Source organism: Cornus florida, unplaced genomic scaffold (assembly GCF_030987335.1).
Source record: "Cornus florida cultivar Cherokee Brave unplaced genomic scaffold, ASM3098733v1 CherokeeBrave_3.0.0_Hap2_Chr09, whole genome shotgun sequence".
Lineage (NCBI taxonomy): Eukaryota > Viridiplantae > Streptophyta > Magnoliopsida > Cornales > Cornaceae > Cornus > Cornus florida.
Genome location: NW_026775579.1, coordinates 1,105,436 through 1,176,560, shown reverse-complemented (window position 1 = coordinate 1,176,560; position 71,125 = coordinate 1,105,436). Strand labels below are relative to the sequence as shown.

The following is a 71,125-nucleotide window of genomic DNA, read 5'->3' as shown; positions in this document are numbered from 1 at the left end:
AAATTATTGCTTGGGTGGTGGATTCAAAGGCATCTTCCCCTTTTCCCTAGCATTTAAGGTACTAGCTATTTGTCCAACTTGGGTTTCTAGCTTCGCAATGGATTGGGAATGAGAATGAAGTAATTGGGTGTTTGCCTCTAACGTACCCAAAGCAATCAAAACTTTTTCTTCAAAAGTAGGACTCCTAAAATTTCCTTGAGAATAAGATTGATTTGGAAAGTCAGTATTTGCAAATTGGTTTCCATGTGATGATTAGTAAGACGATAAATAACCTTGGGAACTTTAGCTTTACATTGGGGGGCGGAACATACTTGCCTTGAAAACCACTTTGGGGAGGGTTTGACCCTTTTCCTTGGCTTTTCCAAGAGAAGTTTGGATGATTCCTCCACCCGGGATTGTAATGTGTGCCATAGGGATTATTCCCTTGGTTGACAAATATGGCATTTACTTGTTCATGGTTCTCACTTTGCACATATCCGTGGGGACAATTGGAAGTAGAATGTAAGACACTAGAACAAGTCATGCAAGCTTCATTAGAATTATGATGATGATGACTAGGGGAGGAAGACACTTGATTCACCAAATTTTGGTTGATCAAAAATTGATCAAACCTTTGAAATAAAGACTTGACTTTGGCGGCGATGTCATTGGAATTGTCAACTTAATATAAGCCGACATTCTTCCATCCACCTATGTTTCTACCATTTTTAGAAGACAAGGATCGATGCATTGAATTCTAGCTCATGCTCTCATAAAGACGCCATACATTGTCCTCGTGCCTATCAAGATATGAACCACCCATGGAAGCATCTACCATTCCTTTAAAATTATCCAACAAACTTTCAAAGAAAAATTGAACCAATTACCATTTAGGAATGTCGTGATGTGGACACTTCCTAAGCAAGTCATTGAGGTGCTCCTATGCTTCATGAAACAATTCCCCTTCCCCTTGAGAAAATTCTCTAATTGAAGTTCTCATTGCATTGGTCTTTGAAACTGGATAATACTGTTTCAAGAACCCTCGTTGCATTTCTGCCTAAGAAGTTATCGAAAAAGGTCTCAAATTGTTGAACCAATATTTTGCCTTATCTTTAAGGGTGAAAGGGAAGAGTTTTAATCTCAAAACCTCTTCCGGCATGTCCGTGTATTTCACGGTGGAACACACTTCAAGAAACTCATTTAAATACTTATAGGGTTCTTCACTTGGAAGTCCATGATAGTTAGGAAGCATTTGGATAGTTTGGGGCTTGATTTCATAATGGTGTGCTCTAAATGGGGGCACTTGAATGCACGTTGATGCAGTGTACTCATTTGGTACATAATGATCACGCAAAGCAATGGGGGGATTCACAACCGGTGGCGCCACATGAGCACCATGGTTTCCTTAAATAATGAGAGGTTGTGGTAGAACAAAAATTGGCCGAGGATTCCTAATGGAACTTGGCCTTGTTGTTGTGGAATGAATGGTCTTGGCATGCCTAATGGGACTTGAATGTTGCCATGATGCACATTAGGGTGGAGGATGCCTTGTTAGTCTATGTAACCAAGGTCCTCCACATGGTCCTCATTGTGTTCCTCCATTGATGAAATGGAGTCACTAGACTTACCCCTTCCCCTAGGATTGCGAACAACCGATTCAAGATGAAAATTAAGTGGGGTAAGAGTAAGATTTAACGACCTATGACCATGCATACACAAACAAAACAAAAATAAGCAACAAGCAAACACTTCGCCTCCACAACAAATCAATCAACAAACCTCCACATACAATGATCCCATACTCCCATGCTTTTAACAATATACAAGAAAAATAAATTGCCTCCACGCGGGCTCACAATCTATTTAAGAAAATAAAAACTTGCCTCCACACGGGCCGACGATTTAACTAAAGAAAGAGTTTAGAAAAGCCCCCTTAAGAAACTTCAATTTATTTTTCAATTTTTGCCTTGCCTTACTTTATAATTTTTATATTTTAGCTTTTTATGCTCTTGTTTAGCTTTGTTTGGCTTCTTTGCTTCTTTTGGCTTTCAATTTTCCTTTACTTTACTTCCTTGGCTCAATGCACCTAGCTAATCAAGAATAAATACAATAAGTAACCAAAATAAAATAAAAATAAAGACAAGATCAAAAGAGTACTAATTCCTAATTGATTTCCAAAATACGACGGTGCCAAATCCCCGACAACGGGGCCAAAACTTGGTGTGTGTCGTGCCAATGCACCAAGGTATGCAAAAGAGAAGTGTAGTGTGGCCAAGTTTAGATTTAGAGATTGTCACTACCACTTCTAACTGTAAATATAGCTAGGATGAGTAGGGATCATCTCAAGGGAAATGGAGTGTATTTAGCTTGGAAATCAATGTTGGATTAGTAGGTTGAGTGATCAAAGATGTTTTGATTGGTTAATTAAACTATAATGTCAACTAAATGGATGCAAGGTAAGCAATTGAAGTAGAATAAAATGTAGAGAATACAAGAGAAGGATCTTGGGACTTAGAAGTCACCACTAAACATCACATTCCTAGACACTCAATGTGTAATGGATAAAGGGGATTATATGTTGCAATACTAGCGTGTGTAAATGATTGAATTAACAAGCATGGATGACTAAATAAATATACATTGTCTAGCCAAACTAGTGAATAGCACAACATATCAAGTTAAGCCATTATTCATTCCTTTAAGTCCACAATCAATGCACATCATCAAATTAGAGAAATATACTACTTACATTCATAAGCATGAAACATCAAACAACAAGCATGAATTGTCCTCCCATCTAAGAAAGTAAGATAACTACACTACAACTAAACTAGGGACATGAAAATTAAACTAAGTAAACTAAAGGGGAGGCACAATCCATTAAGAAATAAGTATGAACCATCAAACAAACCACGAGTATCCATTTAAGCAACATGCCTTGACCATCACTAGATTTATAACATCAACACACATAGACATGCATCAATGTCACAAAACCTAGAGATAAACACATGAACATCTATTCTAGTATACATAGACATATGAATAGAATGAAATGATCAATTGGAAGTATTAAACTACATAAATCATTGTTGAAACAAGATTCATATATATATATATATCAATTGTCAAGACAAGAACTACAATACAAATCCGCTCAAATTACAAAACATCAAAGTCTAGGAGACATGCTTAGGGCTATCTCTAGCCTAAGAGAATGGTTTAACCACTCATTGATGTAGTCATCCAACCCTCAAGGGCTATCTCCATGGTCGGAATGATCTTCTTCTCCTTGATGGAAACCCTAGATAAGTGGAAGAACTCACAAATGGTGTGTATCTCTCTAATCTCTAGACTCCTCCAACCTCTCTTCTTTTGGTTCCTCTCTAAGATTGTATAAATGTATAAATGGCCCAAAATCCTTATATAGGTAGCTCAAATGTCACACCCAATGGTCAGACCTCGTGCACTAGGACCTCCAAATGATTGCACCACGAGCACACTTTTTAATTGGCTGGAACTCTATTTTTCTCGCACTTGAGCAGGTTTGATCGATCGCAAGGGTGGTTAGATCGATCGAACTATGGCGGCGCCTTTTTGGAATAATGACAAATTCGAGATATTTTCGGGATATTTTGGGAAAAGGAAAAAAATGGTAGGTGGGGATAAGATCAAAAATGTCCGATCAATTGAAATAATGTTGGATCGATTGAAGAGGGAAATTTCCTGAGGATAAGGACAAGAGGCTCGATCCATCTTGGCATGGTTGGAACGATCACTGTGAGATCGATCGAAGCTTGGTTCGATCGATCAAAGAATGTTGTTTTCCACCACTTTGCTTCCTCTTTACTTCTTTCTTCCACTAAGCTTGAGATTGCATCTTTTATGCTCTAATTCAGCTAAATTGACTTATTTTAAGGATAAGTGCCTGAAAAAGAAAATAACATGAAATTAGACTAAAATGGGAAAATAAGATAGAATAGGGTCCTAGAACGTTCAAGCTTAAGGGGTTTAAATGCGCAATTTTCAGTGCTTATCAATGGTCTAGAGACTTGATAGGTGTGTTGACTTAAGATCCTTCTTGAGTTTCCTTTAGACAACTCTTGCGAACTACGGTTTTGATGTGCATGGTTTCGTGTAATTAATTGCAATGCAATTAATTACTCTCCCTTGTCATTAAAGACTTGAGGTTGTGTGTTAGGGTTCCGATAGAATCCTATAGAATTCCCATCGGATTTATTGGCATCTTGAGATATGTCCTTCTTATAGATGTCTTGTGATGGTTAGTGTTGGAACTATCCATTACATTGTCGTTTTGTTGTTTAGTAGTTGTTTTAGGAGATGATTCATTTCCTTGCAGTGAGAGATTAGACTTATCCAGGTCTTGGGGTACGCTTTCTGTGAGATTGTCCTTTTGAGAGGCATTCCATTTTACTTTTGATTTTGTGGCATAGTTATATGTAGTCACTCTTGTATGTCTATATACCTGATTGTCTTTTAGCATGCCTTAGGAACATGTTCAGGATATGTGACTATGTGTTGGTTTATCTAATGATAGAAATGAAGCATTTCTTTTTTTTCCTAGTTGGTACTCACACACACTTGTCTCTTCCAAGACTTAAACCCCTGATCTCCATTTGGAAAGTAAAAGGCTGATACCGCTAGGCCACTAGCCCATTACATTTCTCATATGTTGTAGTTTATGTCGTGCTAGTATCATTGGTGATATCGTTGTAGATATTTGTGCACATATATGTTTATGTATTTTTAAGGTATTTGATTAGATGTCTACTTGAGTAGTTGTACATTTCTATTCCATTGAGTACATTGGGTGCGTAGTAAGTAATTCATGACATGTTTATATATTATTTAGTAAGTAGATGATATCCATGGGATATAGAAGGGCATTTATTTGTCGCAATTGCGGAATGTGATTCCAACAAATCATGTGTCGCAGGTGCGGAATGTGATTCTAGTGATTCCAGTAAATCATTTGTTACAAGTGCGGAATTTGATTCCGATGATTCCAGCACATCATTTGTCGCTGGTGCAGAATTTGATTCCGGTGATTCCAGCACATCATTGTTGCAGGTACGGAATGTGATTCCGGTGATTCCAGTACAACGTTATCATTTTTGCATCGTGTGATTCACATGTGTAGGTTGGGTCATGTGTTTTTCTTTATGAGTACCCGCTACTTGAGTGTCGAGTACATACATAGGTGCATTGTGTTGCATTAGAATTGCATACATGGTGTACATTTGTTTTGAGGTTGTAGCATGGTTGATGAGTGCTGAAAAGTGCGCATTTAAACCCCTTAAGCGAGGGTATTTTAGTCCATTCATCTATCTTTATTTACCCATTTTAGTACTTATTTGTGTTTTTGTCTATTTCAGGTCAATAATGTTAAAACGGGCTAAAAATGGATTCTTACAACCTTTTTGGAGTCAAACTAAGCTTTAGTGAGAATTTGGAGCGAAATGAGGCTGATGCTGAAAATCTGCCAAGTTGGATCCATCCAACTTATTTCTGAGATCGATCGAAGTTGGATCGATCGAACCAGATCGATCAAAAGTTGGATCGATCGAACTTTCTCTGATCGATCGAAAATAAAAGTTGGATCGATCGAACTATTCGCGAAAGTTATTAAAAAGCAGATCTGAATCTCATTTCGCCCCAACTAGGGCTGTGCTTCAAAGAGACGATTCTAGGGCGGAGTTCTCACATATTTAGGCCCTCAAAGCCTTATATATAAGAGGGATTCAACCATTTTTGTAAAGAGATCCATACTTTTACATTGTATTTTCTATATTCTCTTTAGTTTTTCTCTCTAGAAAGTTAGAGATTAGGGTTAGAAGAAAAGAGGGAAGTGGAGGCACATCTCTAGATCCACACTCTCTCTCTCTCTCTAGAGCTTCCAAGAAGAAGAAGATGGAGCCACGTTTGGAGCTTACCCTTGAGGGTTCCATGACCACATCTACCTCCTCCATGATTGACTAGATCTACACTTAGGGCTTGGATGAGCCCTAAGTCTTGTGTAATCTAAACCCTTGTATTTCTATTTTTGGGGATTTATATATATTGTTGTGATTAGTGTTCTAACCTTGTGAATTTAGTGAATCTTGGTATATTTCTATGATTTCTATGGTTTAATTCTTCCTATTAATTCTCTAGTTTATTTACATGTCTATGTGTGATTAAATTAGGAATTATTTCTTACATGATTCATATGGATTAATTCTTTCTATTAATTCTCTTTGTGATTATATGTTGTCTTATGTGTGATTATTTGGGAATTGATCTCTACACTAGTTTTTCTATATTAATTGTATGTCTATGTGTGGTTGATTGAGAATCTAGTGATGGCTGGACATGGGTTTTCATTGAATGGGTTTGTCAATTAATTTGATGGATTATTCTTACACTTAATGGGTTGTTCTACAATTTAATTCACGTTTATAGGTAGGTAGACAATCTATACTTGATTTGATATTCCATGGCTTATTATTGCAAATTCCATGATTCTCTAAATTGATGTGTGCTACAATTGTGACTAGTTTGACGGGTCATGCTTAGATTTGATGGGTTGTTCTACACTTAGTTTATTTGTTGGTTAAGTAGACAATTCATACATGAATTTGATGGTCCATGCTTAATATTGCAATTGGTAGTCACATTTTGTTCACAACAATGTATTCCCCATTAATGGAAAGCAAGTGGTTAATTACATGAGCTTAGTGGTGATTCCAACACCCTAAGACCTCTCTTCATATCTTTTAAATCCCTATCTCTCACTAGTTTATTTTACTTGAATTTTAATTTCATTGCACCTTAGTTTAATCAATCCAAACCCTCTCTTTGCAATCTTGTGATCCACTAGAGTCGAAATTAAATTCCAACACGTATAATCCCTTGGGACGATCCCTACTCACTCTTGCTACGTTAGTAGTAGTGTTGGTAGTGGTTTTTATAAATTTAAATTTGACATAAAAGGCTTTTTTTGAACCACACATTCACTACATTAATTTTGGCGTATAGGAACAGCCACCGTCAATGGTCACTATATATATGTTTGTTTTATGACTAGGGACATGGTCCTAATTAGATATTTTTATGCTTGCATTTTGTTTTGGTGTTGCATTCATGAGTTTTATCATTACATGGTGTTCATGTTATATTATTGTTCCAGCATTGATGCATAGGGTTTTGTGACCTTGGCTGTCAGGATTGTGATATGTGAGCTACGTGGTAAGCTTAGGTTTTCAAGGATTGGTTGTCCATAATAGGGTTTTTGATCCAGTGTTGTGATTTTGGTGTGTTGCCTTTAGGTAGACCTGTTTCAGGATAGTGTTTTGCATGGTTTCATGATCATTGATGGCTTCTTTAAAGAGTTTAGCTTTTGAGCTATTTTGGGAAACTTGTCGACACTTAGGTTTTCTGATTCGTTCGGGGTTTATCACATTGGTGATAGGTGGCTACTTTGTGGTGACTTCTCTCTTCGATTCTCTCATGGAGAGATTTTGTTTAAAGGATAGGTTCGAGATGTGATACTCGATTTCGAGACTTATTGTATTAAGGAGACTTTGTGTGTAGGATTTTCGGTGTATTATCTTATGGTAAGGATCATTGTAACTTGGGAGATATTGTTGCCTTTATAATTTTGTGGAGTTCGATCCATTATTGCATGAAGGCATAGACTTATCAGGCTTAAGATTCATGTTTAAGAGTTGTTTGATAGTGGAGTTTTGGAGAGTCCTTAATTTAGTTGGGTGATTTGATCTAAGTGTTTTGTGATTCATGAGTTGTCGGTTTTCTTCATATTGAGGATTTAAGGCCTTAAGTGTGACGGTGCCTATGACATTGTTGTCGGAGTTTTGGGATTGGCCGAGATGGTCCGGCTAGACGTCTTTGGACCATACCCCAACTCTCATAGGATATCTGGTTACCACAATGCTTTTGGCAATGATTATTTCGTGGCATTGGTGTCATTTATAGCGAGAGATTTCACGGGTAGACTTAGTGGGGGCATGTTATGAACTGGGGCTATATATTGTTATGCTACTATACGAAATTGTGTGCTGTGGGAGGGTGCTAGTTGCCGACAATACTACCTTACTGACGAGTAAGTGTGGGTGGGCCCTAGACATTGACATGCTACTATACATTTGAGTACGTTGTTGGAGGGTCCTAGTCGCTATTTATTCTACCACGTTGCCTTTTCGAGGTACCTTGGTTCATTTTGTTGTTGTTGGTTGGAGTTCTTTTAGTGATTGTCGTTGGATTGCATATTGATTCAGTTGGAGATGTGTCTCACAGTTTTGTAGATCCTTGTTCCTTCGTTTGATTATTAAGGTCTTGGGAGTTGTCCTTTAGAACTTGATGAGGTGTTTCTGGGTGTGACCTTGTGGTTGGTCCTGGTTTTGTCCGCCATGGGATGTGTCTAATTTCGGGGACAAAATCTCCTTAAGGAGGGTAGGTTATGAAGACCGAGTCTTCTTTTTCCTTTCCCCTTTTTCGGCATTTATTATTTATTTATTTTTTTTATTAATTTAATTTTTGATTTATTCTTTTTTCGCGTTGCCTTAGGGTTTTGTTTAACCCGAGGTAGGTTTCGGTGTCCGGAACCGATTTTCGACACCACGTGCATTACATTATATTATCTTTTACTGCCCACGTAAGTCTTAAATTTATTGAAAAGCATGCTCATTTATTTTTATTTTCTAGGGGTATGAATGCATAGTTTCTTCAGAAATATTTTTGTTTTTTGGGGTACTTTGTGTTTTGTCTTAAGGACATTTTGTCTTAGGGACCTTTTTGCAATTATTTCTTTGAGATATTTAGTGGAGGGACTATCTTGCAATTTGGAAAAGAAAAAAAAAAAAAAAGTGACAAGTGTCACTCATTCATTGGACAACTTGTTGACTTACCATTGGAACATTTGTTGCCATAGGATGGTGACAAGTGTACAGCCTTGATTTAATTTTGTGAGGAGGCCTAGATTGGTGACAAGTGGAGGGTAGATATGTGTGTGTGAGAGAGAGGTAGTGTTAGTTTAGTGTATTTAACTAACAAAAAGCCCTAAAGTTAGTGGAATTTCTAGAGATATTGATAGTCATGTCTAACCTCTCACTAAAACCCCATTGTTGACCTTGAAACCCTAGCTACCATTCTGAAATTCGACCCCCTTCTCTTGGGATTTTGGTCTTCCACCTTTAAGACAAAAGTTCCCTCGGTTCCTTCTCTAGAACACCTTTTCTCAGTTTCTCCATTTACTTTTGTTTGCCTTGGATTCTAGTGGAACAATCCTCTAGTGAGGTACTTTGATAAACCCTGAAACCCTTGCCTCCATTTCTGATTTTTAACCCCCTTCCTTTAAGTTTTTGGTCTTCCACCTTGAAGACCAAATCTTCATCACTTCCATTACTAGAACACCTTTACTCAGTTTTTCCATTTGATTTCGTTTGCCTTGGATTCTAGAAGTTGATAAGCGCCGAATATTGTATATTTAAGGGCCCTTAATAGCATTAGTTAAGTCCATTATTTGGTTTTAGTATATAGATTATCTTCATTTTTGTGTTTTTGTGTATTTTCAGGTTTATTCTCTAAAAAGAAATAAAAATAAGGTTTTAAGGGCTTTTGAAGAACAAGTCATATCTGGCCTCAACATCAAGTGATTTTGAAGAAAAGATGGCCCAAATATTCCATAGATACATTCAGCAATGCATAAGGAAGAAAGTGAACTCATTGGGCCAAGACCAAAAACCAAACAAAGAAGTGGAACTATTGAGCCCAAGGATTACATTGCGTTCAGACGCCAACTCCATGCACAAATCTTGCATCCGGACACCAAGAGGAATTCGAGGCAAATAATTGCAAACTTCAAAAGAAATTTACTCCAGTAGCAAATCAAATTCATGTCCGGACGCAGGACCCCGCGAGCGGCCGCTGGATGCCGCAGCTACACAATGACACTCCTCTGCGCGAGCAACAAGGCACCATGGCACCTCGCGTCCGAACACCAACCTGCGGACAGCAATGCTGTCCCACTCTCTCTTGGTCAAAGTTTGTTCCCTTTTATTAAGGAACTTAAAAATGTTACGAAATGAGGTGTTTGGCAGCCCATTTTGGGGATTAACACAGGGGAAAAAGCTTGTATTGTTTATCATTGAATTATTAGAAAATATATTACAAAGGGAGAGGGGATTTTTAGGGTTCATGTTGAGTTTTGCATCCATGGGGCTAGAGTGGAATTCATCTTCTTCTTCTTCAATCTTTGGAGTTGATGCTATGTCCATGAGGAACTAAGTCCCTTACTAGGGAGTTGATGTAATTTAAACCAAGTAAACATGTTGTAATTGTATTTTCAATTTGGGAATTCATCTTGTATATATGTGATTTCATAAATTAGAAGTTGTTACATTGAATTAATGTATGTGATCTTCATTTGCATATATAATTATGTTGATATGTATATCTTATCTTAGAATTCATATTGGCATGACTATACACTTTATATTCCTATACTGATAATGGAAATGAATTTATGAAATGGTTATATTGGCATGTTATTTGAGAATTTGTATAGATTATACTTAGGGAAGATGGACCATGCTACACCTTTAGATTAATTTATGTTAGGTAGATGGTCCATACCTACTGAAGATAATTTATGATAGATAATTGAATTTCATGTGCTTTTACATACAATTGAAGGACCTTGATAGGCCATACCGAGGGAGGATAATTCATACTACAACTTAGTTTAGGTGGATGAACCATTCCAACCAAAGATGATTATGCTTAGTTCTGAAATGTATGAATTTCTAGAAGATGTTGTGGTTGTTTTATACTTCTACACATCATTTTATATACATAGTTGTTTATCCCCAAGTTGAATGCAAGTAAGCATGTTTATGAGGTTTTGGTGAAGTTAAATTCTAGGCTTTTTCTCTAAAAGTTTAATTTATTTAAATTCTTTTTATTCACTATTTTTATGCAATTTCAATTCATAGTTTTAAGTGACAAAAAAATCAATCAATCATATCTCTAATCAAATTTTAAGTGATTTTACAACTTTGGTTGCCATAAACTAGCATTCTTTGTGGTTTGACAAACCCCTTATAATAGCTCTATTCTATAATGATTTGTTCTATTGCAAGTGGTGATTTTAATTGGTAAACAAATTACTCGCATCAATTTTTGGCGCCGTTGCCAGGGAATGCATACAGTTTTGTGACTAAAGTTTAAAAATTACCTTTTGTTTGATTTTGTATATATTCTGTTTTTGTGGTTTTTGTGTGTTTTTATGTTGCTAGGAATTCAAAACTTCCCAAGTGAATTTGAAAATTTGAAGTCTTAAGGACTCCAGGTAAGTTTTTGAAGGTTCTAGTTCATCTGATATTATTGCTTGGCCCTTGTCGATGCTATATCAATTTTCTGCTCTGTTCAAGCATAGGTCCTCGTTGTGGCCATTTTAATTTGTGTTTCATTTTGCTGAATTGAGGAGAAAGGGATCAATGTATGTGGATGTTTTGGTGAAGGGTTGTTGTGATTTTTGTGATTGTTAGTTGATAGTAAGTCGTAGGTCATTAATTGTCTCTACCACTTCTTGAGGAAACTATTGATATTACTTTACTTGAAAGGACTCTTAGACAACAAAGAATGAATCTTAGGAATCCTGAAACTATAAGAGAATTTAAAATTGAAGTAGACAACATGGCTAATAATCTTGAAAATGCTAATCTTGAAGATCCTCGAAATGATCCTAGAGTTAAAAATGAAAATATAGCACCTATGACTCTTAGGGATCATTTTGTACCCTCTACATATATATCTCCATCGTGCATTGTCATGCCTAATGTTGATGCTCATCAATATGAAATCAAGTCCGTCACAATCCAAATGCTTCATCTTATCATGGGTTTGATAATGAGGACCCTTATAAACATCTTAATGAGTTCCTAGAAATCTGCTCCCCCATCAAGATAAGAGACTTCACCCAAAATGCACTTCACATGCGTCTCTTCCCATTCTCGCTAAAAGATAGAGAAAAGTATTAGTTGAACTCTCTTGTAGCAAATTCCATCACTACATAGATCCAATTGCAACAAGAATTCCTAAAAAAGTATTATCCTGTGAGTAAGACCAACCAAATGCGTCATTCCATTCTTAGTTTTTCCCAAATTGATGGAGAACAATTCTATGAGACGTAGGAAAGACTTTAAGATCTTCGCAGGAAGTATCTGCACCACCAAATTCCAAAATGGCAATTGGTGCAAGCCTTCTACGATGGTTTAACCGAACCACACAGACAATTAATTGATTCTTCTTATAAGGGCATGTTCATGTCCAAAAACCCAGATGAAGCATAGACTTTGCTTGAGAACATGAGCGAAAATTCTATTCAACATAGTTCTCGTAGAGACCCTATTTCCAATATCGAGAAACCCTCAAATCTGTGCCAACCACGAACTTTAAGGGAAGAATCGTCTCAAGTGGATGCCATAGCACACAAGGTTTTTCAGCTTGTGGCACCACATATCTCTTCTTCTTCTCAAAATTCTCCATAAAGTGTTATGTGTGCATATTGCACAAGCATTTTTCATCATACAAAAGATTGCCCTACATCGGAGCAATTTTCTAGAGGTACACAAGAGCAGGCCAATGCCATATTCTCTCACTCTGGAAATAATCCTTACTCCAATATATACAATCCGGGTTGGAGAGATCACCCAAATTTCTCGTGGAGGCAACCAGACCCACAAAATTCAGCATTCCAAGGTCATGAGCAACCAAGTCAGTCTAATTCTCAACCCATAAACCGGTCATTCCAAGTTTCTTCAAGCTACCGGCCTCCATTCAACAATAATCCATCTGCTGTGAATCCTCCTCCTTCATCAAATTTTACATTGGAAAAAATAAAATAAAATAAAATAAAAATAAAAAAATAAAGGATTCAAATAGTTAAATCTTGGCTGCTATTGGAGGAATGCAATCATCACTCCAAACCACGGTGCAATTTGTCCATTCGCACTCTTAATCAATATCGAAAGGGCAATATGTGATTAATGAAATCCCTCCTCCGAGTGGACCACATCTTGAGCAAGCCCAAGCAATCACCACACTTCGGAGTGGAAGAATTTTGGATAATAAGGTTGATAAAAAAACTGAAATTCTTGCTCCCAAGAATTCAAATCTTCTAACCAAAAATCTGAAAATCAGTCAGGAAATTCCCAATCCGCCAATCCCGAATATTGAGACATCTTATGAGCCCAAGGCTCCTTTTCCTCAACGCCTCAAAGAGTCCACACATTTCGGGAACAAGGGCGATGAAATTCAGGAAATGTTGGAAATCTTTAAGCAAGTAAGGATCAACATTCTTCTCCTTGATACCATTAAGCAAATTCCACCTTATACTAAATTTCTCAAGGATTTCTGTACTCAAAAACGCATTTGCAAGAGCAATATTCCTAAGAATGTGAGGTTGACTGGGATGAATAAATTATAAATTAAAATTTTCTTAATATAAATTTTAAAACAATAAATATTTGGTTTATACCGAGTATAGAAAATACTGTATTTGTATAATTCTATGAATTTTTACTTCGTAAATTTAAATTTATGGCACATGAGAACAAGTAATATCTGGTTTGTGATTATTTTCTTTTGCCCTTTCACTCCAATTTTAGAGAATTTTTAAGCACCATATACCGTATGTTAATTCTAACATGGCTTTACCAATTCAGATTTAGAAGTTTTCAGCGTTTTCTCATTCAGGTTGGCTATCACTACTCAGATATATATATATATATATATATATATATAGATATATATAATCTTATATCTAAGGGCCGCTCAAAGCCTCCAATACCCCTATGGAGGCTATATGATTATAATCGTCCCTTCTACTAAAAGGAAGCCAAAACCTTATGTAATCACCAAAGCTGTCTTCTTTATCTCTCTTCCAACTCTCCTCTCTTTCGATTTGGGTTTTTTCCCTCCATTCCAAAGCATGACCTTGTTTTCCACTATGAACGTTTTTTTTTTTTTTTATAAGTAAAAATATATTAGAAAGACGTTCAAAAGGGGAAACGCGCCCCTAATACACAAAAACGAAAGAGCAAAAACCAAACCTATGGACCAACAGAGTCCAATAGAACAAAAAAGTCATCAATCGAGGAGCAAGTGCTACCTCTGACATAGCAGAAAAGAGAGCGTAGGATAAAATCTATGAACAACTTTTTTTTTCTTTTTTTCTCTTTTAGTAATTTAAGTTTGAAAACTTTAAAATTAGATTGTAAATAATTCAAAAGCCGAAAATATACCATTAGATTGGACTACCGCCTATGGTAACTACTAACTAGGTTTAATATTAAACCACCACCCGCTGTAAAACTACTCACTTACAATGGCAATGAAGCCACAATTACGAAATAAAGTTGCAAACCTTTTTTTTCCGGGTTTAGTTATGCCTCTTCAGAAAACAGCAGCATAAATTATAGAATAGCACAGCTGCCACTTTCAGCTCGCTTGCGCAGCTCCTCCCTGTCCCTCTGGGCTCTCTCAAGAATGGCACACCAGCCATTTTCAGCTCGCCTGTGAAGCTCCTGTGTCTCCCTCTGGACTCTCTCTACCTGTTCCCTCAGCTTATGAATTTCATCACTAGATTTCATTTGAGCAGCTTTTGAAATCTCTTTCAACTTCAATCGCGCAGCAAATAGCCCGCTTGAGACCATTTGTGATGGAAACCTGCAACAAATCGTCCCTGTTAAGTGAAGGGAAGTGCCTCTCTAAATCCTATAACCAAACTAAGAGAATAACAGTGAGATGCCGAATAGCCAGCTTGAGACCCATGTCCAGCCGCAATGGTCCAAGCATACTAGCCCCCTAACACGGGTAACAAGCAAAAGAAATCCGCTTGAGACCTATGCCCAGTTACAATGGTTAAACCATACGCCACTTCTAGAAACCAAGCATGGGAAACACAAAAAAGCAAGGCATACGTTAGACCAATGACCGGACCATACGCCGCTTCTTGCCACCAAGCATGGGTAACACGAAAGCAAAGCCTGCATTAGACCCATGCCCAGACCAATTCCACTATAAATCATCGAAAAGCAAACAATTCCCTCTCCAATCACCCATGCCCAGACCAATTCCCTTTACACTATAAATCATCGAAAAGCAAACAATTCCCTCTCCAATCAGAAAGATATTACGATTAAGCGTAAAAGGTCTCACTTTTAACACACTCTCCCAAGGAAGAGTCCCTTGTTTTAAAACACAATTCTAAAAGTTAAAACCTCTTAATGCATTTGTTTTTAAACTAGGCTACCTAAAGACAATCTTTGTTTTGAAGATCATCCCAAACCACCAACATACAATTTGCAGCAAAAAGTGGGAACAGTTTATAAAAGTTTCACTGTCCCTGCAAGAGAGAGGTTCAAGCCATTCCAAACAGAAATTTTGACAAAAATTGTCAATCAAATAAGCACAACTAGCCTTTCTTAACTCTCCATCAACCATAGCAATCCCAAATATTTCACTGGTAAAAGCCTTTCCTGAACTGAATAAGTCTTCACAGTCCTAGAAAACACAATCAAACTCTTCTCATTGCTAACCTGAAGACAAGACAGACTGAAAATACTGTGAAAAATTGAGCAAGGATTAAGCTGTTCCAAGATGAGATTCAACTATCAAAAACAAATCATCTGCAAAGAAAATGTATCCTAGCCTTCACTACTAACTAGCATAATTGAATTGGACCACTATGAACAGCCTCTTCCATCAAAAGAGAAAATGTTCAGTAATCAGGGTGAATAAAAGGAGCGACAAGGAACATCATTGCCTAGTGCCATACTTGACAAACCCTTCTTCCTAGAAAAATCCCTTACACAAGCTGAAGTAATATTTTGACGCCTACAGCAATTGAATCTTAATTTCATGACACTCATTTTAATTTTATCGCATCACTGCTCTTTCTACCGAGAGAATATTAAAGTTAGAATAAGACCATATATAATTGTTAAGTTGCACGAGTATGGGGTTGCTCCCTACATAGGGGTTGGTAACTTAGATAAGTGAAGCAAGGTCTTCCAGGAATGATACAAGCCAGAACTCTTTTTTGGTTGCTACGTCTTACCAACATATCAAGAATCAAATTGAGGTTCTCCTCTTTCTTTTTTTTCTTTTTTTCCTTTCTAATGCCAATGTAAAACTTGAATCCTAATCTCTCTTTTTTTTTTCTTTCTTTGGTAATAAAGTTTGGTAAATTTAAAATTAGAAAAAAAATAATTCAAAAGTTGGGCCAGTTCAGGTAAATTTATTTATATTTTCTTTACTTCTTTTCAACCTAATATTTTTGGCATTAAACTTATTCTTAGTAAAACTACGCTGCCCACCTGCAGTAAGATCATCAATGCTCCAAGCCAAGCCAAATGAGGTAAATTTCCTTCTTACGAGCAGCATGAATCTTTTTTCAGATACATTGAAAGTTAAAGAAACAAAGTCTGAGAAGATGATGAAGATCTAATATACTCACAGATACATAACTTAGCTAAAATGTTAAACCACCACTGTAACTATTTACATAGGAAATGAAGCCACAATTACTCAATAAAGTTGCAAACATTCTGTAACGGTTTTAATTATGGCTCAAACTTAAATCAAACTCCATTTCACCCAAAATATATCACAAGCATATATAAATTTATTATAGAATGGCACACCTCCCACTTTCAGCATGCTTGCGAAGCTCCTCCGTCTCCCTCTGGGCTCTCTCTAGATGTTCTCTCAGCTTACGAATTTCATCATTAGATTTCATTTGAGCAGCTTGTGCAATCTCTTCCGCCTTCAGTCGTGCAGCTTGCTCTTCAGCCAACTGCTGCTCAAGCCTACAAGTGGTCTCTCTAAGCTTCAACTCAACCTGTAGAACAATGTAACTGTAAATGCCAACAGAATTTCTGAACTAAAAAACTTTTAAACGCTAGTCTGAATCATACATTTTTCATATGAAAACAAATGATTCATCTTAATCTTAAACATTCTCCCCACTAAATTACAGAAGTGGTGAATGCCTATTGCGCAGAAGCTCTACATTCTCATTTTCTGGACTGATAAATACATGTCAAAGAAAATTTGGCATTGACATCTTAACTGCACTGCGTTTTATAAAATATGCATCAATACCAGCAATAAGTATCTCTGTTACAGGAACAAAATCTAAAACATGACCTAAGAAGAGGGTAGGAGCTTACCTACCAGGTAGAGAGACAAGGGAAATTTTACATACTAGCACAGCATTTTAGATCAGTATTGATAGATTGCATAACAAGGTCAAAACTAATAGACACAGGATCAAAATTTATTCTCCAGTTAGAATATCTCGTGAGGATGCAATAAAGATGGCTAACAGGAATCAAGCCTTTTAACTCCTCCAGATGTTGCCAGAACGTGTAGAAAAATTAGAAATACATTTATATACCTAACATTCTGTTGGGTATGCATATTTGTGTACCTAACATCTAAATATTTTGATGAAATGGTATATAGTTTCCAAGGTAATAAGCTTTCAGTAAGTTAGTTTATTCAACACTGCCAAGCCCACAATTATAACAAAAAAAAAAAAAAAAGAAGGCTGGAGTGTGTAATTTTTCTATACATTCTGCCCAACCGTCAATTATGAAAAAAAGTTAGTTTTTCTACGCATTTGGCCCAACCCTTTTTCCCCCTTCCCCAATGGGCTTTGTGAAACCGCCCACTAGGCCCAGCCCGCGAGCATGATCCACCCCACTCCCCTTTACTTGTGCTGTCACGTGCCCTCTCTTTGAAATTCAAACCCCTTTTCTTATCCGGATAAGTGCAATGCTGGGAATCCCTTGCATGCCAACCACGCGTCCCTTCTTCTTTACCCTTGCATCCACGCTCTGCCCGCGCGTGAAAACCATTCCATCTTCTTCTTCGTTTAGGACCCTGCAACTCCGGTGCCAGCCATTTCTTCCCACCTCCTCTCTGCAACCTCAGCCATTCATCTTCCGGAAGAACAGTACTATCATCCCTTCCGTCAAGTCCCTCAGTAGTTGGGACAAGCTCTGGATACCTCTCAACCACCAGATACACCCTGTAACAGAGTCGTTCATCGTTCACAAGAATCCACTCCAGGACGACGCCATCAGCATCGACATAGATGATGACCTTGCTCGCATCCTTCCTTTCGTCTGCTTCTACTTTTCTGAAACCCCCACAGGTGTTTCCAATAGCTTCAAATAAACCATAAGACCACAAATGCAGTGGTAAGGCAAACACCATCACTCTCTTCACCTTCTTTTCCTTGAGAATACCACAACACCCCACACGAAAGGACCACACATCCAAACGTAATTCAGCCTCTCCCCAGGTCAGTTTACCTTCCCTAAAAACCCTAATCGCCTCAGCATGCGACGGCAGTCTGAACAGCAAAAGGGAATCCGGCAACGGGGAAACCATCACGCCAGTAAAAATCTTCCAAGCCCTTGAAGCAGTCTTCAATCCTTGCACAATCCTCCACATTACGATCAAACCTTCCCACCAGAAAACTTTGAATGACATCTCTTTTTTTCCAAATGCTTTGATCATCCAGAAAGAAATCAACACCCCTTTTTGACACATTCGTCTCCACAACACCATGCTTTGGAAGATTTGGGATCGTCGCCACCTCAACGTACGATCGATTCCCAGATCCCATCATCCCGCATACAGGGCAGATCTAGCTCTCATCTCCCAAACTTAGTTCCAAAATTCCATGCTTGGCAATTGATTCATCGGCTTATCAGAGACTGAACAACGGCGAGTCTCTTTCATCACAACTGATTGCAAAGTTGATCAAAATGGGGAAGATAATGTGGAAAAGGAACCTTTGGGAGAGACTAAGGGAATGAAAATTATAAAACAAGAAAAAAAATGGTAGTAGAGTGATGAAGTGCTACAAGCAATAAAAGAAAAGAAAAAAAGGAGTAAATTACTTTAATGTAACTTAATAATAATAATGTCTTCTCTTTTGAATTACAAATCCCAAATTAATTCAAATAAAATAATTATCCTCTCCCTTCTCTCTCTAGAAGAGTCAAAGCACCATTACCACCGCCACAGCCACAACACCATTACCACTACCACACCACAACCACCAACACGCTTACCCCTAGCAATCCCTTAAAGTAACTATTATATATCAAGTGATCAACGTTTAATTTCATGAAAGTACTTGCATGAAAGAAAATACTGGTCCAAAAGTATTTGCTCTCTCTCCCTAAACCTTTATCTACATCTCTTCTTTCTCTCTCTTATACTTGAATGAAAGAAAGTTAACCTAAATCACATATTGACCGGATTCTTTTCTGCACAAAAAGAGACATTCATCATCCTCCTTGCCTTAATCCCATATGAATAGGGTTGGCCACATGAATTCTTTTTCCATTCTTTTCTATTACAAGCCTTCTTTCCTCTAATATTTAACTTTTTAAACTCATTTCTAATGATTTCATATAGAAAACCAACCTTCGTGACAATTAACCCAACGGGCCAAATCCATGTTTGACCTAATTTGCTATCTAAAACTCTCTCCAACCTCTTAACCTAGTTTACTATTTTGTAGAGATAATCAGATCCATATCTCCCTAATTTCGCACTTGGACAATACTAGTTCAAAATCCCCCATCAATGTGAATGCTTCAAGTTCAAAGAAACCCAAAACATTTTTTCAACTCCAATTTGCTCCAATTTTCAGAGTTCAACCTTTGAATCTTCAATTTTTCTAATGTTCAATCAATCGCAGAGAAAAAGAAAGAAATCATAAAAGAGAGATTTTCTTTGATCACTATATTGATTCTATTTTTGTAAGTTAGAAAGAAGAGTTTTATAGACAGAAGTTTGAGAGTAACAGAAGCAATGGATTCAATTACAAACACCCGAACTGCTGGAAGAGAGGTGAGAGTTTTATAATGGAGGTGGTTGGTCTAAAGATAGTGTAAGTACAGGGTAAGCATGCTGACATTTATTGTGACACTCAATACTGGTGATAGGTTCTTGCCAATGCAGGCAGAGAAGTGGTGTCACTGGGGTGCCACCATAGTAATGATTAGTGCAAGTGGTTAGGTGGCTGCTAGAGGTCGATGGCAGTGATTTCAAGACACATAGACATTGTAGAAGCAATTAATTCTACTTGCAGATATGGTAATAGCGTCAACGATGATTTTGGTGATTTTTTTAAGATAACGAAGATGGCTGGTGGTTTTATGATTGACAGTGGTTGGTGGTTATGGTAGTATGAATGTAGTGGCAATGGAAGTTGGTGATATTGAAGAAGACAGAAAGGAGAAGAAAGAAGAGATGCGATATTTTAACACGTGCACAAAAGACATCTCAACTTCTTCGACAAGTTCATTGTAGAGAAAAATAGTGTTTCCAAAGATTGATTATAGCGATTTCCTTCATTGACCCTATCTAACAAAAACAGAGAGAAAGAAGGTGGTTACAGAAACGAGGTCATCTTACTTTTGAAATAAAGAGTTGGAATCTATAATTGCCAGATACCTCAAGAGAGTTTATAGTGCAATGTTTTTTATACTCATATTATATACAGAAATTTTTATTGGATTTGGATCTTATTTGCATCAAATCAACCAAAACTCAAGCATGGTCCAATGATAGTTGGATTTCATAAATCAGACTTGAATTAGAGCCAACTGATCGAATTTGGTTCATGGTCTTATCATGATTGGACATGGATTCTGGTTTTGCAAAGCAAAATGAGATATGTGTTCCTTTGCATTGAACAGAACTGCTTTTCTGGCCAACTGTTGAAAAGTAAGTAAAAATGAATTTTTGGTCAACTGTTTGTTTCCTCCTCCAGCAATCATCAGGTGATGCAAGGACAAAGTGGCACTGGCACTGGCAGCCAGGTTCAAACCAGAATTTAGACACATAGCTTGAAGATTATCAAGTAAGACCATTACCCAGTATTACAATTAGTCCAGTGGAGCATTCTCACACTTGGAAACCCTAACATTTTACCACAACACCAAGCAACAGACCGCAGAGATTTATAGAGCATGAGTTAAGAAGAAATACGCATGCAACAATCAAAATTTATCTCAGCTTATCATACCATTTCAGTTATTCGCTTGAGCTGCTCCTCATATGATCTCTGCATCTGCTCCTTCAGCTCAGACATCTCCAGTTTAGTATACCCCTCCAAGGAATTAACCTCTTCTGTCTGATCACGGAGTTTCATAGCTCCCTTCTATGAAAAAAAAAAAAAAAAAAACATTGTGATCATCATGATTTCTTGATAGGCATCATCTTAAAATATTCAGTGACAATGTAACCACTAAAAAGTAAAAATACAAACCTGTAGTTCAGTAAATATCTCATCTGTATATGGCTGTCCACCATTCTGTGCTATGACCATGTTTACAAGGGAAAGAAGCTGCTGAAATTGTTCAACTTTCTTGCTTTCATCCTTGGTCTTGTTGTCAAAAAGCACCCGCCGATTGTCACACAATTTCAGGATTTCCTACACAAATTTTATAAATGATTAGTTTATTTTAGTTTTTCATTTAATGAAGTAATCAGACAAATCAAGATGCCTAAAGTTGCAATACATTTAAGTGAGAGAAAGTGTGACAACAGCAACATACAAGTCAGAAAACAAGAACAGAAGCACAGTGCCCAATAGATCAATACTATACAAAATTGTAAAATAATTTCTCATTGATGCATGTTATCATCAAATTAAGCATAATACCTAACTGTTGTACAGTATTGTATGAGTTGTCACACGTGTACAATTAGTATTATATGAGTTGTCATCTACCCCCCATTACCATATATAGAATTATCATGTATAGGGCTTTCTTGTTCTCCACTCACCTACTCCCGTAGCTTCTCCTATATAAACACCATTGTATTATTTTATTACTCACTCAATAACATATATGTTTTCATATATTCTCTTTCTCTCTCTTTCTCTTTCAACATGGTATTAGAGCGGAAATCGATCCCTCTTTAAATTTTTTTTTTAGTCTTATTCAGCCTCCGATCTTAATTCCATCTCGGCTTTCTCTCAATCTCTTCTCGGCAATCTCTCCTCGGTAATCTCAGTTCACGTCTCAGCAATCTCTCTCGGATCCCTCCTCGGCTCTTTCCTCGATAATTTCTCTCAGGTTCATCTCAACTAGATCTTGGTTTTCTTATCTCGGCTCCCTCTCGCTACTATATCTCATTTGTTCGGCAGCTCTTGCGATGGATACTAAGGAATCCCATCTTCTTAGATCAATCACCATCACCAATAAAGCTTGAGCGTGCAAATCAGCCCTCCTCCACCGCTACTATCGTTACTTCAGGTAATATGTGTCTCCATGCTTCATCTTCTACACCTTGGATCACTGATTCAGGGGCATCCGATCACATGACAGGTAACCCAACTCTTCTTTCTGATATTTCTCATGTTTTCTCACCATTGGTTGTTACTATAGCAAATGGTGCCAAATCAACTGTTCATGGAATTGGTACCTTCCGCACTTCGGGTCTCACTTTTTCATCAGTTTTATATATCCCTCAATTTTCATTGAATTTATTGTCAGTTCGCAAAAACATATCAGATTTCAATTGCTCGGTTACTTTTTCTCCTTCCCGTTGCGTCTTTTAGGATCTCAAGACAAAAAGGACGATTGGTGGGGGGTTTGAGAAGGATGGTCTTTACTACTTCCAGCGAACTACTGCTCCAACAGCTCTACATTCCACCTCCTCTTCAGCTTACCAGTGGCATTGCCGCCTTGGACATCCCTCTTCAAATAGTCTTCGAGCCTTGGTCCCTTCTTTACTTGATTTTTCTAAGTTTAATTGTACTACTTGCAAACTTAGTAAACATCGTCGAGCTACTTTTAAATCTCGCTTTGATAAAAGTTTAAAACCTTTTGAGTTAGAACATTCAGATGTTTGGGGACCAGCTCGTACTACTGGTTTATTTGGTGCTCGTTATTTTGTGTCATTTATTAATGATTATTCACGTTTAACTTGGGTTTATATTCTTAAAGATAGATCTCAAGTATTCTCTATTTTTCAATCCTTTTATGCTGAAATTCAAAATCAGTTTGATGCAAAATTACTTGTTCTTAGAACTGACAATGCCCTTGAATATAAACTTAATGTTTTTCAAAAGTTTTTTGAATCGGGGGGCATTATCCATCAAATATCTGGTGTTGATACCCCTCAACAAAATGGAGTTGTTGAACAATAGAATGGCCCACTCCTAGCTATCGCTCATGCCTTAATAATTCAAATGCATGTTCCAAAATATTTTTGGGCAGATGCAGTTCTGGTTGCTGCTTATCTTTTAAACCGCATGCCTTCTAGGGTCCTTTAAGGAAAATCACCCTTCCAAATGATGTTTTTTTAACAAAAATCCTTTTTTCCATTCCTCCAAAGGTGTTTGGGTGTGTTTGTTTTGTTCATAATCTAAGCCCGGGACAAGACAAACTTAATCCTCGTGGTCACAAATGTATTTTCTTAGGTTATTCTCGCACTCAAAAGAGATATAAATGTTACAATCCAACTCTTCGTAAATATTTGTGTGCGCAAATGTAACTTTTTTTGAGGATGTTCCTTATTATTCTCAAAAAGGCAGTCGTCTGGAGCACTCTTTTCTTCAAGAGTTTGTTCTTCTAACTCCAGTTTTTGATTCTGACATCCCACCAGCTCTTCGTGTTTATGCTCGTCGCCGGAAAAGAGTAGTTAATCATGTTCCAACAACTGAAGTAGTAAACCAAGCCTTGCCACTTCCACCAGTCGCTTCAACGCTTGGAGATTCTTCCATCTCTCCAGACTCTGATCTTGATCAGCCTATTGTTGTTCGAAAAGGTAAACGGTCTTGTACCAATCACCCCATCTCTAATTTTGAATCGTATAACAAATTGTCCTCCTCTTTTCAAGCTTTTTCTTTGTCATTATCCTCTATTGCTCTTCCTAAGTCCTACAGGGAGGCACTTTCTCATCCAGGATGGAGGAAAGCTATGGAAGAAGAAATAAACACTTTAAAATTGAATAATACTTGGCACCTTGTTCCTAAGCCTGCTGATACTCAGGTTGTTGGTTGTCATTGGGTTTTTACTGTTAAACAGAAGCCTGATGGTACTGTTGACCGTCTCAAAGCTCGACTTGTTGCTAAAGGCTATCGTTAGACTTATGGCCTTGATTATACTAAGATGTTCTCTCCTGTGGCCAAACTGAATTCTGTTCGTGTGATAATCTCTCTTGCAACTAATTTAGACTGGCCACTTCATCAACTTGATGTTAAAAATGCCTTTATGCACGGTGACCTTAATGAGACAGTCTATATTAAGTATAAGGGGAGTGTGTGTGTCATCTCAACAAGTCTATCTATGGCCTCAAACAGTCCCCTCGTGCACGGTTTGATAAGTTCAGTAATAAGTTCAGTAAAGCAGTGGTAGCTCATGATATGACCAGAAGTCAAGCTGGTCTACTCTATCTTTTTTAAGAAAATAAAATGTGGTAGTGTGATTCTTGTGGTGTATGTAGATGATATTAGGGGTGTTCAAAAAATCTGGTAAACCGAAAAACCGGACCGGATCGGACTGAATTGGACGATTTGGGCTAGTAGTATAGCGGTTTGGTTCGGTCCTGGACCCAAAATTATAGAACCGTAATTTTTTGATCCGGTCCTGGTTTAGGGTCCTGTTGGATCGGACCGGCCCAGACCGAACCGTTACTATGTTATATAATAATATAATATATATATGTATATATGTATATCATACCCTAAACCTAAATCAAGTAAAGTTCTCACGTCTCACGTGCCCCTCTTTTTCTTTCTTCAGCTCTTTAAACTCCTTAAATTTCTTTTAAAAAAAAGTCAAATTTCCCTTTTCATTTTCTTTCCTTTCAAATATATCTCAATTTTCTTTCCTTTTTTCTTCTTAAAATTCTTCTTTTTGTATGTTATATCAACGTTAGTTGATTTTTTTTTTTTTTTTTTGTAAACTATGCCCCCTCTGAATTAAAATAAAATAAGAAGGAAATAAACCGACAAATTAAACCGAACCAAACCGGTCTTTTGCAGTTTGGTTTGATTTGGTTCCATGGGCATTATGGTTCGGTCTAGTTTCAAAAATAGTAGAACCGTTATAAATGGTTTGGTCCCAAAAACTCTCAATCCGGTCCAAACCAGACCATGTGCACCCCTAGATGATATTGTATCACCGACAATGACAAAGATGGGACATAAGTTCCAATCTATCACTTGAGTTCTAGCTTCCTTACTAAGGATTTGGGCAAACTTCGGTATTTTCTAGGAATTGAGGTGGCTCGGTCAAAGCAAGGCATTATTAGTCTTTCTCAGCGGAAGTATACTCTTGATACCGGATATCTTGGTTCGAAACCTGTAACTACACCCATGGAGACGAATGTAAAACTTAAGGTGGATGATGGTGACCCACTCGATGATCCAGAGATTTATCGAAGGCTTTTAGGTAAACTTATTTACGTCACAAGCACTCGTCCAGACATCTCCTTTGCAGTCAGTGTTGTGAGCCAGTTCATGACCAGTCCTCGGGTACCTCACATGGAGGCAGTTGTAAGCATCTTGAAGTATCTCAAGGGTGCTCCGGGACGTGGTCTGCTTTATCGATCTTTTGGACATCTTCGGATTGAGGGACATACAGATGCAGATTGGGCCGGTTCTCTTTCTGACGGTCCACAACGGGTTACTACACCTTCATATGAGGAAATCTAGTAACTTGGAAGAGTAAGAAACACTCAGTTGTGGCTCGTTCCAGTGCTGAAGCAGAGTATCGTGCCATGGCACCCACTGCCTGTGAACTTACTTGGTTGAAAACTCTGTTACAAGAACTTGGGATTTTAATCCAGTACCCAATTCCTCTCCATTATGACAATCAGGTAGCTATTCATATTGCTAGCAATCTAGTCTACCATGAGAGGACTAAACACATTTAAGTAGATTGCCATTTCATTCGATCTAAAGTTAACTTGAATGAGATTGTTACACCTTTTGTTCCTTCTAGTAGACAGAAAGCAAACATCTTCACTAAGGCGCTTCCCAAGAACTCTATTGATTCTATATGTAGCAAGCTAGAAGTTATTGACATTTACTCTCCAGCTTGAGGAGTGTTGTACAGTATTGTATAAGTTATCACGTGTGTACAGTAAGTATTGTATGAGTTGTCATCTACCCCTCATTACCATATATAGAATTATCATATATAGGGTTCTTGTTCTCCACTCACTCACTCTCCAAGCTTCTATATAAATACCATTGAATTATTGTTTTACTTGCTCAATAACATATACATTTTCATATATTCTCTTTTTCTCTCTCTTTCAATAACAATTAGCAATATTCATAGACAAAATAGTTATACCCATTTTCGTTCAAAATTTCTACCTTCCACCATTTAATTACACAACGAAGAAAAAAGGGCAACAAGATTATTTTGTTACTCCCTCCGTCCCAAAATAAGTATCACTTTTGTGGACTTCTAGCTTTTAAGTTTTAAGGGGACATGCATTTAGTGCATGTCTCCATTCACAATATCAATGTATTCCTCCAATTTTAAAAAACATATATTATTAGATAAGAAGTTTTTGAAACAAAATAATTCGAGTTAGTTACAATTTTCCAGCATTGACGTTTACAAGCATCCCAGAAGGAAAGAGAGAGACTTATTTTGGAACAGAGTAAGCAATGAATTTAATCTCTTGCCAATAAATATTTTCATCTCCAATAAGAAGACAGGAAAAAGTAGACAATTAACCTTTAATCTAAAAATTACAGATCTTTTACTTATGAAACTTTGGTATTCCATAACTGGCCCAAGTTTCGGGCCACATCCTAATCTAGAGGGGCCTGGGAGAGGATGTGACAAATTTCCTTTTAAAAGTTATTGGGGAGTCACATAAACCGGGCCTATTGCCTCCAACGTAGCAACAATCTCACCCAGAGAACCAATATTGCTGGGGATAAGGAAGTTGTAGCCTCTATTTATTGTCAAAGCAGTTCAAACAATAAGACAGGATAACCTCCTAATCAGGTGGTAAACTGCATCTATCCCTTCTTTACTATTTCTTTATACATATTTTGTCATATTTAACTAACCCCTTCATTATTCTTCTGGTTCAAATAGGATAAATCATCTTTATTACAAGTCAGTGTGCTCAGTGATAATTATCCATGTATGCTTTTGAAGGTTTTGGTTCTGGCATCTCAACAAGAGTGTCATCTTTCTTTTCTTTTCTTTTTTCCTAAATAACGGAAATTTTAAAACTGTTATTAAGCGTGTCATCTTTCTGTTATTTAAGCAGGTAAAACTGTTACAAAAAGGAGAATCTTGTGGGATTTTTTTCTTAATGAGGTAGTTGTTATTGGTGATTGGAATGTGGTGAGATCTAATGAAGAGAATGTGGTTTGGTTTAAGGATTCCCCAATCAGATTTAGAAGAATTTAATTCAGTTATTGATGGTTGTTCAGTAACTGAGTTATTTGTGGCCAATTGAGGGTGGACCCTTTTTTTTTTTTTTTTTTTTTGATAAATAAGCAATTCATTAAAAAAAGCGTTCAAAAGGGGAATGTGTCCCAAACAAAACCACATAAACCTGGGTAACCTAAGGCCCCAGGAAAGCCAAAAACTCAACAATCTCCTCAGCAGAAAAGCAGTCTACCCGAACCCCAAAAACAAAGAGAGCTAATAACAGAAGATTTCAGAACACTGATGGAAGATTCCTCTCCTTCAAAGGATCTTCTATTCCGCTTCATCCACAAATACACCCAAAGACGCAAAGACGCATCCTCCAAAACCCTTGAGCTTATGCTCCCACCCAACCCCCTCTCCACATGTCCATTGGGCCTCTCGTAGATCTAGGCACGACCCAACAAACACCAAATAAACCTAGCAAAAGGTTCCAACAATCAACCGCCACTGGACAATGCAAGAGAAGATGATCAACCGACTCGCCATTGCAATTACACATGCAACACCAATTCACCGTTATAAGCTTTCTCCTTCTCAAATTATCCAGTGTCAAAATTTTACCCCACACAACCGTCCAAGCAAAAAAGGTCACTTTCTTTACCTTTTTTTTTAATAAGTAAAAATTCAAAAAAAAAAAGCATTCAAAAGGGGAAAGCGTCCCATGTACAAAAACAAAACAAGAATCTATGGACCTAAAGAGTCCAAGAGATTAACAACATCGTCAAAAGAAGAACAGTTTCTCCCCTTTACCCAACTGAAAATGGAGCAAATTATATGAAGTTTCAAAGTTGCCATAGACACCTCTACTCCCTCAAAACATATGTTATTCCTCTCTTTCCATATGCACCACCATACACAATGTGGAACGGTCCGCCAACACTCACGAGCCTGACTGCCTAACCCCACATGTGACATCCCCGCCATGCATTAATCATACCCCTTGTGGACCCGCATCACCTAAGAAATGCCGAACAATCCGAAAATAAGATTCCAACAATCGTACGCCACATGGCAATGTAAGAGCAGATGATCCGTAGACTCACCACCATTTTTGCATAGGCAGCACCGATTAACAATAATAATGCCTCTCTTCCTTGGGTTATCCAACATCAAGATCTTCCCCCAAACGGCAGTCCAAACAAAGAACGCCACCCTAAGGGGAGCCTTAGAGCGCCAAATAGTCTTCCAAAGGAAAGCGCAACCAACAAAGTTGAAAAGACACAAAAACATGGATCGGACCTCGAATCCTTCATAGGAAGAGGTGACCCACAATAGAACATCATCACCAATGCCACCTACCTCCTGCCGATACAACATATCTAGAAGAGCGCAAGCCTCATTCATCTCCCAATCCTGAAAAGAACACCTAAAGCGCACATCCCACGTAATCCCACTGTTATCAAGCCGACAACATTCTACTACAAAGGCATGTCTATCAATAGCTATTCAAAAAAGTCTGGGAAAAGAGCAAGATAACAGCCGGTCTTCGCACCATAAATCCTCCCAAATCTGCACACATCTACCATCACAAACTTTGAATCTAATATGAGAGGAGAAAACAAGGGTCAGTTATTGATAATGTCACTGATAGGAGGAAAGGGCGGGAAGCTATTCAGTCCCAACTACTCACTAATCCTTTGAATGAAGATCTTGTTAGAAAGGAGAAGGCTGATAAGGATAGTCTGGAGACAGTTATTAGGTATGAGAAGATTCTTTGGGCTCAGATGTCAAGAATCAGGTTTTAGAGATCAGGAAAAGTGCACAATTTTTTTTCTACCAGAAAGTGAAGCAGAGAAGGGCATTTCATTCCAAAAGATTTAATGGAGGAATCAGTGGAAGAAAATCTTTCAAAAAAAAAAAAAAGTAGATTACACAGATATTATATAGTTGAGCCACTAGGGCCTACATCCACGGCACAAAGAGCCCAAAGGGTTACATCACTTTTATAATACTCTCTCAATTCATATACAATACAATGGTGGAGGCTCCTTTATATAGGAGAAGAAATTATGAGAATAAAAAGAATTAGAAAATAGGAAACAAGGAGGATTTTTCTCCACATATTCCTCTAGTAACACCAAATCTTCAATAATAAGAAACAACATCAATTACTAAAAGATTTTCCTCGACTAATTCCTCCATTAAATCTTCAATACTTCCCCTCAAGTTAGAGCATGAATGCCCAACTTGCCATTGAGATGACGAGTAACAAGTGTGAATGATGAAGAGAAAAGAAAAAGACGAAGAACAATGTTACCGAACACACCGACAGCCTAAACAAATCAACAAAAACTGTCGGAGACACGGCAAAGGTGATGTCAGTCACAGCTTTCCGACAACACCTGTTGTGAACAGCAGGTCAAAGGTAACAACAAGCCGACATAAGTTTGACGGCCATTTGGGTCTCAAGCATGATGCTGGGCTTGGCCCACTTTCTCGTAATTCCAGTGTTAATGGGTTAAGAGAAGCGACTATTAATGACTCAGCTGAGGCTGGTCTTGGGCCCTATAAATTTATGGGGGCCTCGAACGGACAGGATGTTAGTAATAGGAAAGGGAGGTCAGTTCAGTGCGGGCCCAATAACATTTTGTCCATCTCCTTTGTTGACTCAGTGCCTCCCACTCATTCAGAAAGCTCATCTGGTAAAGCGAATATTTTTCCTTCATCTCAGAAAGCATCAAAGACAACGAAGACATCGACACATTTCAGATCCGAAGGTAGACAGTGGTCTAAGACGGATAAGCTTAACTGGGTGAGGGTTAGCGCAAGAATCGCCGATCGTGGAAGAAGGAAGATGACGTTCCGGCACAACACGTGTTGTCAGAAAGCTGTGACTGACAATTCATTTGGACTTATAACTACAGGGTCAACATTTTCATAAGGGTCTCATCATACCCCTTCTTTACAGAGGCGACAAGAAGGGCAACGGCACAGTCATCGTATTGGCCGCCGATTGTCACGCATCGAAAAACAGAAGTGGATCGCCGTAACTGATGATCCGGGTAAGTCCTCTGTATCTCAACCTCGGAGCTCTCTTCTAGCTCCTTCTTCTTCTGCTTCTTCTTGCGAGGTGTAGAGGAGTGGTGTTGGGATGGAGAAACGAGGTGAGTTGTCAGTTTTGTCAACAATTCCAGAAATTGGGTGCTCGAAGGTGTCAGATGAGCATGGGACTTTTCTTTCTGGGTCTACTGATAAAGGTGATTTAGAAGCAATGGGTATGGTCGAAGGACTTACGATTTGCGTGGGACGTGACCTTCATCTCCGATTGTTTGACGAATCAGCAGCGGTTTTGCTTAAAGAAACCCGTCTCTGTGTAGCCCTTAAAGACCTTAATTGCTCACCAGTAGAAGGATTAGGGAAGTCCATTTCATACAGGAACACAGAGGTACAAGCAGATTTCCATGTTTATAGGAGTGGTGATTCAGAGGGGAAGGATGATTTTCCAACTTACATCCAACCAGTTTGCTCTAATGTCCTAGTTCCATGGTCGAAAACGGATCAATCAAACCTGGGTTTGGTGGAACCTTTGGCTATTCTACGCCCCGACAAACCAGAGAAGCATTCTGATATGGGGAAGGATTGGGAACTTGAAAATATTGGTGTAACTAGTGAAGCACTAGGCATCTCATCAGATTGCAGAGAAGCTCAGGCCATATCCATTTTTCATGCAATAGTGGAAGGGAGAGAGGTTGTAGGGAACAAGCAGAGTACAAATACGAGAAAAAATAGGTGAGCCTTAACGTCATGGAAAGGGGAGAAGGAGATCAAGAATCTCATTTCACTTGTCAACTATGATGGGAAAGATGGGGTGGTGCGGGAGGGGGGAAGGACAAGAAGCGGGAAGAAGGGAGGTGGAGAGTTGATTGTATATGGTATTTAATGAAGCTACGAATAATCTCTTGGAACGTTCGTGGTCTCAATGACCCGAACAAAAGAAGGGTGGTGAAGGTAGCTTTGCGGAAATGGAATGCCCATGTTGTTTGCTTGCAAGAAACTAAGATGGCTTCTTTTTCTAATGGTATTGTTAGAAGCCTTTGGGGTGGTAGGTTCGTGGAATGGGAAGTGCTGGATGCTTCAGGTACTTCCGGTGGAATCCTTATTCTGTGGGATAGAAGGTGGTTGTCTAGACTGGACATATGGAAGGGGAGTTACTCTCTATCTTGTACATTCAAGATGGAGGAAGATGATTTCAGATGGGTTTTCACTGGGGTTTATGGGCAGTCATTGACAGCGACAAACCATTATTTTGGGAGGATCTATGCCATGTTAAGGGACTGTGGTCTCTCCCTTAGTGCCTGGGAGGAGACTTCAATTCTGTCAGGTCTCTGTTCGAGAGATCTACAGGGGGCAGGTGGTCTTTAGAGATGTCTCAGTTTTCTGATTTTATCGATAAGCCATTTCCTTATTGATTTGCCAATGGAAGGGGCCTTTTTTACTTGGTCTAGTGGCAGAGATCCGGTCACTTTATCTAGACTGGATAGATTCCTGATCTCCGGAGAGTGGGAAGAGAAGTTTCCGAATGTTGTCTAGTCAGCTCTCGCAAGGGTAACTTCTGATCACATTCCCATAGTCATTGATTGCGGGGGTTTGAGATCTCGTTGTTCCCCATTTCATTTCGAAATATGTGGCTAAGATCAGAAGATTTTCAAAGGAAAGTCTGGTCTTGGTGGGAGGAGACAGTGATCACTGGTTCTCCCAATTTTATTTTGGCCAGGAAATTTCAGTCCCTCAAAACCAATCTTAAAAGATGGAATAAGGAGGTGTTTGGGAATCTGGAATGGAGGAAAAATAGAGTATTGGCTGATTTTGCTGATCTTGATCATCTTCAAGAGATGGGACAGGATTTGGAGTCCTTGCGTTTTAGAAGAGCTTCCTGTCAGGCAGTTTTTGACGAGATAGCTATTATGGAGGAAATTTCATGGCGTCAAAAATCTCGGCCCTTATGGCTCAAAGAAGGGGATCACAACACGAAATTCTTTCACAGGCTTGCTAATGCTCATAGAAGGAATAATCATATAGGACGAATACGTGTGAATGACTCGGTGTTGTGGAGAGAGGATGAGGTGCGTAGAGGGATTGTTTCCTTCTACCAAAAGCTTTACACCGAGACGTTGGGGTGGAGACCGAGGCTTGAGGGTCTTCATTTTGACGCTATTTCTGATTTGGAAAGGGATGCTCTTGAGGTCCCATTTACTGAAGATGAAGTGCTAAAGGCTTTATCGAGTTGCAACAGTGATAAAGCTCCAGGGCCAAACGGTTTTACCATGCGGTTTCTAATGGAAAGCTGGGAGGTGGTGAAAAACGAGGTGATGGGTACTTTGCAATATTTTCATCATCATGGCACTTTCGAAAAGTCTCTTAATGCCTCTTTTATTGCCCTTATTCCTAAGAAGGGTGGTACTTCTAATATTAAAGACTTTCAGCCAATAAGCTTAGTGGGATGCATCTACGAGCTTATAGCCAAGGTTCTTGCACTTAGAATGAGAGTTGTTATGGATGCAATCATTTTGGAGTCTCAAAACGCTTTTGTGGGAGGACGACAGATTCTGGATTCTGTTCTAATTGCAAGTGAATGTGTGGATTCAAGGTCGAGAAGCGGGATCCCTGGTGTCCTTTGTAAACTCGACATTGAAAAAGCCTATGATCATGTTAATTGGAGTTTTCTTCTTTACCTGCTACAGAGAATGGGATTTGGTAGTAAATGGAGGAAATGGATCGAGAAATGCATTTCGTCCGTCAAGTTTTCTGTTCTTATGAACGGTACTCCTGCTGGTTTCTTCAGGAGTTCTCGGGGATTGAGACAAGGAGATCTGCTGTCTTCTTTTCTTTTTCTCATTGTCATGGAGGGTTTGAGCAGACTTATGCGGAGGGCCGAGAATTTGGGTTTCATCAGGGGGTTCAGAGTGGGCCAAGATCATGCACATCTTATAGAGATTTCTCACTTGTTTGCGGATGATACCTTGGTTTTTTGTGATGCCGATGTTTCCAAACTTAGATACTTAAGGTGCATTCATGTTTGTTTCCAGGCGGTTTTTGGGTTGAAGGTCAACATTAGCAAAAGTGTGCTTGTCTCGGTCGGAGATGCCCTAGATATCTCCTCCTAAGCTGCAGTTCTTAGATGTGGCGTGGGAGCTTTTCCTATTCCCTATTTGGGACTGCCTTTGGGGTTCTCCTCTAGGACGGTGGGGAGTTAGGATCCCGTTATCTAGAGGTTTGAGAAGAGGTTGGCGGGATGGAAGAAGCAATACTTGTCCAAAGGAGGGAAGGTCACTCTTATCAAGAGCACTCTATCGAGCCTTCCCCCACTTATTTCTTATCCCTGTTCCAAATTCCCTTCTCTATAGTTGAAAGGATAGAAAAAATCCAACGGGACTTTTTATAGGGTGGAAGGAATGAGGAATTCAAGTATCATCTTGTTAACTGGGAACAAGTATGCAAGCCCATGAAGCTAGGAGGTTTAGGTATTCGGAAGATAGTTCCCTTTAATAGAGCTCTTTTGGGTAAGTGGTTGTAGAGATTTGGCAAGGAACGTCATCACCAATGGAGAAGGATCGTTTCTTGTCATTTTGGGGAGGAGAGTGGTGGCTGGTCCTCCCTTCCAATTTCTATAGCGGGAGGTGTAGGCGTATGGAAGTTTATTAGGAAGGGTTGGGATGTCTTCTCTTCACATATTAGATTCAAGGTAGGCGATGGTCGATGTATTCGTTTTTAGGAGGATTTATGGTGTGGTGATCAGTTGTTGTCATGCTCCTTTCCTAGACTTTATAGAATTGCAGTCGATAGACATGCCTTTGTAGCTGATTGCGTTACTTGGGATGTTCGTTTTAGACGTTCTCTTCAGGACTGGGAGTTGCAAGAGGCCTTTGCCTTCTTGGAGTAGTATCAGCAGGAGGCAGTTGGCAGAGGTAATGACGACATTGTGTGGGTTCCTTCTTCCAATGGAACATTTAACGTCCGCTCCATGTTCCTATTCATTTCAAACTTCGTCGGTCCGATTTTTCCATGGAAAACTATTTGGCGGTCTAAGGCTCCACCTAGAGCGGCATTCTTTGTTTGGACAGCCATATGGGGTAACATTCTGACACTAGACAATTTGCGAAAGAGAGGTAATATTATTGTCAATTGGTGTTGTCTATGCAAAAGTGATGGGGAGTCTGTGGATCATATCCTTATGCACTGTCCGATGGCATACGATTGCTGGAACCTTATCTTCGGCCTGTTTAGCATGCATTGGGTGATGCCTCAATCCTCCAAATGTCTAATTAAAGCATGGAGAGGATGCCACATTCGACGTGAAGCACGAGATTATTGGAGGATTACTCCACAATGTTTATGGTAGAGCATTTGGAAAGAGAGAAATAATAGAGTATTTGAAGGAAAGGAATCGTCCTTACCGAATTTGAAACTTCATATTCTCCGCTCTATTTTTTGCTATGTAAAAAGAAGCTTTTGCTCCTCATCCATAGACTTTGTTGATCTATTGGACTCCATGGGTCCCTAGGTCTTTCTTTCGTTTTGTATCCGGGACGCGTTCCCCTTTATGAACGCCTTTTAATAAATTATTACTTATCAAAAAAAAAAAAAAAAAAATTTGCCGTAGACATGGCACAGGCAAAGAACATTACTGTCGAACAAACCGACATCCCAAACAAGTCACAAATAGCACCGAGAACCCCTTAGCAACATTTCAGATGCTAAGGGAATACCCCAAAGTAGGGGTCCGAACCTAGAAAGAGAAATTAGGCTCTGATACCATGTTGTAAAGCATAAAACAAAAGCGAAGAGATAAATAAAACAAGTACAACACACAGATATTGCGTGCTTCAGCCACTAAGGCCTACATCCATGGCATAAAGAACCCAAAGGGCTACATCACTTTTATAATACTGTCTCAATTCATATACAATACAATAGCGGAGACTCTTTTATATAGGAGAAGAAATTATGAGAATGGAAAGAATTAGAAAATAAGAAACAAGGAGGATTTTTCTCCACGAATTCCTCTAGTAACACCAAATCTTCAATAATAGGAAACAACATCAATTATTGAAAGATTTTCCTCCACTGAATCCTCCATTAAATCTTCAATACTCCCCCTCAAGTTGGAGCATGAATGCCCAACTTGCCATTGCAAAACGAGGATGGTGTTCGCTCTATGCATCAGAGGATGTATTATAATAGGTTGAAATAAGGACTTTCTATAAGAAGCTTTATTCTCAAGTTTCCACTGGAGCCCCTATTATGGACAGAACAAGAGTGGAGTTAAATGAGTACAGCTTGATGCTGAGACGACTGAAGAGGAGATCAAGGGGGCTATAGTCTTTTTCAAGCCTAATAAGGCTCCTGATACTGATGGGTGTCCAGCAAGATTCTTTCAAAAATTTTGGAACATAGCGAAGAATGCGGTGATTCAGGCAGTTCAAAATTTCTTACTTCTACATTTCCCATGGGTTTGAATAGCACCTTTGTTTCTCTCATTCATAAGAAAAATGACAAGTTTGAGACTAGTGGGCTATAGACGCATTTCCTTGTGCAATATTATATACAAGGTCATTACAAAGATTATGCCAAATAGGTTGGAAGGTATTTTACAAGTTTTGGTTCGGACTCGGGTTCCTTTAAGGGGCAGAAAATTCAGAATAACATTATTGGCAGCAAATCTCTACATCCAACTATGGATATAAAAACATATTCAAAGAGAGCTTATGAAAATGTTTCATAGAAATTTCTTCTTACAATTCTCAGTTGGTATGGTTTTGGTGAGGATTGGATGAGGTGATCAAGGAATATATAACTCCAGAAAGTATGAAGTCTGTAAGAAGAGAAAAGGAAAAGGAAAGTATCAAATCTCAGCTTCTGATAGAGTTAACAGAGGGAAACGTGCAGGTGGACCTAATCCACCATCCCAAGGCCGCAAATGATAGGCTGCTAGAAATGTCACAGGCCTTAATAGACCTTCATGCTCCTAGAAGTAAGGAATTGGTTGTTTTTTAATAAATTTGAATTGATTTCTTTGGAAGTGATGCAAGGGTTAGAGATCACATAAGCTGTAGAATTCAAAAGAACTGTGTACACGTTCTAGCTCTGCAACAAATGATAGAGTCTCCTAGGAAGAGGATTTTTATGCAGATAGAATTTTTCTGGAACAACAGAGCACTGCAGAGGACATTAAATAGGCTGTGATGAATGTTAATCCAGACAAGGCTCTAGACCCAAAAGGCTTCCTTGCTAGGTTCTATTAGAAATACTGGGTTGTAGTAAGGAATGATGTTAAAAAGGCTATTCATTATTTTTTTCATTTTTTTTTTTTTTTTTTTTTTTTTTTTTTTTTTGAGAAGTTATAATAGATTCAAAAGCGTTGAAAAGGGGAATGCATCCTGGATACTGAAAAAACCTTAAGGACCCATAGAGTCCAAAAGATTAACAAAATCAATGGATGAGAAGCAAAAGCTTCCCTTTACATGATAAAAAATGGAGCGAAGGAAATGAAGTTTCAACATTGGTAAGGGCGATTCTTTCCCTTCAAAAACTCTGAAATTCCTCTCTTTCCATATGCACCACCATAAACAGTGTCGAATAATCCTCCAATAATCACGAACTTGACGTCTAACACGGCATCCTCTCCACGCATTAATAACACATTTGGGAGATTGAGGCATTACCCAATGCATACCAAACAAACCAAAGATAAGATTCCAGCAATCGTATGCCAAAAAAAGAAATTGGATTTTTTGTTTGATCTATCTATCCGCGCTTGAAATCATTGATGATTCAATTCTCAAAACACACAATGCCTTAAAAACCCCTTCTATTGAAAAAGAAAATGTGGATCATAAACTGATAAGAGAAAAGGGTGTATTGTTATGCATTGTCTGCCAAACAATGCATAAGGATATGTTCTACGCTGCCTTTGGGATTGAATTGCATAATTCCTACTTTGGTTCCAAAAAAGAATCATGGAATTAAAATAGCAGACGACAGGCCCATCTCCTTGTGGAATTTCTTGCCTCCTATTCTATCAGAGATACTGGAGTATAGCAGATGGAATTCCAATCTTTCTTTGGCAGGTAGAGTGGAATTGGTGTAATCTATCCTTCTATCTTATGTGTAAATTGGTGTTTTGTGTACAAGTTCATTTGTCTGGTAGGGTTCAGATGGAAATAAAGCTTAATCTTTTCACTTGGGGTGGAAATGAGGACCTTAATAAACTGCAACTGTTGAGTTGGAAATAAAAAATAAAAAATCCCAATGCTGACTGCTGATAGGGGTGGCAAAATTTGGCAAAACCCACCAATACAACACAAAGTTAGCGGCTTTGAGTTGATCTGAATCATGTTCATGTCATAATCGTGTCAACCCATTTAACTCTAATAGTTTGCGTTATGGAGCTCAACCCACCTGATTAGACCTGTTTAGTTAATCATGTAAGGCATACATAAAGGACTTCTTCAAGGCAAAATTCAGTTTATTTTCAATTTGAAAAAAGATTATTCATATTGTTCCATTAACAGAAAATACATTTAAATCCCAGTTTCATATCTGCAGAACCCTCGTACCAAAAATTAACTGCAACCAACCAGCAGCTCACATGTTGTCTATGCCTGATATGGTGAACAGAAGACTGGGTGTTTCCATGAGCAAAATATCACTCTGCAGAAAACTAGCTCAAGTCATCTAGCTTTTGGAAGTAATCACTCAAAAGGTGGATCGACCCTAGCATACCTAGCTCTGGCCATATAAGAAGGTACATTCTCTAGTAGCATCTTAAAAATTCATTCCTATGAAGAACTTTTAAATGGGACCAACTATGTCAAAAAGGATTAGAACAACCCATTTATTAATAGAAGGGATACTTTATTTCCACTAGTTGAATGGTTGATTCGAGTAGAGAGGACAGGCATGCAGAAATCTCTATATCAAGTCCAAAAAATAAATAAACTGAAGGTCATTAATGAATGTCAGAAAGAGAGGTGTTGAGTAAGTAGATGTAGATAGAAAAAAGTGACTCAAAACAAAAATTGAGGCAATTATGAACAAGGTACATGACAAGAAAAAACCCATCAGAGATGTTTAGACCTTGTTTTACATGAATTGATGTTTATAAACTTTAATGAATAAATCCCCATATCAAGCATATGAAGTTCAATGCCAAAAGTACAATACTTAAATGGAGGCAAAAGAATGATGGTCGATATTAAGCATTCAAATAACAAGGTGACAAAAGTTTAACATAAAGTGGAAATTTTGAACTGCACAACTTAAAGATCAAAGAAAACAAACTTAAAAATTCCAAAAGAATCAAACAAGTACAAAACAAAGCAAAATTAAACAAATGTTAGCAAAAATCCAAAAAACCTCTAATAAGTATCTTACTGATCAAGAACAAATTCAGAGGGGCAAAATTCTCTTTTTTTTAAAAAAATTATCTTAAGCATTTCAATACATTGAGATAATGCTTAAAAGCATTGAACTATTTAATGAAAAATATAAAGGTTAAAACTTCAAGTGCTATATACAACCATTCTCAAATCAGACTCTTAGAAGGTAAAAGAGAAGGGGGAAAAAAAGGTGCATATAAACTTTGTCTTCTATCTAATTAATTAGTAATAGTCAAACTACTAGAAATCTATATTTATAAATTCGATGACATCCAAAACAGCATTGATTTTAAATCATGGGAACTGAAATCCAGAGAGTTTCAACTTAGAGTCTATAATCAACAGAAATGAAACTATGCAGCCAACATGCCCATAACTAACTTTTAAATCAGACTCATCATCACCCTGACTTTATCCCATTATCCCATATGGATGGGGTCAGCCACATGAATTCTCTTTTTTCATTCTTTCTTAGTATGAATTCTCATTAAATAAAATTGAAGTCATCAAAACATGAGCAATATTTTTCAACCACAAAATTACAGAAGGAAAAAAACAAAAATAAATAAAATAAAAAGGTTCAAGAGAGTTAAGATACTTTACCTTTAAAGGTTCAGGGCACTCCCGGCCTAAGTAATCTTCTAGTGTTTCATCATTTTCTTCAAGGTCATCACCTCCCGTAAATATTACAATCACATAATCATTAATTTTGCTTCCAAACAAAGTCCGCAGGCTATGAAGAGCAGCTTCCTCTTCTTTCGAGAAGCGCGTCCTTACTGAGAAAACAACTAGAACAGCATGGATACCATCCTTGGCCATATTGATGCATTTGACAATTTCTTTGCCGATAAATTCAGATTCAGCAGAAAAGTCAAATAATCCTGCCAATGTCGATGGGTAAACATTTGAAAACTAGACAAAATAAATAATGAATAAGTAACGTCCAGTTTATAGCATCTCATATTAGTTTTAATATATGATCTTGTGAAATCTTGTCTGTGCCAATGCTTATGTGTTTATTTTTCAATAATTTCTGTACAGCTGGATCTCTAACAATTCTTTTTATTTATTTATTAATTATTATTATTTTTTAATATATATATATATATATATATATATATATATATATATATATTTGTATGAAACATTTAAAAGAGCAAATCTAACCTAACAAAAATAATAAACTACAATTACATTATTCATTATATAACTATACCAGGTGTGTCAATGACATTAAGAATTTGACCATCTTTCAGTACAGTCCTCTGCAGCTCACAAGTACTTGTAACACCAGCAGAACTAGCCCTTGACTTGAACGCCCTTCTTCCAAGGATGCTATTTCCAGTTGCACTTTTGCCATTGCCAGTGCGCCCAACCAAAACCACAGTTCGAACCCCATTTGAAGGAGAAGTGAACTCCCAATCATCATCAATTGTACTTCCACCCATTCTAAAAGATCAAATTATCTTCACGGAGAACTTTCTATACAAATCTGAACAATACTTTCACACATTACAAGATATTAAACAGCTACGCCCAGACATTTATTTTTATCCACAGAGAAAATAAAACAAAAAATGCTTGTTTTGCTTTGAAGTCTTGCAGAAAAATTAAAGAAAACAAAAGGGCTTTTTTTTTTTTTTTTCAACAAAAGGAATATGGTGACTTACCAAGAAAAAGACTAAAAAAGAAAAAAAAAAAAAAAAGAATATAGTATTTCAGAACTTGACGTGATCATTTGTCCTGCATGATCCCAAGGTTGGGCTAGCATATCTGACAGTTTACAGATCATTTCTTTTCCTACGTTATGAAATTTCATGTCACTAACTTTATGTTGTGAAAATATTAAAATGTTGCAAAACCCTTTTAAATAATGTAACATTCTACTCTTGCTATCTCAAACCTATTAAAACTCTACTTACTTTTAACCAAAATAAATTGAAGACACAAATTTGTTCTCAAGAACTCAAAAAACTGTTATCAGAAACTGTCAACCAAAGTTTTTTGATTTTCACAAAATTGAACCAAGAAGACACCAACCTTTGTCTTGTATAAACTGTATTTGAAACTCCGCTTTGAAACAAACCATCCATACAAAACTGACCCCAAACAGAAAAAGAACTGTTCACAAAAATTATCATGATTTAAAACTCTGAATATAAAAAAAAAGGTTTTAACTATAAAATCAAACACAGTGGTTTGTTTTGGCATCATGTTAATTTCCTATTGACTTTAGTTTGAATTGCCACCACTTATATTAGCAGATTATATGCATATCACACACACAGCAACATCTACATTCATGTTACTGTAAAATTTAAATAAAAAATTTATAAAATAAATAAACGCTTCAAATCACGAGTGAACTGAGAAATAAAGCCATCGTTCGAAGAACTCAAACCACTTGATCTAAAAAGCGAAGTGAGATATATAGATTAATAACCATCGAATGAAATTGCAATCGAGTTGATCACAGTTTTTCATGACTTTAGAAATTATCGATATAATTACAATTGAAAAAAAAAAAAAAAAAAAAATTAGGGTTTTATAGATCCGAGGTATATAACTAAAAAAAATTAAGATTTATTATCAATTTAACTTACCTGAGATTGAAAAATCTCTTCGTTGCACTTCAATAGGAAGAAGATGACGCACCAACAGATAAGTAGACGATGTGTGTGTGTGTGTGTGTGTGTGTGAGAGAGATATATAGAGAGTCTCTGAGATAACTACAGTACTCTATAAGATAAATACTAGCTTAGTACAGGACAAAATAAATAACTTAGGTGTACTTTGAAAAAAAAACTTATCGCAGAAAAAAAAATTACGCGTTACCCTACTGGACAAAATTGCGACGCCAGACGAACACGGCTTCCTGTACTTACCCTGCTGGACACGCTAACAATTGATTCGGCTAACAATTGATTCAATTTTCAATGGCTGACGGCAGTTTATCATAGCACGTGCTAGGTGATTTTTTCTGTTTTCTTTTTTGTTTTTATATTTTTTTAGGTTAATTCTATAAAATTTCTTTACTTTCAAATTTTGATCATAAACTCGCAATCTATTTTTAAAAACCCCCCATACTTTAAAATTTGATCACATTGTCCCAATATATATATTCAACCCGTTAACAAGATTGTGAAATTTCAAATTTGACCATGCTATTTAATATTAAATAAAAAAATATAATTATCATTTTTTAAATTTCAAAAATACCCCCTTATCTTCTTCCTTTTCTTCATTCCCTTCGTCTATAACTTTTACCCCCTCTCTTTCTCTAAACCGAAACCACAACCACCAAATCTAGACATTACTTACCAATCTCTGTTTCTCTTCATATTTGTTGTGTGTGTGTGTGTATATATATATATATTGTAATTATATGAAGTAATTTGAGTAATGATAAAATGTGTATATGTGTGTATATATATATATTGTAATTGTAATTATATGAAGTAATTTGAGTAATCATTTTTTATCATTACTCAAATTACTTCATATAATTACAATTACAATATATATATATATATACACACATCGACTAATTTGAGTAACGATATGATGGGTTAATTTGAGTAATTTGGTATAATTGCAATACATCTATATATTCCATATCTGCAATCTATATATATACATATATATATATTTCATATCTGCAAATCAACCCATATATATATGATGGTTTGTTTTTGGTAAATATTTCATTTTGGTTTGTGAATCACATAAATTTTCTTGTGACTGTTGGAGGGTTGTGAACGCAAGTGGGTTTGTGAACAAAATCGACAGATTGGTCAGGGGCACAAAATTAGTAGTCCATGGAGATCGATCAACGATATTGAGATTTCTGGAACCACGAGTGTTGATGCATTGATGATTATAACGCCCTAAACCCAGGATCCTAAATGCTAACCAGGTCCTTACCCAAACCCGAGAATACCCAAGGGTAAAATGGTCCACTCAAGGTATGAAAGTGAATGAGATAACTCTAAGTGAATCATACAAGATCAACATAAGTCTAATTGGTCATTTAGACCGATACCACAAGATTTTAGACATAAGAATGATGGTTTCATACAATTGTACCTTTTTGTTTCAAAGATTTTTGGAGTAGTTTGTACTAGAGAGGCTATACAAATGGAATCTATGGCTGGGATTAGTACCATTGGAAATTTGACTTCGAGTCGATCAGTTTAGACTCAATAATGACCCAATTTGGGTTTAAAATGAGGGAGTTATGGTCGTTTGAAGTTCAGGTTAACATGCAGAAAACTACTCTCGGAATTTCACCATTTTAGGCCCTGTGCTCAAGCACAAAGCTTTATTTTGGCCTTGGCTTGGTTCCTACATTGCTCATTAAGTGATAATGTCAACCCAAACACTTCAAACCTGTCCAAAGTGTAAATGTACATAGAAACCTTATACATAAAATCATATATGTAATGGTACCAAAATAAAAGCTTGAAATATCATGCATTCATTGTCCCATTTTACATCCAAAACTTAGAGTTTCTAAAGTCTATGATTACAAGCCTTAAGGATACTTCATTACATTTACAAGTCCAAAATATACATAACTTCAACATAGCATAATCAAGACTTTACGACATGTACATTTATACAACAAAATATGCCATAATTCGTAATTTAAGTTCCGTTCATGCTTGTGGAGGAATGTCATCCACAACGTCATTTCCATAACCTGAAAATAGTAGTGCGGAGTGAACACAACGGCTCAATAGGAGATGCCTAAAACGCACTACTTAATGCCTTCATGAATCTAAACAAAGAATAGAACAAGAAAAATGTGTATGCCTGTTCGGGAAGTAATAATCGTCACATAATGCAATCTCGAAAATGCAATGGAACACAATGCTAATGAGATGCTAATGTCTCTCCCCATTTTCCAAAATTCCATCCAACGCCTTAATTATTTCCCCCCCCAAAAATCAGCTTACTTAATTCTCAAAACATTACTTCCTCCATTTCAAAAATAAATCTGTTTTGTCCATTTAATGCCCAATGTAATGTATGAATGACACAACTTCATAATGTAATAATGTCATGGCATTCCCAAATCAAATTCAGTTCTATACATTATGCTTTGATAACAAACTAACAAGGCAGTTTTGAAGCCACAACAACACAATGCTTAAAGCAAAACAGTCCAAAGATTTAGGTACATCAAACATCAAAATTTCATATTTTACAACAACAACAACACAATGCTTAAAGCAAAACAGTCCAAAGACTTAAGTACATTACAAGGAAATTTTAGATTTTGTAACACAATGCTTAAAGTAAAACAGTCCAAAGGTTTAGGTACATTAAACATGGAAATTTTATATTTTGCAACAACAACAACACAACCATTGTAGTTACTAGATTTTCAGCTTTGTAAACAACTATAACACCATCATTACAATTACTAATTTTTTAGCTTTATGCACATAAAAGCAACCAACATTTAGAGGAGCCCAATTTCAGCATTTAAAGCACATAACCCATCATTTCTATATAACCTACAATTTTCATATTTTAACAACATAACATAGTTGTAAAGAAACTTCATTTTTAGTCATATAATGATTCAAACTTAAGAGAGTAATTCACAAGAAAAACAAAGGAATTGAGGTTTAGGATAACGCCTACCTCAAACCAAGCAAAGCCCTTACAAAAACCCTTAATTCGAAGGTCCAAAGCTCACCAAATGGCAGCCAAGAAACACCAAGGAAATGAAGAAGATAGGAGGAACAAAAACCTCTCTAGAAGTCCAACCAAAATCCCACTTCCAAGGTAAATTCAAAATTTCAGAATAAAGAGATGGCTCTGATTTTTGTATCACTGTATTGCTCTCACTCTAAGGAACATTTTCGCTTCTCATGGCAGCACCTAATTCCCTCCACAAGGCCCTAAAATACAAGTTTTAAGATGGGGCAACAATGGGGGAAGAAATGAAGTTAAGGAGGAAGAAGAAGGAAGAAAGAAAAGAGGAAGGAGAAGTTGAAGTCTACTCACGAAAAGGTCAGTCAAATGCATGTGAACATTTTGCCATCTATGTGTGTAGGTGTCACCACACATGCATGGTCAAAGGTTGACCAAGAAAAAGACTAAAATACCCCTCATCAATTGCTAATTCACCATTATGCCATTCATATCCCAAATACCAAAACCGCCCTTGCATAAATGAAAAATAATGTATAAAACATTTAATTACAATAAGAAAAATATATCAAGACCCAAAAATTCGGGTATGGGACTCACACGTGTCTCCCCGGCTAAAAATTTGAAAAATGGCAAAATGGCTCAAAATGCATTTATAAGAGTTCTAAACTCAAAGAAATAACCCCAATCACTCTTAGAACCATCGTGGCACGTTAGCCGGTGCATGGCACGCAAAACGAGGTGTGAAAATAAAATAATTAAAAAAAAATGCCCGAAATAAAAAAATTTGAGAAGCATCATGATGTGTCAATTTAATTACCACTCACAATAGTACGAATCTTTGTAGGATAGGACAATATAGATGGTATCGATCTCACAGGGAGATGAATGTTCTTTGCTTTGTTTCCAACTAATCTAATTTATTTCTTGGTTTACAGGTAACTGATTGAATTGATTGATTAGTTGTCACGAACATAAAATAAAATTAAACTTAATTTAAACTAAAGAGATCAGAGAGAAAAAAGTCTTAGGGCTTTGACTTCACCACGAACTCCGTACTATGGTTAACTGTTCAACTTTAGGGTTTTAACAATTTATATTTCAAATGAATTGAACTCAATAATACTCATTTAATTCAGTTTTAAAGAAAGATGTTTTATAAATTTTAATTAACTATGACCTATCTGCGGTTAGCATGGACTATTCATTTACCTACTTTAATTAATTTTGCAAATAATCCATCTTTCCTAAGCATAGACTATAAAAACATTCATTTATAAAAAACATTGGAACACCATTATATGATCTCCATTCTTATGTCCGGCAGGGCTTTGCTAGATACCGTCCAACAAGAATAGGTTTAGAATAGTCTAAGAACAGTTATATCTAAGACAAGGTAATAACTTTTCAAAAACTATTTAAAACTTTGAAATCCAATTGAGTTGTCTCAATTGCCTATAATCATGTAATAAAAAATATAATATATTAAAAATATTCCAGAGTTAAAACAATCAAACAATAGTACTTTGATTGGGTTACATCAGTGCCCTAAGAGAGGAATTAGCTACTCATGACTACATAGAATATCATCTGTGTTGTTATCGTCTTCATCGTCATGGACAACACTTCTCTTCTCAGGATTTTCACCTTATATGGTTCTGGAATTCTTAAAATCCGCCACCACAATATCAGACTTCTAAATAATACGAGAAAAAGGAACGTCTTTTACTATAGCCTGTGCCTTCTTTTATAGAAGAAATAAGGGTTTGGTGGGCTTTTAGGTCTTTTAGCCCATCTAGAATGAATTAAGACTTAAAAAAGAATAATTCCCGTAACTTGTAAATCCAATCTGTCATGGAAGGCTCGAGCTTTAGAAGTAGAGCTTGAGCTATTGGGCCCAGGGTCGAGCTTTAAGAGCAAAGCTCGAGCTATTTGGCCCAGGCTCGAGCTTTAGGAGCAAAGCTCGAGCTTTCTTGAAATATGGCTCGAGCTTCAAAGAATGGTGCTCGGTCTTCACTTTTATATTTAGTCAAATTTCTTCAACTATTTTTCGAAGCGTCTTTTCCATCAACACTTATATTTTTAGGTTTTCTTCTTTTAACATTGCTCAATCCTAGCTTCATAGGGCTCAAGCTTTAGGTACAAAACTTGAGCTTTTAGGGCTCAGGGCTCGAGCTCTGAATGACAATGCTCGATCCCTTGAGGTCTGGCACGAGGCCCTGGGAGCTTGGCTTTCTTGAAATCAACTCTTCAAATTCCGACGCTTCATGCTCGAGCTTATAGGCAAAGGCTCGAGCACCATTGTATAAGGCTCGAGCTCTGGAGGTACAAGGTTTGAGCTTTAATGCCTTGGTTGATTTTTCTTTTTTTTTCTTGCAGAGATCGAGCCTTAGAACTTGGGCTCAAGCCTTGGTACTTGGATTCTTCCAAACTTCACCATTTAAGCTCTTGGCTTGCTTTGAATGACCGGCAATGACTCTGTAAGCTTCGATATCAGTCTTTTCATCATAAAGTCTCGGTTTTAACCATTTATCTGGGAAAGTACCTATAAACACACAATAAACATAAATCAGTCTAACAATGGATAGAAGTATTACTTTAGGTCTTAACATACGTATATTTAGGGGCTCAAATATGTAATATTCAGCACTCATCACACCCCCAAACTTACATATTGCTAGTCCCTTAGCAATACAGAACTAAGAAGCCGCTTTCGTGGGAATCACGGTTAAATTTAGCCTATGTAACAAACCTTTAAACTCCTAGGTAACCTCTAGTGGACGAGTTATAGTCTCGTAAGGGTTTCCAGTGATTGTACCCACAAACATCTCAGACAGTGCCTTAATTGCACAATAAGCTCATTAAAGCCTGTTTTCTAATCATGATATCCCAACAGTTCATCAATCAATCAAATACAGTAAGTATAGCCGATTATATTAATCAGAAAAACTTTCAACTTCCAATTTCAATTTAGCAGCCATTGTGTGATACCCCTCGGATCCGAGACACGGGTTGATCAGGCACAAGCCTAAACCCGAGAGAATATCGAACAATTAATATTTTATAATGAACACAAAATACAAAATGAATTAAGAAATGAAATTAAAGCTGAAAGGAACTAAAAAATAGAATCCGCAAAATAATATAATTATTGAAATCCATCAAACCCAAACTCCAAAACTCCATCAGTTTACAACTCGGGAATCCATCTTTAGTGGACCCCTATTAAACATCCAGATTGAAATAAAACAACTGTAATAACCATCCAGAAATAAACTATGGAAAGAATCCTACATCGACGGAAGAGTGAATAGAGACCTCTGCCCAGCACGAACACGTTTAAGCTTGGAACTGTCGTGTACCTGAAAAATAGAAGTGGGTCAGGCCCACGCGCAAGTTCTATACTACTACAATCCAAACAGAGGCCCGATACGCATGTACATCCTAAACAATTCATCAATAGCTAATAGTCCGTAAATGTATATATAGTCACACTAAAGGACTCTCACTGGACTACAGGCCGGTCTTAACCTGAATAGAGGTAACATGCTAAAACGCACACGAAGTGGGCATGTGTACCTAAACCTAAACAGGGTACACTTCTAACCATCGTATCCAGCTATGCATCCCAATGCATATACGCTTCCTAACCGTCGATCCTGAGACTCAAGCTCATATCGAGGTACCATAACAATATATTTAAAGTCCATCCAGAATCCTAGTAGTGCCGCTCAACTAGTCGTTGCCATGACACTACAATCAATAGGACTTAACTTTTAGTTAATCCAATACTTAATCCAGATTAGGTAGGTTTTGGTATTTTGAAACCAAACTGTCCCTAGTATACCACCGTCCTATACCGGTGTATACTATCCAATCATCCAACAGTTGATAATCCAGACAGCTACTATAAATATCAACTCCGTCCATATCTCCCTTTCTGATACTAACAGTCATATTGTAAGCATCAATAACTACAGTCAACCATATCCATAAACAGGCTCAGTTTTATATCCATTACTGATACTATTAATTAAGCACAGTCAAAATATTTTTCTACACATGCTCAGTTTATAGTGTTCCACAAAATCTGATCTAGTGCTAAGTTTAAATCTTATTAGCATTCAACATCCAGCAGTTGGTATTACAGTCAGTTAAGATAACCATTAACTATGTCCATTCCTCTAGCAAGTGATACTAGCAGTGGTAAGATAAGCATCAACAGCAGAAACCACAGTATGTACATAAACATGCTTAATTTAAGTTGTTTTACAAAATTCCCTTTAGTGCCAAGTTTAAGACTTAATCTCATTCAACTCTAACCCATCCCAGAAGAGTATAATTCAGATACATGCTCATGTTATAGAGTTTAACAAGTTCCAGTTATATCATCCGTCTCACAAGATTTCTATTGCAGAGAGAGTTAAACATTACTAGCTTCACCGATTTAAACATAATTTAAATACCTGATTAAGTCCCTACTGTCCAAGCTAATCTAAGCAAGTAGACTTAATTAACACCACAACAGAAGCTGTAATCTAACCATGTACATCAATTAAACCCTCCATAATCACCCTGCACTCAACTGAATACTCCAGAAACAACTACTGCATGCAAAACTTACTTGAAAACGAAGAAAAAAGTAAAAATTCACCAAAGGAGACGTCTCCAAAAAGTGGAGCCACCTCCTTTAGACCTTGGAGCCGGCTCCACTTTTTGAAGCCACCTCCACATCAAAAGGGAGCTGGCTCTCTCCAAGGGAGAGCCGGCTCTCTCCCTCTCTACCTCGTCTTCTCCGATCCCGGCCTCTTCTGCACCCTCTATATCCTTCAACTATGGTTTCCAAATGTTGAAACTTGTGACGGCCCAAGTTTTGTAAACCCAGTGCGTCAGTGATGACCAAAAGATGACCCGATAACGGATCCGAAATGCGGAAGCGAAAGGTGAAACAACGGTCTCTAGAGATACAATGCGTCTCTAAGACACCAATGTGACCCTCAATGAGGTCATGGAACCCAAAGGAAAACCAATACGGAAGAGTCGTTTCAAAAACGGACAAAAAGGAACCTAGGGGCAAAATGGTCATTTTGCAAAAAAAATGGATTCAAGTGCTATCGAGCACACCACTAGGAAGACAATGAAAAATTTATCAATTTAAAACAAAAACTCACTTGATTTGGAGTCCGGATGAGGGAGAAAGGTCAAAAACAAAATCGACGTCGCGGCGGCCCGACGAAGGCCGTGACAGCTACAATGCCGTCACCCACTACTGCTGCAATTGAGAGTAAAAACGGGCATCTAAACGGACTTTTCTGGAAAAACTCAAACAAGAAAACCCCCCTCAAATCAAGTTTTCTACCCGACAAGCGAACGGAAACCAAAAAAATGCATTGCAAAAGGTCCAAAATACCCTCAAGAAAATCAGGTCTAGAGGTCAAAAATCGTTCCAAGCCACTGCCCAAAGAAAGGAAATGGGGCTTCGGAATGTTTTTAAATTACCTAAATTGAAAATGCAATCTTAAAATACACCCACAAGACCCCCGGAAGTTTCGGATTGGTCGTCACGCTTTTCAAAAAAAAGTCAATGAATAGTACCAAGTATATTTGCACTAAAGTCGGCAAAAACTTGGCAGCAATGATTTTTTAGAAAAAAAATCAATTTTTGAGGGCCAAGATGGCAGTTTCTGGAAAAACATAAAGAAGAAACCCCCCTCAAAATTGAGTTTTCTATGTGAATCGCAAGAAAAAATGAAAAAAACGCATTTTGAAATACCCGAAATTCCCCTAGAATAGAATAGGGTAAAACTCCCTAAAAATGCTACTTAGAGTCTTTGTTTCATCAATGATGGTTTTGTTTGCCAAAGTGAGAATGCAAACATATGTAATGTGATAAAATAGATGTGTTGCAATGGCCTATGGCCTCATGGCATGTCATATGCAAAATAGAACCCTTCAATGCATTAATCCACATATCTTCCATAGGCAACAATGAAATTCAAAGTTAGCATACATTTCACATAAGTGTATTTGGCCCTTGGCCTCATTACAACCACATTCTAAGAGTTTCAAAAGGTGCACTTAAGTGCATATTACATAACTTAGACAATAAGTACAAGTTTTATCAAAGTAAGCAAAAGTAGGACAAGATATGCTAACATATGCATATTCTATGTCATCAAAATATACTTCAAGAACTCTAGTGAGTCTAAGAATGCTGTGCATCCCACACTAAGGCTTCTTTACCTGCAAAACACCCATTAACTTAAGGGTGAGTAAACAAGTTTACTCGTAGGGAATGCATGGGTTTATCTTTATACCAAGTTACAATCCAATACCATTTAATTTATGCTATTAAGTGACAATAGAACTTTCAACATAACACAATGAGATGTAATTTTACAAAGTTAACAACTTGGAATTTAAATGCAAAATCAAACCAAAGTGGATACTTGGACGTCACGCCGGATCAAACCGACAATGTGGTTACTTTAGGGTTACTAGCCCATGGGTAACCTCCCTATGTGCGCACTAGACTTGTAGAGGGACTTTCCCCCGTACTAGAATCATGCCCTAGCCATAGTCATAACAACGACATCCCTGAGTTTCCAAAATCAACATTTTATGCACATTACATATATGTATCAACATAACATATATATATATACAATGTAAAACCATCAGCATGCACAAATCAATTTTGGAAACATAATACATGCCCTAAGTTCTCAACTAAAATGGCATGAAGAACATTGAATGATCATTATGCTATTTGCCACTAATTACAACAATATCATTCAACAACAAGAACATAACCTCACAAGTATGATATAAGTTAAAAATCATAATTTAAATAATTTAATAAAACAACTAAATTCCCTAGATTTCACTTCTCATCCAAACATGCTCAATTTAATATATGTTGTAGTACATGTCATGGTTATTATATAAATCACTTCAAAACTTGATTTAAGTCATGGGAGCATATAAATAAAATTAATTAAATTAATTCATTAATCCCTCTAGATTTTAAAACAACTCTAAATGACCTCAAATTAACATAAGTTATGAATCAAGCCATGGTCATGTTATTTATCAAGTCTAAAGTGAATTACATACAAGTCACAATTAATCATTTATTTCTCATTTTAATACAAGACAAACATATAACTTAGATATCACTATAGGAACAAATAAAATCACTTGGAAGATAAATGATAACACCCCCTACCTCAATAGAGAATTGAATCTCTATAATCCAAGCAACCAAGCTCAAAATGGAAAAAAAGTTTAGGGTTAATGAAGAGGGGAGTGAGAGGAAGCTTTTGTCTTCCAAGGTTTTATGTCTAAGGTGAGTGGAAGGAGGCCAAAATGAAGAAAAAAGCTATTAACAAAGCTTTTCTCCAATAGTGGCTAGGTTATGGTTCTTGAAGACAAGTGAAAATGAAAATGATAAAGTGTAAAATAGTGAGTGGAAGGGCTAGAAATCCTCCACTCACTATGTGCTCTTACACTACCTCTCTCACACACATAATGCAAGACTAAATGGTGAACCTACACTTGTCATGAATCTATGGTTCATTCCTAGGCTTAATCTCAAGCCTACACTTGTCACCATCCTATGTAAACTTCCAAGCCTTAATATTGAACTTACATTTGTCAACCATCCATGCCAACAAGTGTACCAATCCTAGGCCAACACGTGGGTGAATATCCACCCTCCACATGTCATCATCCAACGCATCAAAGTGTTTCCACACAAATGTCAACAAGTGGACCAATGAGAGTGTGACACTTGTTACACTTTTCAGAAATTACAAACAAGTCCTTTTTAAAAATATCTTCCAAATTAAATTGCAAAATGGTCCCTAAGACGAAAAATAATTACTTTACTTAATTACCCAAAAACCCCTCAAGTTATGGATAATTACAAAAAGTCTTGTTTTCATGACTTTTACAAAGAAAGTAAGTATTTAATATGCATTTCTACAAAAGTAAAAATGTAGATATCATGGAATTTAAATACCATGAATGCATGCAAAACCAGAATCAAATCTGAGCACAACAAGTAAGGTTATGCAAGGAAAAATGAAAGAAACAGGAAAAAGACGAAATAGGGAAAAGACAAAATAGGAAAAAGACGAAAAAAGAAAATCGCCAAAAATGAAAAAGGAGGAAAAAGGCCGGGTCATTGCAACCTACCCTCTTTAAAAGGTTTTCATCCCCGAAATCGAGTCGTACCTGAAAAGGAGAACAAATGGGGATACCGTGAGCGAACCTCCTATTCGAGCTCCCAGGTAGCCTCCTCAACACCGTGATGTCTCCACAAGACCTTAACCAATGGAATGGACTTGGTCTGCAAGACCTGCTCCCGTGAATCAAGAATCTGGACCGGACCTTCCTCGTAGGTCACATCCTCATCAACAACCACATCAGTCCACCGCAGAACATGCGATGGGTCTGGCTCGTACTTCCTCAACATAGAGACATGAAAGACATCGTGAACCCTATCTAGGTCTGGCGGCAATGCCAAATGATAAGCAACTTCACCGACACGCTCCAAAATCTCAAATGGTCCGATGAACCTAGGCGACAACTTGCCAGTCTGCCGAAATCTCAGGAGCCCCTTACGCAGAGAAATTTTAAGAAAGACATGATCCCCTACCTCAAAAGATAATGATCGCCTCTTCCTGTCAGCGTAACTCTTCTGTCTACTCTGTGCGGTAGCCAACCGCTGCCAAATCAACTTGATTTTCTCTGTAGTCTCAATAACAATGTCTGGACCCAAGGCAACAGTATCACCGACCTCGGTCCAATAAACTAGAGATCTGCAAGGTCTGCCATACAACGCCTCAAAAGGTGCCATGCCAATACTGGCCTGGTAACTGTTGTTGTAGGCAAACTCAACCAAAGGCAAGTAGTCCTCCCAACTACCCCCAAAATCTAAGATACAAGCCCACAACATATCCTCCAATACCTGAATGGTGCGTTCTGACTGTTCATCAGTCTGAGGATGGAATGCCGTACTAAAATGAAGCCCCGTGTCAAGAGCCTCCTGAAAACTCTGCCAAAAGTAAGAGGTAAACCGCGGATCCCTATCCGAAACAATGGATACAGGAACCCCGTGAAGCTTGACAATCTGTCTCACATACAGTCCACTCAGTCTCTCTACACTATCTGTCATTGCCATCGGTAAGAAGTGAGCCGTCTTAGTCAACCTGTCAACTATGACCCAAACGGCATCATTCCCTGCCTGAGACCTCGGAAGTCCCGTCACGAAATCCATAGTGATATGCTCCCATTTCCACTCAGCTATTGGTAATGGTTGCAACAATCCTGCCGGTCGCTGATGCTCTGCCTTCACTTGTTGACAAGTAAGGCATCGAGCCACGAATTGTGAAACATCCCGTTTCATGCCCTGCCACCAAAACTGTCGTCGCAGATTGTGATACATCTTTGTACCACCAGGATGAACTGCGAGCCTAGAGTGGTGGAAATCCCAAAGAACGTCCTCACGACAAGACAATGGAACAAACATCATCCCCTTGTACCTGAGACCACCGTCTGAATGTAAGGTCCAACCCTCTACATTCTCGCCGCCTGAAATCCGAACATGGATGGCCTTCATCTCCCCATCCTCCAACTGTGCCTCAATAACTCTGCTAATAAGTACCGGTTGAGCCATAAGGCTAAACAAAATAGCCGGTGAAACATCCTCATAACACTGTAAACCAAGATCTGCAAGCTCTTCTAGCATCTTCCATCTATGAAGGGAAATGCTAGCAAGAGTTCCCTATGACTTCCTACTCAATGCATCGGCCACCACATTGGCCTTACTCGGGTGATACTGTAATTTAAAATCGTAATCCTCTATAAACTCAACCCATCTACGCTGTCTCAAGTTCAAATCCTTCTGAGAGAAGAGATACTTGAGACTCTTGTGGTCGGAGAAAACTTCAAACTTCTTCCCGTACAAATAGTGTTTCCACCCCTTCAGGGCAAAGATAATTGCTGCTAACACCAAATCATGTGTTGGATAGTTCAACTCATGAGTCTTCAACTGTCGAGACCCATAAGCAACCACCCGCTCTGTCTGCATCAAGACACAACCCAAACCTTCTCGTGAAACATCACAAAAGATCACATAACCTAAACCATGTTCAGGAATGATCAAAACTGGAGCCGATGTCAACCTGACCTTCAACTCCTGAAAAGCAAACTCACATGCCTCATTCCATACGAACTTGACCCCCTTGTGGGTAAGTCGAGTCATAGGTGCTGCTAAATGAGAGAAATCCCGAACAAATCTCCGGTAATAGCCGGCTAGGCCAAGAAAACTCCGAATCTCAAACACTGTCTTTGGACGCTCCCAATCCATCACTGACTCAATCTTCGTTGGATCCACTGCAACACCGCCCCTTGACACAACATGTCCAAGGAACTTCACTTCTGGTAGCCAAAATTCGCATTTCTCGAACTTGGCGTACAACCGATTATCCCTAAGGATCTGCAACACTGTCCTCAAATGATACTTATGCTCCTCCACCGAAGCTGAGTATACAAAAATTTCATCAACAAAGACTACAACGAACTGATCAAAATGGTCACTAAATACACGGTTCATTAAGTCCATAAAAGCTGCTGGAGCTTTGGTCAAACCAAATGGCATCACTAGAAACTCATAATGGCCATACCGTGTGCGGAAAGCGGTCTTGGATACATCTTCATCCTTAACCCTCAACTGATAGTAACCTGATCTCAGATCAATCTTCGAAAAGCATGTCGCTCCCTTCAACTGATCAAACAAATCATCAATCCTAGGCAAAGGATACTTGTTCTTGATTGTGACATGGTTCAACTTGTGATAATCGATGCAAAGTCTCAAAGACCCATCCTTCTTCTTCGCAAAAAGAACCGGTGCTCCCCAGGGTGAAGCACTAGGACGAATAAAGCCCTTAGCTTTCAAATCATCCAATTGAGTTTTCAGCTCATCAAGCTCTGTCGGTGCCATACGGTACGGTGCCATAGAAATAGGTGCAATACCGGGAATGACATCGATGACAAAGACAACCTCCCGAAGAGGAGGGAGTTCTGTCAACTCCTCCGGGAAGACATCCAGAAACTCGTCTACAATTGTCGAAAAAACATGGCCCAGACTGCTACCCTCGTCAACTAACAGGCTAGCCAAGTAGGACCTGTGGCGACTCCAGTCACCGATACTGAAAATCATCGTCGGGTGGGAATCGCTCCAATCTCCCATGAAGTGAAAACAATCTCCCGCAGGAGTGCAAACAGACACTTGCCCACGGAAGCAATCAATCGTGGCACGAAAAAAAGACAACCAATCCATCCCAAGAATGACGTCAAAACCCGTCATGTCGAAAACAACAAAATCAAACTCCAACGTCCATCCAACTATCTCGATAGCACAACCCCGACAAACACGGTCCAAAAACACTGGACCACCAACTGGTGTGTCAACACAAAGGAAAGCATCCCGCTGCGTGACCTCCAGACCCAAAGAATGTGCAAATGATGCAGATATGAATGAATGTGATGCACATGTGTCAACAAGAACTTTAGCCCAAGAACTGAAAATTGGAAAGATACCTCGAACTGTAGAAGTCCCTGCGGAGGTATCGGCCTGTGGCAGTGCATAAGCTCATCCCTGAGCCCCTGATTGCTGTGAACTGCCCTGCTGAGCTGACTGATGTCCGGAAGCAGTAGGTGTAGGGTTCCTACCCGGATACGAACTGACTGGTGCAACTGGATGTGGTGCTTGAGGCACCCTGAAACCTGACTGTGCAACTGTCGACTGTGCCGGTGTGGCCTGTGGGCCTGCGCCTGTGCCCTATTCTGTAGGCGCGGACACTCCCTCTTAAAATGTCCAGGCTACTTACAGTAATTGCAAACCCCCTGAAGTCCCTGTGTCGAAGCTGAAGACTTACTAGTCTGAGAACGACTGCCCTGAGATTGCAATTGTGGGCAACGAGGCTTGATGTGCCTCGGCTACTGACAGTGGTGACAAATGACTCCCTGGGCTGACCCCGAAGATACTAGACTTGCAGATGTAGACCGAGCATGCTGTGACTGTCCCTGAGTGCGTGAACTGTCCCCAGCCTTAGCCTTCTTCCACTGACCCCCAACGGATACTGTTGAAGCCTCTCCACGTGGCTGCTTATATGAACCAGTGATCCTAAGCTGATCTCGGTCCTCTGCCTCAACTAGCATAGCCTTCTGTACTACCTCCCCATAAGTCCTCAGATCCAACACTGAAATTCGTGGCCTAATATCAAGATGTAACCCATCCTGAAACTTTTTCACCCTGAGCTCATCGGTGGCTACCATCTCTGGTGCATAGCGGGAAAGAGAAGTGAAGCGTGTCTCATACTCAATGACATTTATCCTGCCCTGATAGAGACCTGTAAACTGCACTCTCATATCATGCCTCATAGCCCTTAGAAAGAAGCGGTCAAAGAACAATGTCCTGAACTCCTCCCAAGTCATCACCTCTACATCGTGGATATTGGTCATAGACCTCCACCAGATATCGGCATCTCCCATGAACATAGAGGCTATCAAGGAGATCCTCAATCGGTCTGTAGGTACTGCCATGCTATCGAGCTTGCGTACCATGAGATCAAACCATGCCTCTGAAGCAAGCGGATCCATACTCCCTGCAAATTGGTCGATCTTAACCCTCTGTAACTTCATGAAGTAGTCCAATGCCTCATTAGCAACTGGTGCCGGTACTGGAATTTGTATCCCCGCCATTTGCTAGCGAAACATCGCCTGAATGGACTCTGACATCCCCAGAGCCACTCCCTATGCAATTTGCTCCTCGTAAGTCGGAGCTCGTGGTGGATTTGGACCCGTGCCATGAACTGGAATCCTAGGCCTCCCTAGACCCCTCGTAAACTCGGTGTCATCCACCTGCTCCTCAACGCCCTGACGCGAAGACTCCCCACGTGTGACAACCATGATGCTAAACATATGTAATGAAAGAGGTCAACAATAACACAAGTTATTATGACTGAATGCAACTCGTACTATGAAAGGAAGAAATACGAAGCAAGATGAGGTACGTAACATACGGTCATGATAGGGCAATCAAGGAAGGCTGTTTAAACAGTTAAGCACTTAAGCAATATGTTAAACAAGGATGCTTCTTAAACATATAAGCATACAAACATAGAGACATATCATAATAACAAGTATGTCACCAAGAAACATGTAATCATGTTATAATGCCAAAAACATGTTATCAAATGTATGCTAATAAATTAAAGTACACTAACAAAAGCATGATATGCACCTAAAACCCATCGTCCTAAGGTTTTCGAACCTAGGAGCTCTGATACCACTTGTGACGGCCCAAGTTTTGTAAACCCGGTGCGTCAGTGATGACCAAAAGATGACCCGATAACGGATCCGAAATACGGAAGCGAAAGGTGAAACAACGGTCTCTAGAGATACAATGCGTCTCTAAGACACCAATGTGACCCTCAATGAGGTCATGGAACCCAAAGGAAAACCAATGCGGAAGAGTCGTTCCAAAAAAGGACAAAAAGGAACCTAGGGGCAAAATGGTCATTTTGCAAAAAAAATGGATTCAAGTGCTATCGAGCACACCACTGGGAAGAAAATGAAAAATTAATCAATTTTTAAAAAAAACTCACTTGATTTGGAGTCCGGATGAGGGAGAAAGGTCAAAAACAAAATCGACGTCGCTACGGCCCGACGAAGGCCGTGACAGCTATAGTGTCGTCACCCACTACTGCTGCAACTGAGACTAAAAACAGGCATCTAAACGGACTTTTCTGGAAAAACTCAAAGAAGAAACCCCCCCTAAAATTAAGTTTTCTACCCGACAAGCGAACGGAAACCAAAAAAATGCATTGCAAAAGGTCCAAAATACCCTCAAGAAAATCAGGTCTAGAGGTCAAAAATCGTTCCAAGCCACTGCCCAAAGAAAGGAAATGGGGCTTCGGAAGGTTTTTAAATTGCCTAAATTAAAAATACAATCTCAAAATACACCCACAAGACCCCCAGAAGTTTCGGATCGGTCGTCACGCTTTTCAAAAAAAAGTCGATGAATAGTCCCAAGTATATTTGCACTAAAGCCGGCAAAAACCTGGTAGCAATGATTTTTTAGAAAAAAATCGATTTTTGAGGACTAAGATGGTAGTTTCTGGAAAAACACAAAGAAGAAACCCCCCTCAAAATTGAGTTTTCTATGTGACTTGTGAGAAAAAATGAAAAAAACGCATTTTGAAATACCCAAAACTCCCCTAGAACAGAATAGGGTAAAACTCCCTAAAAATGCTACTTAGAGTCTTTGTTTCATCAAGGATGGTTTTGTTTGCCAAAGTGAGCATGCAAGCATATGTAATGTGATAAAATAGATGTGTTGCACTGGCCTATGGCCTCATGGCATGTCATATGCAAAATAGAACCCTTCAATGCATTAATCCACATATCTTCCATAGGCAACAATGAAGTTCAAAGTTAGCATACATTTCACATAAGTGTATTTGGCCCTTGGCCTCATTACAACCACATTCTAAGAGTTTCAAAAGGTGCACTTAAGTGCATATTACATAACTTAAACAATAAGTACAAGTTTTATCAAAGTAAGCAAAAGTAGGACAAGATATGCTAACATATGCATATTCTATGTCATCAAAATATACTTCAAGTGAGTCTAAGAATGCTGTGCATCCCACACTAAGGCTTCTTTACCTGCAAAACACCCATTAACTTAGGAGTGAGTAAACAAGTTTACTCGTAGGGAATGCATGGGTTTATCTTTGTACCAAGTTACAATCCAATACCATTTAATTTATGCTATCAAGTGACAATAGAACTTTCAACATAACACAATGAGATGTAATTTTACAAAGTTAACAACTTGGAATTTAAATGCAAAATCAAACCAAAGTGGATACTTGGACGTCACGCCGGATCAAACCGACAATGTGGTTACTTTAGGGTTACTAGCCCATGGGTAACCTCCCTATGTGCGCACTAGACTTGTAGAGGGACTTTCCCCCGTACTAGAATCATGCCCTAGCCATAGTCATAACAACAACATCCCCAAGTTTCCAAAATCAACATTTTATGCACATTACATATATGTATCAACATAACATATATATATATACAATGTAAAACCATCAACATGCACAAATCAATTTTGGAAACACTATAAATGCCCTAAGTTCTCAACTAAAATGGCATGAAGAACATTGAATGATCATTATGCTATTTGCCACTAATTACAACAATATCATTCAACAACAAGAACATAACCTCACAAGTATGATATAAGTTAAAAATCATAATTTAAATAATTTAATAAAACAACTAAATTCCCTAGATTTCACTTCTCATCCAAACATGCTCAATTTAATATATGTTGTAGTACATGTCATGGTTATTATATAAATCACTTCAAAACTTGATTTAAGTCATGGGAGCATATAAATAAAAATTAATTAAATTAATTCATTAATCCCTCTAGATTTTAAAACAACTCTAAATGACCTCAAATTAACATAAGTTATGAATCAAGCCATGGTCATGTTATTTATCAAGTCTAAAGTGAATTACATACAAGTCACAATTAATTAATTATTTCTCATTTTAATACAAGACAAACATATAACTTAGATATCACTATAGGAACAAATAAAATCACTTGGAAGATAAATGATAACACCCCCTACCTCAATAGAGAATTGAATCTCTATAATCCAAGCAACCAAGCTCAAAATGGAAAAAAAGTTTAGGGTTAATGAAGAGGGGAGTGAGAGGAAGCTTTTGTCTTCCAAGGTTTTATGTCTAAGGTGAGTGGAAGGAGGCCAAAATGAAGAAAAAAGCTATTAACAAAGCTTTTCTCCAATAGTGGCTAGGTTATGGTTCTTGAAGACAAGTGAAAATGAAAATGATAAAGTGTAAAATAGTGAGTGGAAGAGCTAGAAATCCTCCACTCACTATGTGCTCTTACACTACCTCTCTCACACACATAATGCAAGACTAAATGGTGAACCTACACTTATCATGAATCTATGGTTCATTCCTAGGCTCAATCTCAAGCCTACACTTGTCACCATCCTATGTAAACTTCCAAGACTTAATATTGAACTTACATTTGTCAACCATCTATGCCAATAAGTGTACCAATCCTAGGCCAACACGTGGGTGAATATCCACCCTCCACATGTCATCATCCAACGCATCAAAGTGTTTCCACACAAATGTCAACAAGTGGACCAATGAGAGTGTGACACTTGTTACACTTTCCGGAAATTGCAAACAAGTCCTTTTTGAAAATATCTTCCAAATTAAATTGCAAAATGGTCCCTAAGACGAAAAATAATTACTTTACTTAATTATCCAAAAACCTCTCAAGTTATGGATAATTACAAAAAGTCTTGTTTTCATGACTTTTACAAAGAAAGTAAGCATTTAATATGCATTTCTTCAAAAGTAAAAATGTAGATGTCATGGAATTTAAATACCATGAATGCATACAAAACCAGAATCAAATCCGAGCACAACAAGTAAGGTTATGCAAGGAAAAATGAAAGAAACGGGAAAAAGACGAAATAGGGAAAAGACAAAATAGGAAAAAGACGAAAAAAGAAAATCGCCAAAAATGGAAATGGAGGAAAAAGGCCTGGTCATTACAAAACTAAACCTCTAAACATTCCCAGTCTGTGTTTAAGCCCTTATTACATCTCCCACAAGAATTTAAATTACCAAAAATGCAAGTAAAAATTCATGTTTTAACAGGTTTCGATGCACACGACACATACTGATATGTTTCAGTTTTTAGCACGAATAGAAAACATCTTTTGTTTTAACTGATTCAATTTAAACCTAGAATTATTTATGAATGCAAAGAACACAAAACCTAAGGGAGAGAGTAAGGATAGAACTTGCCTTACACCGACGTTCGTCTCAAATTACCGTTGAATCCTCCGTTTGCTCTCTGTTTCCTGCCGTCTCTAAAACTGCTCTCAGACTTACTATGTCGTAATTTTCTTCTAAAACCCTAGGTAGACATCCTAGGTGAGTATTTATAGGCCACACTAATCCTAGGTTCTCTCAACCCTAATTGGATTTACTCGGCCCATAAAGAAAATTAGGTTAATAAATGACGGCTACTGTGTATACCTAATGGAACTATATAACAGACACGTTAAAACTAAGTAAATTTAATTAAATAAATGCATACCATTAAACAATAATCACATCAATAATTTCAACAACTAAGTAACAAAACAATTATTTAAAACAAAACAATCAATTAAAACAAAAACAATTAATTAAACAATTAAAGCAGTAAATAAAACAATTAACTAAGACAACAACAATTAAATCAATTAAACAAACAATTAAATCAAGTAACTAATAAAACAATTAATTAAAAGAAAACAATTAATTAAAATAATGAGACTATCCTTTTAAAAATTAGGGGTATTACACATGGTCCATATATGTGTGACGGCCCAAGTTTTTCAACCTGGTGTGTCAGTGATGAACCGAAAGTTGATCCGATAACGGATCCGAAATGCGGAAGTGAATGATAAAACCAAAGTCTATAAAGATATAAATCATCCCTAAGACACCCAAGTGACTTTCCATGAAGTCATGAAACTTAAAGAGAACGAAAATGGAAACAAAGATCAAAACGGGCAAAATCTATTAACCAAGGGGCAAAATAGTCAATTCACAAATAAAAAGAGAAACTTGACTCTAAACAAGTCAAATAAGGTGAATACAATATAATCTAATCATTTCACAACATTCCAAAAGGTTCTAATAACATTGGCCAAGAATCCCACAAAATTGCCCTTTTCCCGATTTAAGCGAAAACTGACACTACTTCACTAAAACTTAAATAACTCCCACTGTGATTTGAATCTAAGAATGGTATAGGTAACATTGGAAATCTGACTCAAAATCCTTGAGTTTGGGCTTAAGAATCACCCTATTTGGATTAGAAATGAAGAAGTTATGATCGTTTGAAGTCGGAATAACAATGCTGAAACAAAACCTGGAAGAGGCAGCTGAATGAGGGCTATTTCGGTCGACCAAAATACAGTTTCGGACGACCGAACTATGAAAAAACTAGCCTGAAAACATATTTTTTGAAGGGAGGTTACTTCGGTAGACTGAAATGAGCCATCGGTCGACCAAACTGAGCCCAAACAGCAAAAATGGCTACTGAAATGTGTGTTTTACTGTTCAATGAAGTTCCCAAGAGCCATCGGTCGACCGAACTAATATTTCGGATGACCGATATCACTTGAAAAGCTATTGTAAGACCTGCTATATGCTAAAAACATTAAGGCTTAACCCAAGCCTCAAATCCCTTAATGAATTAGTTCAAAAACAAAGGTTTTAAGCTATATAAACATGCTAACAAATGTACGTTAAGTATTGAAGTGTGTTACAATAGCCAATGGCCTCATACATATCAATTACAAAAATTTTATATGTCAAACCTCCAAAATTGATAAAAATACATCTTTAAACAAAATATGGCGCCGAAGGAGTACAAATGCTAAATTAAACATACTTGGAAAGAGTGTGTCTCTTATCATACATATCAAATACATTACAAAGAGTGTACTTATGTATCAAATATGCACATTTTGACATATAAGGCTACAAATGGCATTTCGAGCCAACATTCACAAAATGGAACCTTCAAGTCCACAAATCATCCAAGCATAATGAGGATCTAAACTTTGATTCCTGTACTTGAAAAATGTCCTCACTACGTGGATGAGTAACATAAAGCTACTCGTAGAAAATGAGCATGCATCGACTCGATTTCTTACATATTTTTACATTAACTTGAAACAATTCAAGAGGGTCATACCACCTAACATCTATGTCAAAGGTGAGACTCAGGGAGCATCCTAAGCTATCTTAGATCATTTCTAGTATAAACCACATCCTTTGTGCGATTCAAACAACATAAAAGTATGTTATACAAAGCAACAAGATATAGATTCTTAAAGTTGTCAACTTGAAATCTAAAATACGAAAACAACTAAAGTGGGTTATGCCACGTAACGTCTATATTCCAAATGAATCTATTGGATTATTCCTAAGTTACATTTGAATATTTAACATAGATGTACTTAACAACATCAAAATTTACAATGATTCATTAAAATCACAAGCACAGATGTACTTAACAACATCAAAATCGCCAATAGCCAAAACTACAAGTAACAATTAAACATGATTGTTAACTTGGAATTGAATGTGAAATCAATTAGTGGAAGACTTGAACATCTAAGCTCGGAATTCTGCCGAGACCTCAATGGTTGTTCCGGGCATTAACCCACTGGGAAGACCACCTTAGTGCGCACTATCTCAATTGGGGAGAACTCATACCTCCCGTACTAGAGCCAAACTCTAGCCATATCACTTGTAACAATGTCTCAAGACTCCAAAATAAACCAAATAAGTTCATAACTTATACATAATTTATATAATACACGAAATCACCTTCCATGCACAAGTAGGTTGAAACCACACAATCCATGCCTTAGAGTTTTAATTCTAAAATGGCATATATAATATCAATTACAAAGTGTGCAATACATTACACAAGGCAGCAATATATTCCATAAAGAAAACATGTTTCCATGAATTTAAGTATAACAACAATGTTATCCAATGCTCAAAACACAACCAAATGAATACACAACAAGTCCAAGTCCATGATTTGAATATAGAAACAACTTCTAAAATACAAATAGATCCATGAAGCCATTAGATAGAATTTAATTAAACAAAATAATTAAATTCTCTAGATTTTAAATCAATTTCAAATAACTTTAAATTAATATATGTTGAGGGACATAGCATGGTTATCAACAATATCAAGTTAAAAATCCAATTAAGTGACTACAACACTTAAAATGAAATTAATTAATTAATTTCCTTTAGATTTTAAATCAATTCCAAATATTCTCAAATTTACATATGTTAAGGAACATATTAAGGCCTAATTTAATATCACATTACAAGTCAATTTCATGCTAGTTACGACCATGTGAATTATACTTTCACCAAAGAAAAATATTAAATAAAAGTTTCAATACTTTTTCAAATGTCCTCAATTTAATATATGATAATAAACATATCATGGCCTAATTTAATAGCATGCCATAATTGATTCCAAGCTATAGACAATCATATAAATTAAATCTTATACAAAGAAATAATTAAATTAAATTTCTAGATTATGAACAAAAGCATACATATAAGTTATATAAGTATCAATAGCATGCAAGACAACAAGAAATTGAAACTATAACACCCCCTACCTCAATTTGAGATGAAAATCTCAAAAATCACCAAAATGAAACTGCTCCGAATCCAACGAAACTTTTAGGTTTTGTTGGGGACAACACGATGAACAAGAACCCCAAGAAAGCCCATGAAAATCACAACTTGACTTCAAACCCAAACTCATGAAATGACAAAAATGAGATTCTAATCGGTGGAATCGAAGGCCTCGTTAAGGCGAACATAAAACACTAAGGCACTACGGCGTTTTACTGAAGGGAAGAAGCTCAAAAGAGGAGAGAGATGTGGCAACCCTTGGCTACCATGGAATCTGGCTAAGAGAGGGGAAAAAGATAGAGAAAATCTAATTTTTCACTTAAAGACCCCTTATTTATAGAAAAAACCTAAAAGTGTCCCGCCAAGTCTGAAAAAGTGAAATTTGAGCAGACGCGCTCAAACGGAAAAACACTGTGAACAAAAAAGAACTGAAATGAGAAAATATAAACAACGGAAGAAATGATGTCAAAAACTGAGTCCCGAGCAGAGAGATATGCCCCGAACAAGTTCGACGGCAACCGGGGCCAAAAACCTTGAAACTAGAGAAAATAACCAGAAGGAAATTCTAAGAGTACACGACTCGACAAAAAGTGAAAATGAATCCCATATGAAGATTTAGGCTTAAAACGAGGCATTTAGTAATAACTTTTATTAATTGCACAATAGCCCCTCCAAAAAATGAAAATTGCACAACTGGCCCAGAATAAAAATATCTACCCAAAATATTTTCTTAGAAACCCTTGAAATAAAATATCTTCAATAGATATTTACGAAAAACACCCCAAGAAAAGGAAATGTTTCTGAAGAACGGTGCATCCATACCCTTATGGACACCGAGAGCAACCAGAGTACTTTACTGCAAAAGTAAAGATACGTATTTTGTGAAAACCACTTTGAATAAAGATACATGAAGTCAAAAACCAACTTCGAACACAAAAAGTGAGGTTATGCCAACAAGGTGACAAACGTGGAAAAGACAAAATAGGGAAAAGGACGAAAAGTGAATAGTGTCCGAAAAATGAAAATGTGAAAATGACGCAGTCCTCAAAGGAAGTTATTAATCCAAGGAAAGGAGTCTCGGAAACCATTCCTGAGCACTCAAGACGACACTAAGTGATGAGAAACTGAACTCAGAAAGGAATAGATCAACGAAAAAAAAAATATCCGTGAAAATCTGAGAAAAGGAAAGGGAGGAAAATGACCGGGTCATTACAACCTACCCTCTTTAAAGAGATTTCGTCCCCAAAATCAGGAACAGATAAAAGAGAACCGAACAAGATCAAAGTAAGATCAAACTAAAGGACATACCATAAGGTGCGAAAGGACAACTTCAAAAGGCTGAAGGTCGACCGAAGGAACACAAAAACCAAGAACTGAGTGACAATCCCCAAACGAATTGGCATATTAACTCAATGTCAATTACCGCGAGAATCCCAAAACAACAATAAGTCAAATCATGACAGATGACAAAGAATGATATGGCAGTACGAACAATGACCAGAAGCCGCCCACACTTACTCGTCAGTAAGGTAGCATGACAGTATAAGGCACTAGTTCATAACATGCCCATATTAAATCAACCCAGAAAAAAACTTTTCGATACAAATGACATTAATGTCGGAAATGATCATTACCAAAAGTACTACAGGAACCAGGCATCCGCGAGAGTTGGGGTAGCTAATCCGAAAACTCTAACAACAATGTCATTGGTACCGTTATGCTTAAGGCCTTAAATCCCTAACGCTGGAGTAACAACAACTCCAATATCCGAAAATGCTATAACAACAACACCAGTCCCGAATCCACAGCGTGACAAGTCTGTGCCCTCAAGCCAATAGATTGGACCCACAAAACCGAAAGCCTAAGCACATATCTGAAGTAAACCTACCATAAGGCTACATACAAAAGACAAAATGCTAAGTCAAAATCCTTATACTGGACAACTAAAGCCTCAAAACACAAGTCTACTACGTAGCTCACACATCCGTATCCCAACAACCAAGGTCACAAAACCCCAGCATAAGTGCAGGAAAGATGAAACGGTATAAACCAAATACTCACATAGTATATGCTCGCAAAATTAAATGACATAATCAAATAATATCTTAGTACTAAGCACAATACACATAAGGTAAACCAAATAAACCACTTATCACATAGGGTTTAAACAAATAGTAACGGCTATACACCACCAATAGCACAAACATAGTAAGTAAATACTGTATAAGTGAACGTATCATATACATCCTTATACAACTACTACATAGTCATACATCCTAAACATGTTTCTAAGGCATGCCTGAAAATAATGGGCTCATAAACATGTAAAAGTGATCATACAAATGGTAAGTTTGTAAAATCAAAAGAAATGAATGGAATGCCTCTCTAAAGACACCATGCAGAAAACGTACAATTGAACCTGGATGAGTCCAATCTCTCATTACGAGGAAAGGAACCATCCCCCAAACGACCACTAAGGCCTCCTAAACATAAGGTTAGCAAGTCTTTCCCAAGACCAGCTCATACCCTGATGGAATTCCAACACCACTCGATACAAGACAACAACGAATTGGATAGCCCCTATGCTAACTGTTAGAAGACAACAACAAGAAAACCCCCAATCCAAGATGCCAATGAGTTTGATAGGAACTCTACAGGATTCTGCCAGAACCCTAACACAATGCCTCAAGTCTCCATGGACAAGGGAAAGTAATTAATTGTACCAGCATAATTAATTACATGAAACTACTTACATCACAACCGTAGCTCATAAGGGCTGTCTAATGCAACACAAGAAGGATCCTAGGTCAACACACCTATCCAAACCCTAAAACCATCATCCTAAGAAAACAAGACACGAGAACCTCGCCCTGAGGCTCATAAAGTAACTCCCGACTCTCCAAAGAAGGATTCGAGTCAATCCTGACTCATCGTCTCATGACGCCAGAAACAAAGACCTCAATGACATCATGATGCCAAGACCACAAGGAAGTCCTAAGAGATGACACTGACACCTCTAACACCACCATGACTACATCATGAAGAGACAAAAGAAAATGAGACGAAACGGTGCCTCCATGGCCCACGTCTCATCTCGCCAAATGGAGACTACAACCCTATGCTCACCTGAGCCCTAACAAGAAGACTCTCCGTGGGTCAAGAATGTGATGCTATATGCGTGAAAAGGAAACTAGATCATTAATAACACGAGTTATTATGATTGAATGCAACTCACTCATTGAATGTATTAAATAAGTAGCACCTCAATGTATGCAACATACAGTCATGATAAAACAGTTAGAGAAAGCTATTTAAACAGTTAAGTACTTAAGCAAATAGGCATACATGTTAAACAAGAATGCTTTTAAATACATAAGCATATAAGTATAGAGATATGTTATAATATCGAACATGTTATCAAAAGGCACATAAACATGTTATCAAAAAGCATGTGAACACATCAAAGCAAATCAACAAAAGCATGTCATGCACCCAAAACCCATCGTCCAAGGTATTCAAACCTAAGAGCTCTGATACCACCTTTGTCGACCCAAGTTTTTCAACCCGGTGCATCAGTGATGAACCGAAAGTTGATCCGATAACGGATTCGAAATGCAGAAGCGAATGATAAAACCAAAGTCAATAGAAATATAAATCATCCCTAAGACACCCAAGTGACTTTCCATGAAGTTATGAAACTCAAAGAGAACGAAAACGGAAACAAAGGTTAAAACGGGCAAAATCTATTAACTAAGGGGCAAAATAGTCAATTCACAAATAAAAAGAGAGACTTGACTCAAAACAAGTCAAACAAGGTGAATACAACCTAATCTAATTATTTCACAATATTCCAAGAGGTTCTAAGAACATTGGCCAAGAATCCCACAAAATTGTCCTTTCCCAGTTTAAGCGAAAACTGAAACTACTTCACTAAAACTTGAATAACTCCCATTGTGATTTGAATCTAAGAATTAAATAGGTACCATTGGAAATCTGACTCAAAATCCTTGAGTTTAGGCTCAAGAATCACCCCATTTGGATTAGAAATGAAGAAGTTATGACCGTTTGAAGTCGGAACAACAATGCTGAAACAAAATCTGGAAGAGGCAGCTGAATGAGGGCTATTTCGGTCGACCAAAATAGAGTTTTGGATGACCGAACTGGGTAAAAACTAGTCTAAAAACATATTTTTTGAGGGGAGGTTACTTCGGTAGATCGAAATGAGCCATCGGTCGACTGAACTGAGCCCAAACAGTGAAAATGGCTACTGGAATGCGTGTTTTACTGTTCAATGAGGTTCCCAAGAGCCATCGGTCGACCGAACTAACATTTCAGACAACCGAAATGACTTGAAAAGCTACTGTAAGACCTGCTATATGCTAAAAACATTAAGGCTTAACCCAAGCCTCAAATCTCCTCATGAATTAGTTCAAAAACAAAGGTTTTAAGCTATGTAAACATGCTAAAAAATGTTCTTTAAGTATTGAAGTGTGTTACAATGGCCCATGGCCTCATACATATCAATTACAATAATTTCATATGCCAAACCTCTAAAGTTAATAAAAATATATCCTAAATTAAGTGGCAATTCCCTATAAGCATTGCTGCTTCAGTGCTGCAACTTAAAAATTTTGCTCTTTTCTTGAATTTGAAATAAGGATGTGATCAGGTACAATGGAGACATGGTTGTTTTTCTCTTCGGAATGTTTGGGACAAATGGAGAGTTCAAAATCCAACTGTGGACTGGTTTGCAGTATGTTGGAATGGCTCTAGACCAAGAGCGTCGCTGATCTGTGCTCTAGCAGTCCAGAACAGGCTACTGTGTTTTGTTAATCTTAAGAGAAGAGGAATACCAACTGTGACTATCTATCATAATTGCATGAGAGCTGAGGATGATCTGGATCATCTATTTGTTACATGCCGTCTAGCAAGAGATATTTGGCAGTGGTTGTCCATGCTTCTAGGATGGAATATGCCTTATTTTGATACATTAGCACAGCTTATTTTTTGGTTTGTCCAACAGAGAATAAAGCATAAGGCTCAAAAACGAATCTGTGCTACAACATTGTGGTTTTTATGGGATGAAAGGAATAAGCGTTTGCATCAGGAACATAAGAGATTTGTCGTACACATTGCTCAAGCTATATATGGAGAGGTTTTACTTCTTTCAGATTTGGAATTAGAGGAATTTGGGACAACTTCTCTGTATATTTGAATTTTTATTTATTTATTTCTTCTTTCATTCTTTGGTTTCTATTTTCTACACTACATTGTGATGTGTTGACCAAGGGGATGCCCTTGTTGTTTTCTTGTACATTCTTGACATATCTATAAAAATTTTCCACTTTACCCAGGAAAAAAAAAGGGTGCTAAATTAAACATGCTTGGCCCTTGGCCTCTTGTCATACATATTAAATACATTGCAAAGAGTGTACTTATGTACACTTTACATATTTAGAATCAAATATGCACATTTTGACATATAAGGCTATAAATGACATTTCAAGCCAACCTTCACAAAATGGAACCTTCAAGTCCACAAATCATCCAAGCATAATGAGGATTTCAACTTTGATTCCTATACCTGAAAAATGTCCCCACTACGTGGGTGAGTAACATAAAGCTACTCGTAGGAAATAAGCATGCATCAACTCGATTTCTTATAGACTTTTACATTAACTTGAAACAATTCAAGATGGTCATGCCACTTAACGTCTATGTCAAAGGTGAGACTCAGGGAGTATCCTAAGTTATCTTAGATCATTTATAGCATAAACCACATCCTTCATACGATTCAAACAACATAAAAGCATGCTATACAAAGCAACAAGATATAGATTCTCAAAGTTATCAACTTGAAATCTAAAATACGAAAACAACTAAAGTGGGTCATGCCACCTAACGTTTACGTTCCAAATGAATCTATAGGATCATTCCTAAACTACATTTGAACATTTAGCATAGATATACTTAACAACATCAAAATTTAAAATAATTCCTTAAAATCATAAGCATAGATGTACTTAACAATATCAAAATTGCCAATAGCCAAAACCATAAGTCACAATTAAGCATGATTGTCAACTTAGAATTGAATGCGAAATCAATTAGTGGAAGACTTGGACATCTAAGCTCGGAATTCTGCCGAGACCTCAATGGTTGTTCTAGGCATTAACCCGCTAGGAAGACCACCCT

At 37.7% G+C, this 71,125-nt stretch overlaps 1 protein-coding gene across 3 annotated transcripts; it reads right to left on the bottom strand.

Annotated features, from left to right (window-relative positions):
• Window positions 1-14,195: 14,195 nt before the first annotated feature.
• Window positions 14,196-41,629, bottom strand: LOC132273415 (immune-associated nucleotide-binding protein 9-like). 3 transcript variants are annotated; one of them, XM_059774369.1, is made up of 7 exons: window positions 41,497-41,629; window positions 40,110-40,385; window positions 39,497-39,774; window positions 21,362-21,526; window positions 21,119-21,253; window positions 16,707-16,903; window positions 14,196-14,727 (listed from the first exon to the last, which is right to left on the bottom strand). In XM_059774369.1, the coding sequence occupies exons 2-7, from the start codon at window positions 40,339-40,341 to the stop codon at window positions 14,475-14,477; spliced, it is 1,260 nt and encodes a 419-aa protein (XP_059630352.1). In that variant the 5' UTR covers window positions 40,342-40,385; window positions 41,497-41,629; the 3' UTR covers window positions 14,196-14,474. The 3 variants fall into 3 exon arrangements, with proteins under 3 accessions (XP_059630352.1, XP_059630353.1, XP_059630354.1); XM_059774370.1 differs by having other exon boundaries at window positions 21,119-21,250; XM_059774371.1 differs by lacking the exon at window positions 14,196-14,727 and having other exon boundaries at window positions 16,473-16,903; window positions 41,497-41,628.
• Between the last annotated feature and the right edge of the window lie 29,496 nt (window positions 41,630-71,125).

Excerpts from the sequence above, each read along its gene's own strand:
- LOC132273415 (XM_059774369.1), bottom strand. The coding sequence starts at position 40,341 with ATGGGTGGAAGTACAATTGATGATGATTGGGAGTTCACTTCTCCTTCA. Across the intron at positions 16,904-21,118 it reads TCAAGCGAATAACTGAAATG|GTTGAGTTGAAGCTTAGAGA; the intron begins GTATGATAAGCT and ends ATTGTTCTACAG. Across the intron at positions 14,728-16,706 it reads AAGCATGCTGAAAGTGGGAG|GTTTCCATCACAAATGGTCT; the intron begins GTGTGCCATTCT and ends GATTTGTTGCAG.